The 72,089-nt window shown below is 42.1% G+C and overlaps 1 protein-coding gene and 1 non-coding gene across 2 annotated transcripts; one reads left to right on the top strand and one right to left on the bottom strand.

Annotated features, from left to right (window-relative positions):
- Positions 1 to 22,846: 22,846 nt before the first annotated feature.
- TRNAG-CCC (transfer RNA glycine (anticodon CCC)) lies at positions 22,847 to 22,919 on the bottom strand. The gene has a single exon. It is a non-coding gene; the product is annotated as a tRNA-Gly (tRNA).
- Positions 22,920 to 27,991: 5,072 nt separating this feature from the next.
- Positions 27,992 to 66,607, top strand: MTAP (methylthioadenosine phosphorylase). The gene is made up of 8 exons (XM_060101971.1): positions 27,992 to 28,154; positions 36,000 to 36,086; positions 37,293 to 37,351; positions 41,638 to 41,805; positions 54,312 to 54,414; positions 58,715 to 58,954; positions 63,068 to 63,190; positions 65,360 to 66,607. Exons 1-8 carry the CDS (start codon positions 28,122 to 28,124, stop codon positions 65,396 to 65,398), a joined length of 852 nt encoding a protein of 283 aa, XP_059957954.1. The 5' UTR covers positions 27,992 to 28,121; the 3' UTR covers positions 65,399 to 66,607.
- Positions 66,608 to 72,089: the final 5,482 nt, after the last annotated feature.

Raw genomic sequence — 72,089 nt, 5'->3', positions numbered from 1 at the left:
CCCCGCACTGGCAGGAGGACTCCCAACCACTGCACCACCAGGGAAGCCCCAAAATGTTATTGTTTAACATTCATACCTTTATATTTAATACTTCTAGTTCCTCAGTAAAAAAAAAAAAAAAAAATCAATATAGTGAATACACCATTTTCCAAGATGTTTATTGTATATTATTTACAATTGTAAAATCATAATAGGAACAATCTGTACAAATTATAACAAAGGGATAGTTACAGTACTATGAAAGGTGTATGGAATCCTTGGACTACTCTGCAGAAGTACCCCCCTTATCTGTGGTTTCACTTTCAATTACCTATGGTCAACCACAGTCCAGAAGTATTAAATGGAAAATTTCAGAAATAAACAACTCATAAGTTTTAAACTGCACACCATTCTGAGTAGTAAGGTAAAATCTCACGCCATCTCGCTCTATCCCACCCAGGATGTGAATTATCCTTTTGTCCAGCTATCCTACCTCTTAGTCACCTAGCAGCCATCTTAGTTATCAGATCAACTATCGCAGTCGCAGTGTTTGTGTTCAAATAACCCTTATTTCACTTAATGATGGCCCCAAAGCACAAGAGTAGTGATGCTGGCAATTCGAATCTGCCAAAGAGGAGCTGTAAAGAGATTCCTTTAAGTGAAAAGGTGAAAGTTCTTGACTTAATAAGGAAAGGAAAAACATGTATGCAGAGGTTGCTAAAATCTAGGTAAGAACTAATCTTCTCTCTGTGAAATTTTGAAGAAAGAAAAAGTAATTCATGCTAGTTTTGCTGTTGCACCTCAAACTACAAAAGTTATGGTCACAGTGTGTGATAAATGCTTAGTTAAGATGGAAAAGATATTAAATTTATACCATAAGATTTTTTGAGAGAGAGAGACCACATTCACATAACTTTAATTATAGTGTATTGTTATAATTGTTCTATTTTATTATTATTATTGTTAATCTCTTACTGTACCAAATTTATAAACTAAACTTTATCATAGGATAAAGTTTCTATGTACCGAAAAAAACATAGTATATATAGGGTTCGGTACTATCCATGGTTTCAGGCATCCAGTGAGAGTGTTGGAATGTATTCCCCATAAGGGACTACTGCAGTACATGACAGTGGAACAACGTCATGGAGCTATTAAAAGTAAACTTATGAAGTCTATGTAACCACATGAAAAAATACTTATGCAGATCAATGAAAAAATGAGTAAGTTTAAACTTGTATGTGCACTGAGATTATACTCAATAAAAATATGTGGAATTTGGATTAAGATTAAAAGGGACTGACATTTTTAATATAATTATTTCAAAATTAATAATAGTAGTAGCTAATATTTACTAAGCATTTACTAGTGCCAAGCACTGTTCTCAGTACTCTGTGTATTTTACCTAACATAATCCTCAAACAAGACAATTAAGTAGGTATTATTAATATCTCCATTTTATAGATGAGGAAATTGGAGTCCAAAGAGGTTTAATAACTTTTTTCAAGGTCACTCAGCTATAGTCAGAAGGCACAGAGTCAGAATTCAACCCCTGGCAATCTGGCCTCACGATGATATAACAATGAATTATTCTTCTTTTTCAAGCTGCTCTATACTATGGCTGAGATATTGCTTAAATGATTAACAAAGAAGGAATTTTCTGCAAACTTTTCTACTCAGACAAAGCTAAAGGTGTGGAAAATAGATCTCTTTAATTCTTTGCCAAATTCCATGGGGATTTCTCTAACTCTTAAGAATTATTTATTTAAAAGGAGCTTGGAAAACAAGGACAATTCCTTGTTTCTCCATTCGTACTATTGTTCCTAATAAACCAGTCTCCACTATAACTGCTTCAGGGAGAGTTAACACAGCCAGCTCTCGGGGACAATCAGCTCTATCGTGCACACTGAGGTAAAGAAAGATAAGGTTCACATGTTCTCATCTATCTGGTGAATACTGCTACAATTCAACTGTAGAAAAACTACAATCAAATCATAGGAAATCATGTTTCCTGGGTGAATAAATGCAAAGACACAGGCTAAAAAAAGATATGTTACAATACCATACGATATCACTTATATGTGGAATCTAAAATATGATACAAGTCAACATATCTACGAAACAGAAACAGACTCACGGATATAGAGAACAGATTTGTGGTTGCCAAAGGGGAGGGAGGGTAGGAGAGGGAAGGACTGGGAGTTTTGGATTAGCAGAGGCAAACTATTATATACAGGGTGGATAAACAACAAGGTCCTACTGTATAGCACAGGGAACTATATTCAATATCCTGTGAGAAAACATAATGGAAAAGAATATGAAAAAGAACATATATATATATATATATATATATATATATATATAAAACTGAGTCACTTCGCTGTACAGAAGAAATTAACACAACCTTGTAAATCAACTATGCTTCAATAAAATTGTTTTAAAAAGATACAATGATTGGGGTTTTTTCCCCTTTCATAAATAAAAGCCTGTAGGAAATCCCTCCTTGAGCATTTTTGCCCATTGTCATAGCATTCTTTTTTTGCTTTCACTCAAAAACAAAGGTAAATCTGAGTATCATCCAGCAGACATAAGCAGTTCAGATTCCTTTTAGAGGAACATCCACTGATTTCTCTTGCATAGCCTGAGACCAGAGGGTTGTGGTAACATTTTCAGCAGACCCAGAATACTGGGTCATCACTCCAAACTAGTCCTCTTTTCTAGCTCATTCCTAAGAATCAACATTCTATTTTATTTTATTTTATTTACAAATAAGAAAAAGAGTTTATTTAGAGTCCTAAGAATTGCATTTCCAGAGGCACTGATTGAATGGCAACTCAAATGTGCTCTGGGATAAATAGAAAATAGTGGGGGCTTACAAAGTCTTATCTTTACAGAACTACAATTGCTGCTGGCAGGCATTTTCACCTGCTGGCAGCAGATTGGTTGCTAAGCCGTGGTCTCTAAGGAGTAAAAAAGACAAGTTCCAGGTGGTCTGAGGGTGGCTGCATCCAAACTCTATGCTGTGTTCAGGGGTGGACATGTGTTAAGTTCTACTTCCTCCCAGCTCCATCTTAGATCACTTTGACATAAGTGACCCCATTGTTAATTGATTTAAGGCACTGATACTTAAGAGGTTTGTGTTACACCGCCTAGTACACTCAATTAACCCATCATTTATGGCCCCTCCCACATCCACTGTTCTCAGCCTTGGAGGCCTCTCCCTCCTCCTTCAGCTCCTGCCTCCAGAATACACAGAATCACAAATTCAGTCTTCCACAGACTCTGCCTTTTTAAGCAGCAATCAATGTGACTGCTGATTAGGGCCCGAAAAGGGGAAAGGTCACCTTGGACCCAGCTATGTCCACCAATCTTCAGCCCAATTTGATTTCAAAGGCTATCCCGGGGCATCTCTCAATGAAGGAAAGGAAAGGAAAGGGGGCCTGAAAACAGAACAAGTCTGAGACTGCCTCTCACAGGGGACTCGGATTCAGATCATAGAGTCTTGGAGATTGTGGTAGTTGAGAGGGATCCTGAATTAGCTTCATCCACCAGATTAGGGCAAAAGCTGGGCCCTGTCTTTAGAACTTGTTGCAGAGAGGTGAGTCACGGCAGCATCTAAAATTCACAGTAACATTGAGATTAAAGAGCTTCATAGGAACACGTAGGCTGCTACAACCCTGGCATCCATAGGAAATGGTGTCACCTTCGTAGACCTTCCTGAGAAAGCGCTGCTGTCTGCCTGGAGTCTGGCAGAAGCTTTCCCCAGTCTCGCAAACCCCACTGGTGTTGACTCGACATTGGAAAGACTCACCGCCTGATGAACGTGCTGATGGCTGGTGTGATTTTTGGTGTTTGGCTTATCCCTGGGAGGAGGCGTATAGGCCTCTAGGCGCAGGGTCTGCACCTGAGCACCGAGGGCTCTCCCTGCCCTCCCAGGGGTGGACTGTGCTGCTGGAGGAAGAAAGTCAAGTCCATCACTGCAGCTCCACTGACCCCACTTGCCAACCGATTATCACCCCAACACCAGGCGGACACCACTGAAAATGTCCTATGTGAATGGCATCTGCAGGAGCACAACAGGTAAACAGAGTTGTATAAGGAGTCAGCATTGCCCACTCCTGCTCTGTCCTGGCTGCAGCTTCACAAAGCCTCCCCTCGCCCTCCTTCTCACCCTTCACTCTCCCTTTTCATCTAAGGAGTCAGGCTCCGAGGAGAAGCCCAGGACTCAGCCTAAAGGGAGAGATGAAGGGGGCAGGGAGGGGACAGAAAGGATGGGTGGAAGGAAAGGGGACGGGAAGACAAAGAGAAGATCAGAAGAAAGAGCGTGAGGGGCCTCCCTGGTGGTGCAGTGGTTGAGAGTCCGCCTGCCGATGCAGGGGATACGGGTTCGTGCCCCGGTCTGGGAGGATCCCATATGCCGCGGAGCGGCTGGGCCCGTGAGCCATGGCCGCTGGGCCTGCGCATCCGGAGACTGTGCTCCGCAACGGGAGAGGCCACAACAGTGAGAGGCCCACATACCACAAAAAGAAAAAAAAAAAGAAGAAAGAGAGTGAGGCAAGCCAGGGGGAGACTGAGGAAAGGAGAAGAGGGGGAGCTCTTTTTTAATTTTTAATATATTATGGTTTAAATGTTTCAGGGACTTTTCCTACAAGTCTCCAGCAGTGATGAAAGAAATCTGAGACAGAAGAAGAAGGAAACAACAAACACATAAAGATTAACTTTCAGCTAAAATAAGCTTCATTGAATGGACTTTGGGTTATAAATTGCTTTTATTCTCTGGGAGTGCTTGTGACTGTTCGGATTTCGCTGATTTTTTTCCCTTCGATTCTCATCGGGGTGACCTGGATAGCATATGAGATGTTCAGCAAGTTGTTCAGTAGGTAGGAGGAAGTCACTAATTTATCCTCCCTACTTTACTGACTACCAAGCAAATCCACTTAGAGGTGAAGCTGCAGAAATGCCTTCTACATGACTGACCAGCAGTTAGACGATGGGGATTCTGGGACAGGATGATGTCAGCAGCCTGTCAGGCCTAAACTTTGCTAATGTTTCTCAACTTTGCATATGTCATTTCAACCGTCTGTCTTGCTTTCTCTTAGTGGCCACGGGAGGAAAAAGACAATGATTAAAATCTACTCCATGGGGCTTCCCTGGTGTCACAGTGGTGGTTAAGAATCTGCCTGCCAATGCAGGGGACATGGGTTTAAGCCCTAGTCCAGGAAGATCCCACATGCTGTGGAGCAACTAAGCCCATGCGCCACAACTACTGAGCCTGCGCTCTAGAGCCTGTGAGCCACAACTACTGAGCCCATGAGTCACAACTACTAAGCCCGCGTGCCACAACTACTGAGCCCGCCCACGCTCCACAACAGGAGAAGCCACTGCAATGAGAAGCCCGCGCACCACAATGAAGAGTAACCCCCGCTCAATGCAACTAAAGAAAGCCGACGTGCAGCAACGAAAACCCAGGGCAGTCAAAAATAAATAAATAAATCTATTTTTTTTTAAATCTACTCCACGCATATTTATAAAACATTTTGACAGTCTCCTAATGGAATTTTTTCTACAAAGTGCAAAATACTAAATTACATTAACCATCTTTAATGCTATGGTGAGGGGGAAAGTTATATATATATATGTATATATATATATGTATATATATATATATATACACACACACACACACATAATTTATAATATAACAAATTTAATATAGTTAAAGAGGCTATATTGAGGGAGAAAATTTATATATAATATGCATGACACATTATTTGATGCCAATTGAGACTTCCCTTAAAAAAAACCATAGTGTCTTAAACTTATCTTTAAGAAAGTGAATCTACTTAGAAAGGTCATACAGATTTATTGAGGTGGAGGATATTCTGTAAATAAAATATGGTTCAGTGTGAAATTCCTAACAATTTGAACAAAAGTATAGGAAGGATCTCACAGACCTCAATTTCAACATCTTAAATGCATTTTTTTTTTTCAGTCAGTGCTTTTGGTTTTTCTTAAAGTGACTGTGAAGTGAAATGGAGGATAGTGTCTGCTGTCTGGAATAGGAATGGGAATTTACTTCTTTAAAGCTATGGTAGTTTTGCTAGGATTTAACTTCTATGCAGAGTGGAAAGTTAGAATATATTTACATCTAGTTGGTCCCATCCAACTGTAAGATTCTATTAATGGCTCTTTTCCTGGGTTTATTTGTATCTAACACCTCAATTTAAATCATGTGACTTTTCCCCAGGAAGTCACAGATTATCTGAAGATAAGGAGTTGTCTTTACAGTAAGAGTGGCTTTTAGATAGTGAAACCCACTCTTTAGAACTACTTTGCTGCTTCTCAGTAACTGTTGTTTTGTACCATCCCCTTCCCCTGCTGAAATGTACACATGCCCTTTAGCCCTTTCCAGATGAGCTAAGATATGATTTTATTTCATTATCAATTCTAAAGGGACCATCTACTGATCCTTAAAGGAGCTGTCAAACTAGATTGAGTTCTCCTGTTAAAATCCTAGACCGCTTGCATACCTTTAAAAATAAAAATAACACAGAGGTGACTGGAAGATTGATCACTCCTCCATAACAAGATTAAAGGTCACAGTTTTCAGAGAATGGATTCTATTTACTAATAAAATTTTATAGTAAAAGCCAGTGATATTCAATTGCCCTGTTGTGTGTCCAGTCACTTCTCATGATGAAACTTTTGTTTTATCCTCCACATGAAAATGCAATTAGATCACAGTATAATCTCCTACGTAAAACATTTTAATGCTCTGAATGCCCTATAGAATAGATTCAGAACTCCTTAGCATATAATATTAAGATCAAAAACATAAATGTTGATGGGCTGGAGGTTGATGACTGTACTGAGGGAGGAGAGGCCTGAGGCAAACTGGGCAGTACACACATCATGTATGGTGCTGTGCTGGAACTTAAATAGTATTGCCAGACCTTCTAGATTTTCTAGAAAGCCTGGAATCCATATTTTTCCATGTAAAATATTCTAAATTTTAAATGTTGACACCTTATTTAAGAAAAATACTGAATGAGCCAAACAAAACCAATCTAATTTCCAAATTCAGGCCGCAGGGCCCTCTTTGCAAGGCTGGACTCTGATGTCTGCCACCTGTAGGGCTTCATCTCTCACCCCACCCCTTAAGCACATACGTTGTCCTCTGGTCATAATCTGAGAAGGGCAACTCTGTAAATGCACTGCCTTCAGTCCCATGTTTGCAAGCCTCTTCTTGCGCCCTTTTCTTGCCTGAGAACATGGAAGTCATATTTCATGATTCAGCTCATTGGCCTTTCCTCAAGACATCCCTCACCCCTACTTAGGCCATACTCACCACACTGTGCCTTATACCCCTCTCTTGAAACTCTATATAACTTCTCAATTACATCTGTAATTTACTGCTCTTTTTTATTTACCTGACTCGTCTTAAGAGACTCTAAGCTCCCCAAAGACAGGGACAGTATTTTATCAATCTCTGTATTCTCGGTACCTAATGCAGTGCCTGGTACATCACCATCATCACTAACACATATAGGACTCAACTGCATTCCTAATGCCTGACAAGTATTAACTTGAACTCTCACACCGGACTGGTATTATCCTCCTCATTTTACAGATGAGAAAACTGAAGCACAGAGTGTGACAAGATTCAACACCAAATACCCTGGAGTTAGAGGCCACACTTCTAGACCATATTTCCTCCCATATGGAGCAGTGTTATTTGCTGGAAATAAAATTAAATCTAAGTGTCATTTCCTAATAGTTGACCACTCTTTAGTATTTCTAATCCCTTTCTTATGTATCTTTCAGTTGCCAGTCAAATAGAAAAGCTGAGAGGCTATTTTGCCAAGAAGGCAAAACTTCATTAAAATAATGGTGTTTAAGGAATCTAAACTCACCTAGCCTTCTGAATTCATCTGCCCTTGATTCAGCCGTGGTGAAAAACAGAGTGCAGCCTGACCCGGTGATAACCCCATTAAGGAGTTTCTTTTGGTGCAAACAACAACTTAAGCAAATATGCCCTTCTGTTTTTTCTAGTGGTCTTTGTTATTGTAGTAAAATCCAAGTTGAGTTTCATGTGGGAAATCAACAAACCAACGACAGGGACTTTTCATTATACGGAGAAATGCAATGAAATGCTTTTTATTCCCATTCAAGCACTTATTATTTACCTGCACAGCTAAGGAATGGAAGGTCTAAAAAGAAACTAAGTACTAGACTGGCCTCTGCTCTTTTACCCAGATGGAAATTTCACAAGCCGGTCTGAAGTTTCAGGGTAAGTGCTGTCACTCTCAAAAACGAAATTGAGCTATTTGTAATGAGGTGGATGGACCTAGAGTCTGTCATACAGAGTGAAGTAAGTCAGAAAGAGAAAGACAAATACCGTATGCTAACACATATATATGGAATTTAAGAAAAAAAAATGTCATGAAGAACCTAGGGGTAAGACAGGAATAAAGACACAGACCTACTAGAGAATGGACTTGAGGATATGGGGAGGAGGAAGGGTAAGCTGTGACAAAGCAAGAGAGTGGCATGGACATATATACACTACCAAACGTAAAATAGATAGCTAGTGGGAAGCAGCTGCATAGCACAGAGAGATCAACTCGGTGCTTTGTGACCACCTAGCAGGGTGGGATAGGGAGGGTGGGAGGGAAGGAGACGCAAGAGGGAAGAGATATGGGAACATATGTATATGTATAACTGATTCACTTTGTTATAAAGCAGAAACTAACACACCACTGTAAAGCAATTATACTCCAATAAAGATGTAAAAAAAAAAACAAAAAAAAACCCAGTAGGTCTGCATTTTCCTTTGCAGTTCAAGTACTCAAACTACAGACAATGTTACTGTTTTTAATCTGATTATAAATATTCCAACTAAAGTAGTTAAATGTATAGAAAAGGTGAAGACCTGGTAATACTAAGAGACTGAGGTACTTTTTTTTTTTTTTTTTTTTTTTGTGGTATGCGGGCCTCTCACCGCTGTGGCCTCTCCCGCTGCGGAGCACAGGCTCCGGATGCGCCCACTCAGCGGCCATGGCTCAGGGGCCCAGCCGCTCCGCGGCATGTGGGATCCTCCCAGACCGGGGCACGAACCCGCGTCCCCTGCATCGGCAGGCGGACCCTCAACCACTGCGCCACCAGGGAAGCCCGAGACTGAGGTACTTTGTTGACACTTAAATAATGTAGCCAAGGACAACGTACGAAGTCATTTAGTGCTATTAATCAGTAATCTAAAAGCATTGTGTCAACGTGCATGTGTCTTTCTCTTGGCTAACATCTGTGAAATGATCATTGAAAAATCTGATAAAGGAACATTGTAAAAGTACCCAGTAAAATCCAAATGATTGCCATCAATTACAGCTCACCTTTTGAAAGGCTCAAACTTGACATTTTTAAAACATTTTAGTTATCACCTTGCTTCAAAATGAACAATGTACTCATGGTTAAAATTCTACCTTCCTTTCATCAAGATAGTTGTGACCTAGAAAGTTCAATCCTCTAGTAAGTATTGATTTTACTTCTGTAATTTTTAAAATAAAGATTTCATGCCCTGTATATCTTCTTTTCCCCCCAAAAATGTTGTTCTATATTCCTGACCCATGAGAAGTGCTGCCATCTGCTGGCCATTGATATATAACTCTATATAAGCAGTTTGGGGTCCTTGAGGAAAGAACTCTGAAAAACTCCGTGCGTTGTTCTACCAGCAACTGACGCTGAGTACACTTGTCACTTTAGAATTGCCCTTTAAATTATAACACCTCTCTCACTCTCTCACTCTCTTTCTCATATGTTGACTTGTAGGGTTAAAAACTAACAAAAAGGGGCTTCCCTGGTGGCGCAGTGGTTGAGAATCTGCTTGCCAATGCAGGGGACACAGGTTCGAGCCCTGGTCTGGGAAGATCCCACATGCCGCGGGGTGACTGGCCCCATGAGCCACAATTACTGAGCCTGCGCGTCTGGAGCCTGTGCTCCACAACAAGAGAGGCCGCGATAGTGAGAGGCCCGCGCACCGTGATGAGGAGTGGTCCCCACTTGCCACAACTAGAGAAAGCCCTCGCAAAGAAACGAAGAGCCAACACAGCCATAAATAAATAAATAAATAAATTTAAAGAAAAAAAAGGCAAAATTCCCAAAAAAAAAAAAAACAAACAAAAAGAGGTAATGTTTGCTGCCCCCTGCTGTTCAAATTCCTTAGCATTTCCGAGCTTTTCTCTCTTGCTGACACTAAAAACATATTAATGCATTTGTTCCTCCATTCATTCACTCATATAGCCGTTCACTCAGTTATTCATTCGATGAATGAATATAAGCCATCCTATGCACCTACAAACCATGACGTATGCAGATGACTGGGACACAAAACTGACCAATGTGACAAGGAAAGAACAAAGAAGAATTTCAAGGCAAAATTACATGAAATCTGTTTGTAAATGTCCCTAGAATCCATCAATTCAGTTGTACAAAATCTGTGATGCCTGGGCTTAATAACAGTCTGAGGCATAGAGAATGGACTTCAGGACACGGGGAGTGGGGAAGGGTAAACTGGGACGAAGTGAGAGAGTGGCATGGACATACATACACTCCCAAATGTAAAATAGATAGCTAGTGGGAAGCAGCCACATAGCACAGGGAGATCAGTTGGGTGCTCTGTGACCACCTAGAGGGGTGGGATAGGAAGGGTGGGAGGGAGAAGCAAGAGGGAGGGGATATGGGGATATATGTATACGTATAGCTGATTCACTTTGTTATACAGCAGAAACTAAATCAACACTGTAAAGCAATTATACTCCAATAAAGATGTTAAAAAAAAAAAGTCTGAGGAAGAGAGGGAGAGAGAATGGAAGGGGAGGACAGGTAAGAAGTGGGAGAGGGAAAAGGAAGGTGTAGGTAGGCACAGTGAACATGATGTAATCCAGTCATGACAACTTGCTTCCTCTTTAAGTCCATTATAAGCATAACACTTTTTAATAAGGAGCTAGATGAGTTTAACGGGAGTACATTCCTTCTGGAGCAAGATCTGTGTCTAATGTTTTAACTTTCTCCAGGAAGACCAGGAAATGTGCTCTGCTCTGTCCTTTCATAGAACCTAGTGGCAGTCTCTACCCTCACCCTAACCACACTGTTTTATAATATCTGACTTTTCTTTCTGACTCCTCTTACCAGACAGGGAGTTCCTTAAGGGCTGAAAAGTTGTACATCTTTCTCTCTTCAGCTCTTAGCTTAAGGCCCAGCACATGGTGGGAAGAATAATATAGTAGTTAAGAATTCAGACTTTGCAGGTAAGACAGATTGAGGACTGAATCCCAAATACCCTAGTTATATAAATTTGAGAAGACTTCTTAAATGTACTGAACCTCATGTGATAACTGTGATAATAACACCTATGCTTGTGCTTTCTCAAACATCACATTCCACCTAGATTTTTATTATCTTAGTTTGTTTTAATCTCTGTAAAAGTCCCAGACCCCAAGAAAAGGTAGTATTTTAAACTGCGATTGGGCATTTAAAACTTAACAGGGGGCTTCCCCGGTGGCACAGTGGTTAAGAATCCGCCTGCCAGTGCAGGGGACACGGGTTTGAGCCCTGGTCCGGGACTATCCCTCATGCCGCGGAGCAACTAAGCCCACGAGCCACAACTACTGAGCCCACGCGCCATAACTACTGAAGCCCATGCGCCTAGAGCCCATACTCCGCAGCAAGAGAAGCCATCGCAGTGAGAAGCACATGCACTGCAACAAAGAGTAGCCCCCACTTGCCGCAACTAGAGAAAGGTCACACACAGCAACGAAGACCGAACGCAGCCAAAAATAAATAAATAAATTTATTTTTTAAAAAACTTAACAGGAGTGATAGATTTGATGGACTTTTTGATGGGGTGTGGGGATGGGGGAGGGAAGACTGAAGGCTCCAAAGAGACAAGGAAGCATTTGAAAAACGCAAATCAGCAAAAAAAAGAGGGGAGAGGGTGAGTCAACTTCTCTCAGTCTCACCTGTAAAATGGGGATTATAACAGCACCCAGGTCAAAGGGTGGCTGTAAGGATTAAATGAAGAATATATGGTTTTCAAGAAATATTAGCTATTTTTATTGTTGCTCTTGAAGATTCTCAGAAGACAAACATGACCCCATTCCCAATTTATTTTTAAGAATTTATTTCCAGACAACACATGGATTTAGAAGGGAAAGAAATGAATGCTATTAGAGTTATTTCCTATATTTTAATTTTTTTCCACTGCCCACAGGTGTGCCTCAAGTTTTAAAAGCAGAATGAAGAGCAGAAGCCACACAAGGACCCCCCATATGAGTTTCTCGTTGTCTTAGTTCAGGCTGCTATACCAAAAATACCATAGACTGGGTGGCTTAAACAGCAAACATTTTGCACAGTTCTGGAGGCTGGCAAGTCTAAGATCAAAGTGCCTACAGACTTGGTGTCTAGTAAGGGCCTGCTTCCTAGTTCATAGGTGGCCATCCTCTCACTTTGTCCTCACAGGGCAGAAAGGGTAAGGGAGCTCTTTGGGGTCTCTTTTATACCAGCATTAATCCCATTCATGAGGGCTCCATGCTCATGACCTAATCACCTCCCAAAGGCCTCACCTCCTAATACTATCACACTGGGGGTTAGGATTTCAAAATACGAATTTTGGAGGGACACAAACATTCAGCACATAACATTTGTCAGAGCTCAGATACTGACATACTGAACAGAGCAGATTATGTCACAACTGTATATTAAAATATAGCTGAGCACCTATAACATCCTGGTCCTCTTATACCCAGAGCACAGAAATGCCCATGTCTCTTTTTCTTTTTTTCTTTTTCGAGAATTCATGATGTCTTTATGTTTTACAATAAGGAGGAGATACAGAGAACAATTTAATTACATGGATACTCTGTGGCACATATTTTTTTAATTAACTTTTATTGGAGTATAGTTGCTTCACAACGTTGAGTTAGTTTCTACTCTACAGAAAAATGAATCAGGGCTTCCCTGGTGGCGCAGGGGTTGAGAGTCCGCCTGCCAATGCAGGGGACGCAGGTTCATGCCCTGGTCCGGGAGGATCCCACGTGCTGCGGAGCGGCTGGGACTGTGAGCCATGGCCGCTGAGCCTGCACATCCGGAGCCTGTGCTCCGCAATGGGAGAGGCCATGGCAGTGAGAGGCCCACATACCGCAAAAAAAAAAAAAAAAAAAAAAAAATGAATCAGCCATACATATACATATATCCCCTCCCTTTTGGGTTTCCTTCCCATTCATGTCACCACAGTGCATTAAGTAGAGTTCCCTGTGCTATACAGCAGGTTCTTATTAGTTACCTATTTTATACATAGTATCAATAGTGTATATGTGTCAATCCCAATCTCCTAATTCTTCTCACCCGACCCTTTCCCCCTTGTTATCCATACATTTGTTCTCTACTTCTGTGTCTCTATTTCTGCTTTGCAAATAGGATCATCTATACCATTTTTCTAGATTCCACATATGTGTTAATATATGATATTTGTTTTTCTCTTCCTTACTTCACTCTATATGACACTCTCTAGCTCCATCCACATCTCTACAAATGATCCAATTTCATTCCTTTTTAAGGCTGAGTAATATTCCATTGTACATATGTACCACATGTTCTTTATCCATTCCTCTGTTGATGGTTTTCTCTGGGTATATGCACAGGAGTGGGATTGTTGGGTCAAATGGTAGTTTTATTTTTAGTTTTTTAAGGAACCTCCATACTGTTCTCTATAGTGGCTGTATCAATTTACACTCCACCCAACAGGGCAGGAGGGTTCCCTTTTCTCCACACCCTTTCCAGCATTTATTGTTTGTAGATTTTTTTGATGATGACCATTCTGACCGGTGTGAGGTGATACCTCATTGTAGTTTTGATTTGCATTTCCCTAATAATTAGTGAGGTTGAGCATCTTTTCATGTGTTTGTGGCCATCTGTATGCCTTCTTTGGAAAAATGTCTTTTTAGTCCTTCCACCCATATTTGATTGGGTTGTTTGTTTTTTTGATATTGAGCTGCAAGAGCTGCTTATATATTCTGGAGATTAATCTGTTGTCAGCTGCTTCGTTTGCAAATATTTTCTCCCATTCTGAGGGTTGTCTTTTCATCTTGTTTATGGTTTCCTTTGTTCTGCAAAAGCTTTTAAGTTTCATTAGGTCCCATTTGTTTATTTTTGTTTTTATTTTCATTACTCTAGGAGGTGAGTCAAAAAAGATCTTGCTGCAATTTATGTCAAAGAGTGTTCTGCCTATGTTTTCCTCTAAGAGTTTTATAGTGTCTGGTCTTACATTTAGGTCTTTAATCCATTTTGAGTTTATTTTTGTGTATGGTGTTATGGAGTGTTCTAAATTCATTCTTTTACATGTAGCTGTCCAGTTTCTTCAGCACCACTTATTGAAGAGACTATCTTTTCTCCATCATATATTCTTGCCTCTTTTGTCATAGATTAGGTGACCATAGGTGCATGGGTTTATCCCTGGGCTTTCTATCCTGTTCCATTGATCTATATTTCTGTTTTTGTGCCAGTGCCATACTGTCTTAGTTACTGTAGCATTGTAGAGTATAGTCTGAAGTCAGGGAGCCTAACTCCTCCAGCTCTGTTTTTCTTTCTCAAGACCGCTTTGGCTATTCGGGGTCTTTTGTGTTTTCATAGAAATTGTAAAATATTTTGTTCTAGTTCTGTGAAAAATGCCATTGGTAATTTGATAGGGATTGCATTGAATCTGTAGATTACTTTGGGTAGTATAATCATTTTGACAATATTGATTCTTCCAATCCAAGAACATGGAATATCTCTCCATCTGTTAGTGTGTCTTTGATTTCTTTCAACAGTGTTTTATAGTTTTCTGTGTACAGGTCTTTTGCCTCCTTAGGTAGGTTTATTCCTAGGTATTTTATTATTTTTTGTTGCAATGGTAACTGGGATTGTTTCCTTAATTTCTCTTTCTGATCTTTTGTTGTTAGTGTATAGGAATGCAAGAGATTTCTGTGCATTAATTTTGTATCCTGCAACTTTACTAAATTCATTGATTAGCTCTAGTAGTTTTCTGAGGGCATCTTTAGGATTTTCTATGTTTAGAATCATGTCATCTACAAACAGTAACAGTTTTACTTCCTCTTTTCCAATTTGGATTCCTTTTATTTCTTTTTCTTCTCTGACTGCCGTGGCTAGGACTTCCAAGACTATATTGAATAATAGTGGTGATAGTGGGCCTCCTTGTCTTGTTCCTGAAAGGAAAGGCTTTCCGTTTTTCACCATTGAGAATGATGTTTGCTGTGGGTTTGTTGTATATGGCCTTTATTATGTTGAGGTAGGTTCCCTCTATGCCCACTTTCTGGAGAGTTTTTATCATAAGTGGGTGTTGAATTTTGTCAAAAGCTTTTTCTGCATCTATTGAGATGATCATATGGTTTTTATTCTTCGATTTGTTAATATGGTGTATCACATTGATTGATTGGCATTTACTGAAGAATCCTTGCATCCCTGGGATAAATCCCTCTTGATCATGGTGTATGATCCTTTTTTTTTTTTTTTTTTTTTTTTTGCGGTACGCGGGCCTCTCACTGTTGTGGCCTCTCCCGTTGCAGAGCACAGGCTCCGGACGCACAGGCTCAGCGGCCATGACTCACGGGCCTAGCCGCTCCGCGGCATGTGGGATCTTCCCGGACCTGGGCATGAACCTGTGTCCCCTGCATTGGCAGGCGGACTCTCAACCACTGCACCACCAGGGAAGCCCGTATGATCCTTTTAATGTGTTGTTGGATTCTGTTTGCTAGTGTTTTGTTGAGGATTTTTGCATCTATGTTCATCAGTGATATTGGTCTATAATTTTTTTTTGTAATATCTTTGTCTGGTTTTGGTATCAGGGTGATGGCCTTGTAGAATGAGTTTGTGAGTGTTCCTTCCTCTGAAATTTTTTGGAAGAGTATGAGAAGGATGGGTGTTAGCTCTTCTCTAAATGCTTGATAGAATTCACCTGTGAAGCCATCTGGTCCTGAACTTTTCTTTGTTGGAGATTTTTTTTTTTTTTTTTTTTTTTTTTTCGATACGCGGGCCTCTCACTGTTGTGGCCACTCCCGTTGCGGAGCACAGGCTCCGGACGCGCAGGCTTAACGACCATGGCTCACGGGCCCAGCCTCACAGGTCCAGCCGCTCCGCGGCATGTGGGATCCTCCCGGACCAGGGCACGAACCCACGTCCCCTGCATCGGCAGGTGGACTCTCAACCACTGCGCCACCAGGGAAGCCCTGTTGGAGATTTTTAATCACAGTTTCAATTCCATTACTTGTGATTGGTCTGTTCATGTTTTCTATTTCTTCCTGGTTCAGTCTTGGAAGGTTCTATCTTACTAAGAATTTGTCCATTTCTTCCAGGTTGTCCATTTTATTGGCATAGAGTTGCCTGTAGTAGTCTCTCATGATGTTTTGTATTTCTGCAGTGTCTATTGTAACTTCACCTCTTTCATTTCTAATTTTATTGATTTGAGTCCTCTCCCTCTTTTTCTTGATGAGTCTGGCTAAAGGTTTATCAATTTTGTTTATCTCCTCAAGGAACCAGCTTTTAGTTTTATTGATCTTTGCTATTGTTTTCTTCACCTCTATTTCATTTATTTCTGATCTGATCTTTATGATTTCTTTCCTTCTACTAACGTTGCGTTTTCTTTGTTCTTCTTTCTCTAGCTGCTTTAGGTGTAAGGCAAGGTTGTTTATTTGAGATTTTTCTTGTTTCTTGAGGTAGAATTGTATTGCTATAAACTTCCTTCTTAGAACTGCTTTTGCTGCATCCCATAGGTTTTGGGTCATAGTGTTTTCATTGTCATTTGTTTCTATGTATTTTTAAATTTCCTCTTTGATTTCTTCAGTGATCTCTTGGTTACTTAGTAGCAATACTGTGTAGCCTCCATGTGTTTGTGTTTTTTAGTTTTTTTTCTTGTAATTGATTTCTAATCTCATAGCATTGTGGTCAGAAAAGATGCTTGATATGATTTCAATTTTCTTAAACTTATCAAGGTGTGATTTGTGACCCAAGATGTGATCTATCCTGGAGAATGTTCCATGAGTACTTGAGAAGAAAGTGTGTTCTGTTGCTTTCGGGTGGAATGTCTTACAAATATCAATTAAATCTATTTGGTCTATTGTGTCATTTAAAGCTCGTGTTTCCTTATTTATTTTCTGTCTGCATGTTCTGTCCATTGGTGTAAGTGGGGTGTTAAAGTTCCCAACTATGATTGTGTTACCATTGATTTCCCACTTTATAGCTGTTAGCATTTGCCTTATGTATTGAAGTGCTCCTATTTTGGGTGCATAAATATTTCCATTGTTGTATCTTCTTCTTGGATTGACCCCTTGATCACTACATAGTGTCCTTCTTTGTCTCTTGTAATAGACCTTATTTTAAGGTGTATCTTGTCTGATATGAGTATTGCTACTCCAGTTTTCTTTTGATTTCCATTTGCATGGAATATCTTTTTCCATTCTCTCACTTTCAGTCTGTATGTGTCCCTAGGGCTGAAGTGGGTCTCTTGTAGACAGCATATATATGGGTCTCGACTTCATATGTGTCTTTTGGTTGGAGCATTTAATCTATTTACATTTAAGGTAGTTATCAAAATGTTTGTTCCTATTACCATTTTCTTAATTGTTTTGGATTTGTTATTGTAGGTCTTTCTCTTCTCTTGTGTTTCCTGCCTAGAGAAGTTCCCTTAGCATTTGTTGAAAAGCTGGTTTGGTGGTGCTGAATTCTCTTAGCTTTTGCTTGCCTGTAAAGCTTTTGATTTCTCCATCAAATCCAAATGAGATCCTTGCTGGGTAAGGTAATCTGGTTGTAGGTTTTTCCCTTTCATCACTTTAAATATGTCCTGCCACTCCCTTCTGGTTTGCAGAGTTTCTGCTGAAAAATCAGCTGTTAACCTTATGGGGGTTCCCTTGTAGATTATTTGTTGATTTTCCCTTGCTGCTTTTAATATTTTTTCTTTGTATTTAATTTTTGTTAATTTGATTAATATGTGTCTCAGCATGTTTCTCCTTGGGTTTATCCTCTGTGGGACTCTCTGTGCTTCCTGGACTTGGTTAACTATTTCCTATCCCATGTTAGGGAAGTTTTCGACTATAATCTCTTCAAATGTTTTCTCAGGCCCTTTCCCTTTCTCTTCTTCTTCTGGGACCCCTATAATTCGAATGTTGGTGTGTTTAATATTGTCCCGGAGGTCTCTGAGACTGTCTTCATTTCTTTTCATTCTTTTGTCTTTATTCTGCTCCTCGGCAGTTATTTCCACCATTCTATCTTCCAGCTCACGTATCCATTCTCCTGCCTCAGTTATTCTGCTATTGATTCCTTCTAGTGTATTCTTCATTTCAGTTATTGTATTGTTCATCACTGATTGTTTGTCCTTTAGTTCTTCTAGGTCTTTGTTAAATATTTCTTTTATCTTCTCGATCCATGTCTCCATTCTATTTCCAAGATCTTGGATCATCTTTATTATCATTACTCTGAATTCTTTTTCAGGTTGCCTATATATAGATTGCCTATGTCCTCTTCCTTTATTTAGTCTTGTGGGATTTTACCTTACCCCTTCATCTGCAACATATTTTTCTGTCATCTCATTTTGTCTAACCTGCTTTGTTTATGGTCTTTCTGCAGGCTGTAGGGTAGTCGTTCCTCTTACTTCTATTGTCTGCCTCCTGGTGAGTGAGGTTGGTCCTGGGGCTTGTGACGGTTTCCTGGTGGGAGGGACTGGTGCCTGCGCTCTGGTGGGTGGAGCTGAGTCTTTCCTCTCTGCAGGGTGGGGCCGCATCAGGTGGTGTGTTTTGGGGTGTGTGTGAGCTTAATATGACTTTAGGCAGCCTCTGTGCTGCTGGGTGGGGCTGTGTTCCTGTCTTGCTGGTTGTTTGGCATGAGGTGTCCAGCACTGTAGCCTGCAGTCAGTTGTGTGGGGCCAGGTCTTGGTGTTGATGTGGATACCTCTGAGAGCGCACGTTGATTAATATTCCCTAGGCCCAGGAATTCTCTGGTGGTCCAGTGTCCTGGACTCTGTGCTCCCACCCCGGAGGCCCAGGCCTCACCCCTTACTGGGGAACCAAGAGCCCTCAAACCACACTGTGTAGCCAGAGAAAGAGAAAAGAAAAAGAGACAGATAAACAACACTCGGGATAAATAGCAAAAACAGCAGCAAACAAACAGCAGCAACAACAACACACACACAAAGAGAAAAAAAACAAAAACAAAACAGCAACAAGAACAAGCAAAGAATTCAAAAATGAGAACAGTCAATAAGGACTAAACTAACAAAAACAGAAAATGAAAACTAAAACAAAAACAGAAAGTAAATAAACAACAAAAGAAGCAAACATAAAATATACACATACAAACCAATCAAAAATATACCAAAAAAATAAAAAACAAAGAACAAAAACAAGAAAAAAGGGCTTCCCTGGTGGCGCAGTGGTTGAGAGTTCACCTGCCGATGCAGGGGACACAGGTTCGTGCCCCGGTCCAAGAAGATCCCACATGCCGCGGAGTGGCTAGGCCCATGGGCCATGGCCGCTGAGCCTGCACATCTGGAGCCTGTGCTCCACAACGGGAGAGGCCACAACAGTGAGAGGCCCACGTACTGCAAAAACAAAACAAAACAAAACAAAAAACCAAGAAAAAACCTCAAAAACAACAAAAAATAAAGTAAAAATAGAAAAATAAAATAAAAATAAAAATATATATTAAGAAAACTAAGAAAATAAAAGATAAAAAATAATAAAAGCAACAACACCAACAATTGAACAAAACGAGACCAAAAAAAAAGAATAATAGTAGTACGAATATTTTCCTGGGGCCTCCGCTGTCAGTGTCCTTGCTCCCACAGTGAGCCAAAGCTGATCCTGCCTCCCCAGGAGGCCTTCCAATGCCTCTAGGTAGGTCTCTGGACCTGCTGTGAGGAGCACTGTGGGGCCAGCTCAGACCCTGACCTGGCCCAATTCTCACTTGTATTTGTCCCCTAAATTCACTGCTGGGAAGGCTACACTGAACTCAGTTGTGGGAACACTTGCTGTCTATGCAGGTATTCCACAGATGCAGGATTTACCAAGCCAATCTCAGGGATTTAATCCAAGGCTTGTGCAGCTGCACAGAAAGAGTTCCGTTCCTCTTCCTTAGTCGCACCACCCCTGGGGCTCAGCTTTGGTTTTGACCCCACCTCTGCATGTGCGCCACCCTCAGGCATTTGTTCCCTGCCCAGGTGAGAGGAAGCGAAAGCAGCAGCTGCTTGGGGCACACTTGCTCACTCAGACCTGGGTGTGCACGAGTTGCCTGCAGTGGTGGGGGCCAGCAGGCAGTTGTAACCAACTGTGGCGGTTCGCTCTGGTGGGAGTCCCTCCCAGTGGCCATGGAGGAAGGAGCTGGAGTGTAGGGGTGGTGTGTGTTGGGGGGTGGCAGCCCCGCCTCCCCACGTGCCTCTCAACAGTGGTGCCTCTGTTTTCAGGCAGACCACGCTTCCTCTAGGGGCACTCCCAGCCTCCTATCCCCTCTCTCGCATCACTTCTGCTGTATCCACACAGCCAACAGCATTCCTCTCCCTGGATCAGTTCTCCCAACCCCACACTTTAGCATTCAGTCCCCTCCAGCATCGGTGGACTCTCATCCCAGGCAGGGGCGCCTAGGGCTGATTCCCAAGGAGGCTTTGGGGTGGGCAGCGCTCAGACCCCCGGAGCTATCATAGGCAGGCGGGAAGGCTCAGAAGGGAGCCCCTCCCAGTGCCAGTGGATTCCAAAGAAGCCGGCCGGTGGGGGAAGGGGTTGTAATGGCGGCTGCGCCCCTTGCACGCCACTCAACAACGATGCCTTGATTCTGTGGTGTCCCTGGCTTTTTCTGCAGACTTTCCCCTTTGTGGAGCTCCTTACTCCTGTCCCTTCAGGCTGTCTTTTCACAGCCAATAGCTGTCCCCTCCTTGGGTCTGCACTCCAAACCCTACTTTCCAGCACCCAGACCCCCTTCACAACAGGTGACTCACAACTCAGGCTGGAATGCACAGAGCTGAGATGTAGACCCTGCCTGCCATTCTTACTTTGTCCTGCCTTCTGCAGACCATCCCCTGCATTCTCCTTTGATCCCCTGAAGGTCCTTTTCTGTCCCAGTTGATTTCCCCACAGTTAGGGAGTTTTTCTGAGTGTGGGCACCTCCCTTCACCTTCAGCTTCCTGCCAGGGTTGCTGGTCCCTTTTTTGATACTCATTTTTTCTTCTTTCTTTCGCCCTACTCGGTTGTGAGGGGATTTTTTTGTCCTATTAGGTGTCCAAAAGTCTTCCGCTAATGTTCAGCATGTGCTCTATGAGAACTGTTCCATTTGTAGATGCCTTTTTGATGTACTTGTGAGGAGTGATGAATTCCACATCCTCCTATTCCGCCATCTTTTTTTTTTTGCAGTACGCGGGCCTCTCACTGTTGTGGCCTCTCCCGTTGCGGAGCACAGGCTCCGGACACGCAGGCTCAGCGGCCATGGCTCAGAGGCCCAGCCACTCCGCAGCATGTGGGATCTTCCCGGACCGGGGCACGAACCCGTGTCCCCTGCATCGGCAGGTGGACTCTCAACCACTGTGCCACCAGGGGAGCCCCTATTCCACCATCTTGACTGCTCCTCATGTATTTTTTTAAAAGCATTTTCAAGTAATGTCATTTTTTTTATCTTTTATTTTAGTGTTTAAAGTTATTGATTTTTACAGTAGGTCCTTGTTGGTTATCTTTTTAAATATAGCAGTGTGTACACGTCAATCCCAAACTCCCAATCTATCCCTCCCTCCCACCCTTCCCCTGTCGCATAACCATAAGTTCATTCTCTAAGTCTGTTCTACCTCTATTTATAACAAGATTGAGTATTCTTTTCTTCACCAAGGGAAGTATATAGGGTTTAGGGTTTCATCTTGCTATTTATTTTATTACAATAGGAATAATAATATCTACCTCAGAGGATGTGAGAATTCTGGGATTCTGGAATTCCAGGATAGATGGTCATTCTGTCAACCAGCATATGTTTTTAGTGTGCAGCATTATTCTAGGGAGAGTGGAAGACTGGTCAAGATTTTCCTTTAATAGATCCATATGTAAGTGACTTATTTCATCTTCAGTGGGGTCTCCAGAAATGAAAGGATAGATACAATTTGAAGTGAAAACTGAAGAAGAGACAAGATGACTTGGAATGGAGGCTACTTCTAGGTATTTTAGGTTCAAACGGACTTAGGATAGAAGAAAGAAATGGAGAAGACTGAAGAAGTAGAACTTGATTGGATGAAATAAGACAATTAAAACAGGTGAATCTCCAACTATCTGGAGCACACCAAGTTCAAAACAGATGGTCACAATTGACTCTGCTTATCTCATCACAAAGCACGTGGTTCCTCCCTCAACCAAAGATACAAGTTATATGTTATTGTTGGACACTCCATTTTTATTAAAGGCCAGTATAAAGGACTGCCACCTAAAATTTGCTGTAAATACTTTTTGAGGAAGTTAACTTCTAACTCCCTTTACAAAGTGCCCTGAATAAATGTACTATAAAAATTAGACTTAAATAATATTTTCTTTTAATGTGACACTTCTTCACTCTGATAACAGGAGAATGGAGCACTTTTTTTCTTCTTGTTTACTTTTCTTTTCTTTTTTTTCCAAGGGAAGTCCCATTAGAGACTTATTTTATTTGTTTATTTGTTTGTTTGTTTATTTATTTATTTGGCTGCGCCGGGTCTTAGTTGTGGCACATGGGATCTCCATTGCCTTGTGCAGGATCTTTGTTGCGGCACGCAGGTTCATAGTTGTGGCATGCAAACTCTTAGTTGTGGCATGCATGTGGGATCTATTTCCCTGACCAGGGATCGAACCTGGGGCCCCTGCATTGGGAGCACAGAGTCTTAACCACTGGACCACCAGGGAAGTCCCATTTTTCTTCTTGTTTTCTTAAAGTTTTAGTTTAAGTAATGATTACTTACTGGCCTATAAGACAAGTATAAGAAATTTAGAAAGGTCAGATTAATCAGGCTTTCTGTGACAAAATAAATTCAAGTCTCTAGTTACTAAAACGTTAATGTTATATGATATTATGGACTGTACTGAAACGTTAATGTTATATGATATTATGGACTATACTGTATGGTGTCAGAGAGAAGATACATAGCTTTAGTTTTTAAAAACTAATAGAATAGTTTAATTCATTCAGTTATTTACCACAACCAGGAGTGTTAAAGAACTTGGGGTGCAGATAAATCTTTTACTTACCAAGCTATACTAATTTTTAAAAAATAGAATGTTACCTTAAGGCTGGCCTAGTACATATTTGCATATCTTTTACTTCTTATCCTAATAAATACCAGGCACTGTTTCCTTTTAAGAACTGTTTTTTTCTTCTTGTGGCAGGGAAAAAAGAATTTAAGTATTTGGAGAACTGCCTATGGAAAAATTTCTCTGAACACAATTTTGTTAAGGTTTGTTGTGTCTATTTGACTTTTTTTTTTTCCAATGACTATACTGTATCAATGATGACATTGAGGTCTTTGAATCTGAATTTATACCAGTTGAGACATCTCTGGGGTCTTCATGTCTGCATGGGCTTGCCTGACTGGGATTTGAAGGGGCAACAATTTTAAAAATTTATTATTATTACTATTGATTTTCTTACTGTCCTCTTAAGATATTTTGTTATCAATGTTCTGCTACATCCAAAGTGGCTGCTTGCTAATACAATTTCACCTTTTTACCTAAGCTTCCAATGCCAAACTCTAATCCACTGACAAAAGTGGTGGCCAAAATGTCCCTACCCATATCTGTGACACAGGAACATTGTAAAAAGATCTGAGTCACACAGAATTGGGGATCTGCAAGGACACACTCAGGTTGTTCAGAATTTTTATTTCAGCAAATTTCTATAAGGTGGTGGGGAGTTATGTGAGTTGCTTCAGCCATGACAACTTGACAGCTTTAACATGCCCAGTTGAGGAAGGGTTACCACCAGCCTGGGTCTATTTTGTAGTACCCATCCAGCACTGACACACTGGTCAGTAGCAGAGATGTGACCTTCAGTCGGAAAGCTGATATGGTCAGCTGAGATGATATATTTCATGCATTTGTGTGAACATTTCTTCTTCAATATTTGATGCTCCTGGAATGATTTAGAGAAGTCTTTTAAATTAGCATGTAATTTAGTCATATTTAAAGACATAAATCATTGTAGGGGGCTTCCCTGGTGGCGCAGTGGTTGAGAGTCCGCCTGCCGATGCAGGGGACATGGGTTCGTGCCCTGGTCCGGGAAGATCCCACATGCTGTGGAGCGGCTGGGCCCGTGAGCCATGGCCGCTGAGCCTGTGATTCCGGAGCCTGTGCTCCCGGAGCCTGTGCTCCGCAATGGGCGAGGCCACAACAGTGAGAGGCCTGCGTACAGCAAAAAAAAAAAAAAAAATCATTGTAGGTTTTTCCCCAACAAGGGAACGTGGGACATGGAAGGACCATTGCTCAAGACCTGGTGTGGACAGCTATTGGCAACACCATCTCAGTACCTTGTTGGCTAGGTGATAGAAGCTGGCAAGGTATGTACAAGGGATTACATGAAAAAAGAGAAAGCTATTGAAATATCCATGTAGTGCCATAATCAGAATTGTTGTAAGGTGGCATGGGTACTTTTTTAGAATTGTCTTCAGAAAGACAAGGGTACAGGTAAACAGTAGGAATTTATAGGCAAGAACAGTAGGGCAAGATGCTACTTTCATAGACAGACCCTTGAGACTCCTATTGTCTTGCTGAAGATTCTTTATACAATCAAAAAGGAAGACCACTGATTATTAGAAATTTTGTCCTACTTTGATTCTGGAGATTGTTAAGAAAAAATTATCTAAAACTTGGAAATAAGCCAAAAAGATTACTGTCTGCCTTTTCAAAGACATATTAAAGCATTGTTCAACAAGTCTGCCCAAAGGTCATCTGCTTCTGGGAGGGGAATGGCAAACAATAGCCCAAGCCCTCCTCAGCCAAACCAGCTCTCCACCTGTTTTTGCATAGCTTCAAACGAAGAATGGTTTTTACAATCTTAAGTGATTGGGAAAATATCTAAAGAAGATTAATATTTTGTCACATGTGAAAAGTATATGAAATTCAAATTTAAGCGTCCATAAGGTTGTACTGGAATATAGCCAGGCTCATTCAATCAGATATTGTCTATGTTTATGAGCTTCACACACTCCTCAATTTTTGCCTCTTTGTAGGCAAGGTTTGCAGACCCTTTACCTAAGGGCTGTTAACTTTGTTTTATTGTTTCTTATTGATAAGCCTTCAGACTCTGGTGGTAGATATCTTGCTTGTTAAGATAGGTAAGTTACAATCTTTTTTCGAGATAACCCCGAAGGCTAGAGTTTTATTGCCTTGTAAAATACATACCAGTTTTGTTTCTAATTTTTCCATCTTATTCTAACATTCTCTTTTCTGCTGTTGCAGCATCTTACATCCTCCTTTGAATCAGCTTTGTCATCCTGCTGGTTCCTTTATTAATGAGTTAAATACATCTCTGACATGTGCCAACTATTTATTTGTTTGAATGTTTTTAACTTTCTGAAAACTTAATTTGACATGTTCTTCTAAAATCGATTCTTTTATTAAGAAAACTCTACAGTGGTTGTTGTCAGTTCAAATTGCCTATAAGCAGGCCAGTCCCATGCTTCTAATATTTGTATGCTCTTTTCTCATAATGCATAATGATGAAAACTGCTAGAGTCCCCTTGGAAGGGGGATCAATTTGTCTTGAACTCCATGCCCCATACACAAAGAACAAAATAGTGCCTTACAGTCAGCTGGTGGGTGGGTGCCTGTTTTCTGAGAAGTTAAAAAATTGTTTAAATTTTGTCTAGAAATGCTAATTTCTTCCCAGAAATGGCTTATAAATTACATCACTCAAAAAACCAGACCAGACTTGGGACACTGTTCCCTTCACAGACATCACAAGTTCAAGAGCAAATGCTTGAGCCCTGTCCTGAAATTTAAAGGAGAAAAGTCCAGAAGTCCAGTTTAGCCCTGTTAAAAAGAAAACCACAAGCCCAAAATGGCATCACTTGCTTGTGCTAAAAGCCCATGAAACCAAACTTAGACTCAATACCTAACCTAACCGCAGTTTCAACCTTCCTCAGAAATACTTTGAAATTTTCTGATCAGCACCAATGAGGTAATCTGTCACAAGGGTCCTCTCCCTCCACCTCTCCCTCCTCCCCTCCCCCACTACAGAGGAAGAAGAGGCAATATGCATGATAAAACCCTTGCTGGTCCTTTCCATCCAAAAAGATGTCCTGGCCTAAAAATAATCATTTCTTTTCTTTTGCTAATAGCTCCCATCCTTCTTCCTATAAAAACCTTCCATTGTGTACACTTCTGAGAGCTCTCTAGTTCTAGCTAGGTGGGATGCTGCCCTCATGAATTGCCTAATAAAGCCAGTCAGACCTTCCAACTTACTCAGTTGAATTTTGTTTTTAACCCTTCCAGGCTTCCAACTCCTTCTTTGTCTAGGGGTCTTCTAATGCTTACAGGATTTAACTTGTTTACAGGGTATAACTTTCCACAGGGAGGCAGTGCTGAGTAGAAACTGGACTTGCTGGTCACATTAAAGCACATAAGTTGGTCAAGATCCCCTAATTGTGAAGCAGCCATAAAACCCAAGTATCTGTGTCCCTGCAATGGTTCCCCTCTGAGTAGTGGGCTATCAACAATAGGACAAGCAGCAGACAGGCTCCTAGGAAACTACATTCGGGAGGAACTCCCAGCCTCCTGCTCTTTCAAAGGAGCACCCCAATCTTCTACTTGTATTCTTTGCTATTTCATTTTATGACTTAAAAGAAATAGAAGAAAAATTATATTGCAAGAAAATTTAAACCTAGAGCAAATAATGAGAGAGTGAAAGTCTTTACTGTTTAAGTGAACAGTATACAGGAAGCACCCAGATAGTGATGTTTTGAATGAAATTATGCTTGCGTCGTGCTTCAGTGTTTTACTGCTATAGGGAAAGAGGAAAGTCTACCCTTCCACAGCCATTCTCCCACCCCCAGAGTAATATGCAAAGTTTCTGTATATCAGAACATCACTGTCACCCAGCATTTTGTTGAAGAGAGTTTAATCCATCCAGGGAGTTTAAATTGGAGTATCCCAGTAGAGAAGGGATGGGGATTTTGAGAGTAAGGGATTATCCCAGTGAAGGGCTGGTATAACGGGGGGGGTGGGTGATCAGCCAGTGTTGAGTGATGAAGACATGAGTCTGGATTCTGAATCTAGTTGGCTTGGACTTTGCCTGGTGTGGGTAAGGTTAAAGATGGCCCCGGCCCTGTGGACCCAGGCTGGGAGTTAGGTTATGTTTTATCCCCTTGAAAGCCTGCCCTCTAACAGCCAGAGTTTGTAGGTCAGAAAGGTTATCCAGCAGCACGTTACTCTGTTTATTTTCTTTTTGTCATCCCTGAGTCTTGGGTCAACCCCACCCTTGCTCTCTCCCCCACGAATTAACAGAAAGGAGCAAACCCCCGGTGGGGTCACGGTGATAGGAAGAGCCAACCGTGCCCCGCCCCGCCCCGCGTTAGCAGCTGGAGGTAACCTCAGCGAAGAGCCTGTTCCCTCCTCTCCACGATTTTCCCTCCCGCGAGAACTTCTGCACCGAGAATGGGCCTGGTTTTACAGATAAGGCCGAGCTTGCAGCTGAGACGAGGCGGAGCCCGGAGTGCTGCTTTTCCTTCTTTGTAGCGTTCTTGTGATGGTTAACGGAGCTGATTAAAGTGCAAAGCACAGAGTCTGGAACAACATAAGTACTCAATCAACGGTCTCCATTATTCTCACTATCATGAGCCCGTTAGTTATAACTGGGGGTCGAAAAAAAATCAACGGAGAACCGGAAAGGTCTGCAAACGGGGCGGGACACTGGAACCTCGAATTGAGGTGGGGGGGTGGCGGGGGAGAGCCCACACCAGCAGCCAATCCAGCTGTCCCGGGGAGGAAGAGGAGGAGCCACAGCCGCCCCCGGGACCTCGCTGCTCAGCCCCGGGCCGAGCGCCTGAAACCGCTCCGCTCCGCCGCCCCACGTCTCCACCCCGCCCGAGGCCGTCGCTCCTTCCTCGCGCCATCATGGCCTCAGGTGCCACTCCCGCGGCCGTGAAGGTGAGATTAGTCGTTCCGGCTGCTGCGGTCCTCCGTGCCCTGTCCGATCCCGCTCCCGCCCGGGGAGACCGCGCCTCTGGGCCGTGCGCCCAGCCAGTGTGCCCCCGCCGCGGCGGGGAGGGTCTGAGGCCGGTTAGCCCAGGGGCGGCGAGCGGGGGAGAGGGAACAATTGCAGAGTCGTCCCCCAACCTTTGGTCTCAGCTGCATCCGCAGCGCGCAGCGGGTAGGCAAGCACTTCAGAGAGGGACAGCGGACCGGTACTGCGCCCGCACCCAACCCTTCCCGAGCACCTTTCTGGGCAGATGCGTCTGGCCGAGGCTAGCGGGTGTGCCAGGTGGGTGGGCACTTGCAACCGCTGAGACAGGCTCCTTGAGCCCTGAGCGACTTCAACGCTTCCGCTCTGACTTGGCTCTCTGCCCGCGGCCCACGTGGGAAAACTGCATGCTTGCTCTTTTGCAAGCTTCCGGCTTTTTTGTGTGTTCTAAACTTAGGCCTTCTCTGCTTTGGGAACTCTTGAGAATTTTTTACAACACCGAAATGGAGTATAGGAATACTGGGCCACTCTCTGTTTGGAGGCCTCTGGCTTTAAACTGCTTTGTTGGCAACCTTGAAAGTTAGGGATCAGTTTCCTTGTGCCCTTGGTCCTCACAGGTCTCGGTACAAGGCATCATTGTGCAGTGGGAGCTTTGGCCGGAGGAGGGCACGAGTTCCGAGGATTGCAACAAGTTTCCCTGGGGCTTTGACGCACTTCTTCCTGGTTGATGTCTCGCAGGGAGAGACTGTAGAATTACAGTCCACAGAAATAAACAGGATCCAAGTTAAGATCTCTTCCAGGCTGTTTATGATCAGCTAAAAACTCAGTTGACTTGTTTGGCTTTAGAAATTCTTGGCCGTGAGATAGGAAGTTCCGTCGCCTCCAAGTATCTCTCTTGACTCCGCGTTTTGTGTTCAGTTCCCCCTGGAGAAGGCAAATCTCTGAGATCAGTGTGTAATCAACCAGAGTGATTAGCTTAGTAGGCCCTTGCAGCTTTCAGACACTTGATGTCAGGGGGTGGGTTGGGGAGAGTTGCAGTCACATTTAGATACTATATTCCCTTTGCCATTTTGAAAAGAATCTTGCATTAAACAAATATTGTAGAATGCCTCTTCCTTATCAGTCATGGAGAACAAAGCAGAATTTTTATGAAGCTCTTTTTCATTTCAGTAAAATGGGAACATTACTGCAGGGTTTGCTGTGACGTTAGAATTGTATTGTCTTTCTAGCACATGGCTGAAACTTATTAAATGGTAGTGCTTCTAAGTGAGGGAGCTGAGATTAATTTAGAACATCTTTTCTCCAAAAATTAAATTATGATAGGCCACAGCTTTCAGTGGGCAAGCAGGAAACTATCGCCTTTCCTTTACAGGAATACACTTAAAGTGACATTAAAAATAGAGAGCGGTGGTATTTAAAACAGCCTCACTTTAACCTGGTTTTGCATTCTCCCTACCACACAGTTTCCCTGTAAAATCAGTGCAGTGCATTTAAGTGCAGAATGGGCACTGTGATTAGAGCCCTGATGTAAATATTGAATGATGTATATTTTTGTTCTTGGCTAGCTACTGAATATAAAATTAATAGGTACAAATAGTGCTAAGCCTGCCTGCTGATTTCTCTCTTTGGGGTTAGAACAGGTGATAATTTTGCTGTTGCAAATCCATGATTCCTACACGATTTCTGCCACACTGCTGAGGCAACATCCTGTATAGAAAACATGAAATGCTAGTGTCCAGAGCAAAATAAGCTAATGAAAACCATATCCTATCCCCAGATCATAAAATATAGAGCTGGAGTGTTCCTTAAGACCATATAACCACACAAACCTATTTGGGCCATGGCTCCCCTAGGCAGCTGCCCAGCTTTTCTCTGAGGGATTAAAATTAAGTCTTGTTTACATGGTTGCTATAACAAGGAGGGGATATGGTCCCATCATAGTTGGGTAGTGGGCTATAAACAAAATGGTATCAATATTAAGGGGGACGGGCAAGTCTAGACTGTGGAGAACAGGCCTTTGAAGCTCTCCTTTTCGATGGCTGAGTGTGGCCAGCAAAGGCCTTCACACTGAAAGTCCTTGAGTGACCTTCAGAAACTGGTGGACAACCCACAGGCCCCAGTTAGAAACCAAATGACCAATGAGCCTTCATTTTTTGCCTAGAGACACAATGCCATTTGGGGCATGACAATTCCTCCCTTAGTATAACTGTCCTGAGCATTGTAGGACATAGAACACATCCTGGGTCCCCTCTCCCCACAGAATGCTGGTAGCATTCCCTCCAGTCATTGTGGCAGCCAGAAATTTCCCCATGGATTTCCAGGCACCTCCCAGGAGAGCCTCAGCACTTGGTTGAGGACCCCTGGGCTATAAATCCCTGAGACAGAGACCACCTGGTGAGGAGATGAAGCAGCAGGCAGGTTGGTGTCCTGGGGCTTTTTTGCTGTTGTTGCTTTGAGAAAGGTAGGGGTGTGTGTGTGTGTGTGTGTGTGTGTGTGTGTGTGTGTGTGTGTGTGTGTGTGTGTGTGTGTGTGTGTGTGTGTGTGTGTGTGTGTGTGTGTGTGTGTGTGTGTGTGTGTGTGTGTGTGTGTGCGCGTGTGCGCTTTGGGTCTTCATTGCGGTGTGCGGGCTTCATCTTGAGGTGGCTCCTCTTGTGAGGCACGGGCTCTAGGCACACAGGTTTCAGTAGTTGTGGCTCATGGGCTCTAGAGCTCAGGCTCAGTAGTTGTGGCGCATAGGCTTAGTTGCCCCGCGGCATGTGGGATCTTCCCAGACCAGGGATTGAACCCCTGTCCCCTGCATTGGCAGGCGGATTCCTATCCCCTGCACCACCAGGGAAATCCCTGAGGAAGGTTTTTTGATTGTGATTATTATCATAGTATTCTAGTCTGTGCCTCACAAGCATCTAAAGCAGTAGTTCTCAAAGCCTATGCTGCATCTGCACCCTCCTAGGAATTTGTTAGAAATGCAAATTCTTGGGCCCTTCCCCAATCCTGCTGAATCTGAAATGGGGAGGTGGGCAGCAAATTGGATTTTCAAGAGCCTCAGTATATTCAGGTACCCGCTAAAATGTGATAACCATTGGCCGTGGAGCTTTGAAAAGGCTGGGCATCTGCGTTTTTAACAAGTTCCTCAGGTCTTAGTGAACTAGTTTCCTTGGCTGCTCTCACAACCACCACAAACTGGAGGGCATAGAACAACACAGGTGTAGTCGCTTAACAATTCTAGCAGTCAGAAGTCCAGAATGAGTCCTATGGAGCTAAAATCAAGATGTCAGTAGGGCAGGTCCTCTTGGAGGGTCTAAGGGAGAATGTTTCCTTGCTTTTTCCGGCTTCTAGAGATCACCAGCGTTCCTTGGCTCTGGGCCCTACATTACATCACCTTTTCTCCCCCTGCTTCCATCGTCACATCGCCTTCTTCCTCATTCGACCTTCTTAAAAGGACACTTGTGATTACATTTAGGGTCCACCCAGATGATCCAGAATCATCTCCCCATCTCAAAATCATTAATCGCACAGGTAACATGCACAGGTTCTCGTAATTAGAATGCTGACAGGCTCTCTTGCAGGAGCCATTATTCAGCCTATGATGCTCAGCTAGCCCAGATTTCAGAAATTGATGACCTGGGCCCTAGAGCAAGGGTGCTCAATTATGGCTACACATTAGAACCACCTGAGGAGCTTTAAGAAAAATAACAACTCTGTCTTGTTCAATTAGAATATCTGGAATCTGGGACCTGGGCTTTGGTACTGAAAGCTCCCCTGGGGATTCTAGTATCCAGCAGCTGACCCAGGAGGAGCACCAGGAAGAATCCTATGTCCTTCCACAAGTGAAGGAGAGTGCTACAGAGTACAATAAGCTTTGAGGAAAATCCTCCTCAAAAAGTCACTGACCACTTCCGGAGGTGAATTGTATCTTCAAAGAGGGTGTCTACCCATTAGAATAATATCTTGACTTTGCAAGGAGAGGTTGGTTAAATAAAAACCACAGATGTTCTGAACCTGAAGTTCTTTTGGATTAGCACTCCCCCCACCAAGACCTCATTTAACTTTAATTACCTCTTCAGAGACCCTATTTCCAAAAATAGTCAGATCCTGCCCTTTGATGATCGCTAATCATCAAAGAAAGGCAAATCAGAACCAAAATGAGATCATCTCACACCTGTCAAAATGGCTATCATCAAAAAGTCTACAAATAACAAATGTTGATGGAAGCAACCTAAGTGCCCATGAGCACATGAAAGGATAAAAAAGTGGTATATATATACACAATGGAATATTAGCCGTAAGAAAAGAATGAAATTCTCCACTTCATGGAGTGCTAGTTTCCTCCATGTAGTATAAAGTGATGGTGAGCGGCTGTTGAAACCAAGTGGGGTATGTGAAATCTCCTGTGGCTAGTACCAGGGGAAGTGGACACAGGGTAGGGGTTGGTGTGAACCCTTTTGGCATCGTTGGAAGTAACCCTTCTGGCCTGGTAAGCCAACATTTAGAAAAAATGCTTACACAGTCTCAGAGAGGAAGTCAAACCATCTCTTCTTTTTGAGGAGTTTGACTTGGTGGTCTGCAAGTGGAAAAGTGTGGGATGAATCAACTTGCTGTTAAAATCTAGCAATGGCCTTGATGGACCAGGGGGTCCTTATTTCAGAACTTTATCTTGTGTAGTGAAGAAGTCCTGGCTGGGCAGAATTGGCCCAGAAATTCCATCTCAGACCTTCAACACTTTTCCTAAGCATTCCTAGCACTGCTTGGACTGAGGGCGATGCCTCTGGCCTAAGAAGCCTGGTAAGTATGCATGAGGTCATGCATGGACAGCCCCCTCCCTTCCAAGGTGGTTCACTCAGGTGCCTAGAGTTGCTGTTTCCGTGCTTGCTCTGTGACCTTGGTCCAGAACTTGAACTCTGAGGATCAGTTTCTTCATAACATGGAGACAAATTTCTAATAGGTTGTGGTGTTTATCAAGGATTCCAGGAGATACTGGGAGGTGGTACATCAGAGTGGTTGAGTATGAAAGATCTGGGTTCCAATCCCAGCTTTGCTCTTTATAATTTGCTCTTTGGACAAATTTCTTTTAAGTTTTGTGTTTCTCTTTCCTCTTTTATAAAATGGGTGTTACACTATAGGGCCCATCTTACAGGGTGGTTGTGAAAATTAAATGAGGTAAGGCCCCTGGAGAACTTGGCCACAGTGCCTGTGACATGTAAATGCGAAGACACAGTTACTTTATCAAGGCAGGTACTGAGTTGACCATTTGAATTTAGAGGCTGGAGGGGAATGACAGGCCACTGGTGCTTGGGAGTTTCGTCCCATAGTTATACTTTACCATGGAGCCAGCAGGTGGCGACATTGCCATATCTTGGCACTGCTGGCCTCCGTCTGCAGCAAGAAAAAGGTTAGGGATTGAGTTCCCTGGTGTGGCTGTACTCAGTTGCTACACTTGTCCTGTGTCCCTTCCAAGATATGGGTTTTGAGAAACAACTTGAGCCAGTTTGACTGGATGGGCTCTCCTGCAGATAATTCCAGTGCCAGAGAACACATGCTGGCCTTTCTGATGAGCTGTAATGGCTCTTGTTTTCACACCCAGTACTAAATATTCCTCACTGAGGGCTGAGTTAGCAGCTACCCAGTGCATGGTCATCATGCAGCCAGAGTGGTTTGGGCTGAAGCTTGGGGCTGCTGAGGGTGGGCTCCAGGGCAATGAACTTCAGCAACACCCCAACTGGCATTTCTTATTCACTGCTGTGAGGCTGGGCTGGCTTGCCTAAACAGAGGGTGGTTTCAAAACCAAGTCTGGTTTGTGTTGTATATACGAGTCTGAGTCCAGTGTTAGATCCAGAATGCGAGATGCCGTGGCGCAGGGGAACGGCCAGAAACAGCCAAGTCAGAGTGGTAGTATTTTTTTAAAAAAAAGGAAGCAAAAAAACACCAGATGTTTCCATGAGTAGTAGAGTCCCTAGAGGGTAGGCTGAGAGTAATTTCAAAGTCAGCAACTCAGTTTGGCAGTCTGAGGTGATGACATGGGCTGGACAGTTCATTACACCCCCTACCCCATCCCAACTATGATCTGTGGTGCTTCGGCCCTACATGAAATGATAAAATAAAGACATCAGCTAGAGGAAGGGTTAGGATTTAATAAAATAGTGCGATTTTTAAAACTTCTACTGAACTGAAATGAATTTAAACCCACTGACTTAAGTGAACACTTCTGTTGATTTGAAAACTGCAGTCCTGTATTGATTAGTCTTTACCTACAATGTTAAGTTTTAACAAAGAAAAATGTTGACTTGCTGCAGAATATGTAACCTGCTGTGGTTTCAATAATGTACCACAAGGTGGCAGCAACTTCAAAAACTGGTTTAGCCACTTGAGGAAGTTGTGGGATGCTTTCCAAGTACTAAATCATGTAACCTGCAGTTCTTTGTAAAAATCTTACTCGATCGCCCTTTTTCTTATTTTGTTGATTTATTTTTCTAGGAAATAGGGCCAGAAAGGTAACTATTTTCCCACATACTAGTATAAATCAACTCTGTAACCTGATCTCAAAATTATTTAATTCAGATGTTCAGTTAATTTTTAACTTTGGAGTTTTGTTCTCAAGGAGCTACTTCCGTTGAGTAGAAATTTTACTCAAGTGACAATAGATTTAAAGCTGCTCATTGAAAAAAAATGCTCAGGTGACTTTTTATTAGGTTTCTAGTTCATCTCTGTAGCCTGTTGCTGACAATTTAAATAGTATTTTTCCTTTAGGAAGTATCAACCCAGGGAAACCTTCCTAATGATTTCAGTTATTTCATTTTTAGTTAACAGTTTAGTTAATATATTTAGTTATCTTTGTAATTGTTTGTGTTCGGGTGTCTTAATCATCAAATTAGATTAACTCTATAGGGTAATATCAGGGTTTTTAGACTCAAATTACTTCCTGAAGACGAGGACAATTAAGTTAATGTGTGGAAAATGCAATACAACACTTAAAAATAACTTGGAACTACAGACCTTTGAATTACTTACTTACATTTACATGTATATGAATGACAGTTGGATTTCATAAATATAAATGAGGCTAACTTTTCATGCTATTCCAGATTCCTCTGTCTGTGATCCCTTACAGCTCTGATTTTAGTGGCTTGGGAAAGAAAGTCTTTCATTTCTTTATCAAGTGTGGTAATGAGGAGAAATCCTTACCAAATGGAAATGTTGAATATTTTCTATCCTAGTTGTTTTTTTTGTTTTTTGTTTTTTGTTTTTTTGTTTTTGCGTTACACGGGCCTCTCACTGCTGTGGCATCTCCCGTTGCACAGCACAGGCTCTGGACGCGGCATGTGGGATCCTCCCGGACCGGGGCACAAACCTGTGTCCCCTGCATCGGTAGGCGGACTCTCAACCACTGCGCCACCAGGGAAGCCCTATCCTAGTTGTTTTTTGAACATTTATTCCATCACTCATTTAGTAGAGATAATAAAATTGGTTAGAAAGTACTTTCTCCAACAATACTTACCTATTTTTAGGTTTGGCTTTATGATTTAAACTAGTTGAAGTACGTTTCCATGCTAATTTGTTATTCAAATAGTCAGCAAAAATGTGATTTAGTCCAAAAAGGTGACTTATGCTTTGGTTATTTCTGGAATATAGAAGGCTTTCGAATGTTTGCTGAATAAATGATTGCTTTTCAGGAATGTTCAGATTTTTAAAATAACTAGGGCTTAGCAGGAATGGAGAAGAGCATATGAGTATGGATAAACCAATTTGCTTAAAATAATGATTTTGTTTCTACTGAAAACTGATCAAATGTGATATCTTTTTATTGTCTCCTTCAGATTGGAATAATTGGTGGGACAGGCCTGGATGATCCAGAAATCTTAGAAGGAAGAACCGAAAAATATGTGGACACTCCATTTGGCAAGGTTAATATCCAGTTAGTGGAGACATACTAGCTTTTTTCTTTCTCCTTGCTGGCTTGAGTTTTAAGTTAAAAAATTTTTTTAAATTGCTTTTGTCTTGGCAGCACAGGGCTGCCTGCCCCAGGCTGAGAGAGGCCAGGAGTTCTGTTATTGGGTTCTGCTAACTGAGACAGTATCCCTGAGATTGCCTTGGACTTGACTACTGAGAACATGGCTTTTAAATATGTACAAATAATTTCTTAATTATATCCCTAGAAGCCAGATGCTCATTTCAAACACAGGAACTGTACTCTTCAGATCACTGCATTCAAATCAGCTTCTAATTTGGGGCCTATCGGTCATACCACAGTCTTTAACAAATGGGAGGAAATATCTAATGGCCTTTTCTTAGTAAGCCCTGGCCCAGAGGGGGATTTTGGGGGGACTGAGAACACAACTGCATAACTGAATTGGAAATAAAACACTCCTCCTTTTCTATTAAAAGGAGGCTGTTTAGTTCTCCCAGCCCTTGTGTCATCCAGCCAGGGTGAGGGTGTCTGCCTTCTCCTAACTCCATAGGGCTACTTCCAAATGCTGTGGTTCCTCTGAACCTCCTACGAAGAGCCCTGTATTTGGCAATCCCAACCAAACCCTCCTTTTCAGCCAAGTCTTTAGATTTGATCCGGTATCCTCCGAGTCCTCCTGTCAGCTTGCTCACTTCTTAGCCTCATGTTTTCTTAACCTCCTAGGTTCTCAGACCTTTTCCTCCATTACCTGAGGTCATCTTGTGGCCATCTTAGACCTGGTTAACACAGCAAATGGTTCCAGTACTGAGTTCTTAAATTCCCTGATAAGGGGCCTCCTATTCCTTTTGCATTTCACTCTCACACCTGTTCTTGAACCTGCCAAATAGACTTGACACATCTGTGTATGATCAGTGTGGCGTCAGAGTCCCCAGGGGTGCTTGCTACAAATAGATCTTACTAAATGGTACCTACCCACGCACGCTTCTAAGTCTTACGAATCTCTACTGATAGAGAGGGCTCAGTAAATATTGAGTGACTAAGCTGATCCATCAAATCTAGACTCTTTCACTTCTTTGAAATATACCCTCAGACCCCAAGTTTCTATGAATCCTACTACAAATGAACAATTGAAATGGCAGCTTTTTGATTGTTTCTATATGTGTTTTTAAATCACTGACTTGTAACCATTTTACACTATGTGCAGCCTTCTGATGCCTTAATTTTGGGGAAGATAAAGAATGTTGATTGTGTCCTCCTTGCAAGGTAACGTATTTCAAGCTTTTGAATGTTACTACTAAAGAACATTTTAAATTTAACTTAAATTCTGAAAAGAGTAATGATGCAGGTATGAGTTTTTAATGTGTTGGTGGAGCCATAGCATCTGAGTCATCTTTATTGCTTACAGTTTCGGGGTAGGTTTTCCTGACATTGGAGATTAAAGATCTTGCCTATCCCCCCTTAGGTTGGGAAAATGTTTAGAACAATCCAATGAGTGATGCAATGATTTGACTAAACTTGAAGCTCTGCTTTCAGTTCTAGCTGCAACAGGAAGTGTTTTCTTTTGTTCTTTTCTGTCTTTTATCTTCTAGTTAACAAGATCAAGAAAAACTGCTTCATTCGTGACCCCTTGTGTAGTAACAGTTCTAGATTTGTGGGGAGTGGGTTTCGGGTCGCTGAAGTGGGTTCTCTGTGGCGTCTACACCCTTATTGCCTTGACAGGGCTCGTGCTGTTCCCTAAAGAGAAGAGCAAGTCATTTTATCACACAGTTAGAAATTAGTCAGACTGCATGTATTAGCTTTCTATTGCTGCATAACAAATGACCACAAATTTAGCAGCCTGGAACAGCATACATTATCCCACAGTTTCCAGGTAACCGGAGTGTGGGCACAGCTCATCTGGGTCCTCTTCAGGGTCACACAAGTACATATTGTGTCACATGGGTATATTTAAGTGCTTGTTCTTATCTGGAGCTCCAGGTCCTTGTTCAAGCTCACATAGGAGTTGGCAGAACTCAGTTCCTCAGGGTTGAAGGACTGAGGCCGTCAGCTCCTAGAGGCTGTCCATGTTCCCTGCTTTGTGGCCCTCCCCGTGGGCAGTTCACAAGACAGCAGCTTGCTGCTGCAAGGCCAGCAGGAGGGCCAGGTAGTGCATGCTGGCAGGCTGGGGCCTGATCATGGGAGTGACTCCCAGCACCTTCCGCTGTGTTCTGTTGGTTGGAAGCATCTCAGGTCCACCCACAGTCGAGAAGGAAGGAATTATTCAGAGCATGAAAATGAAGACCACCCTAGGGTCTGTCTGCCACACTGCATTTTTGAAACGGAAGTGGCTTTGCTGAGTCCAGTAAAACTAAATTTTAGTTCTAGATGGTCGCATAGGGTTGATTTCAGGCAACCTTCTTTGTTGGTCTGTGGTCATTGCTGGAGAAACACTTAATTTTTTCCAGACTGTAAGAGAAAATGGTTCGTGTTGTAGCCCCATGGTGAAGGTTTTATACTCTTGCCAGCTGAACTGAAGTGTGTCGGACTGTGAACCACTTTATGCAGTGGTTCTTAACTCCTTTTGATATGTGAATTTCTTTTGAAAATCTAATCAGAGATTTGGAGACCAGCCTTAGAAAAATGCATGCACAGTAGTCCCCTCTTATCCACGATTTCAGTTACCCATAGTCAACTGTGGTCCAAAAGTATTAAATGGAAAAGTCTAGAAATAAACAATTCATAAGTTTTAAATCTTGTGCCGTCCCACCCCCTCTGCTCGGGTCAGGAATCATCCCTTTGTCCAGCGTATCCACACTGTGTACACTACCCACCTGTTAGTATAGGAGAAAAACATAGCATATGTAGAGGTCAGTACTATACGCAGTTTCAAGCAGCCACAGGGGGGGTCTTGTAACGCATTTCCTGTGGATAAGCGGGGACTACCATACTTTCTGGGCATTCATGGACTTCCACCTTCTGAGAGGTCGTTTATGACCTTGGGGTAAAAACCCTGATATGCTAATGCTTGTCTGCAATTATGTACAAATTATTTCCATATTCTTAATTCTGTTGTTGGTGATCAGAAGAGACATTAAAGTTTATTTCAAAATATCAATATGGAATGATACAAGGGATATTGGATAGCAACCCTGTGGTGCAGGGTTTTTTATTATCCATTTTACAGATCAAAAAAAAAAATTGGGGGCTGAGAAAGCTGAGTGATTTTGATGAGGTCACACAGCTAGTAAGTGGCAGAGCTAGGATTTGAACCCAGGCAGTTTTACTTCAAAGCCCAAACTTTTAATCATTATCGTACAAAGTGAGATTTTTGTGTGTTGTTACTTCCTTGAAAGGCTGTTTCTATATTATCACATGTGAAGACCACTAGTCACTTGACACTTAGCCTTCCTGTGGCAGAACATTACCTGTGATGTTCGTACTTTTTCAAGCAGCTCAGGGTAATTTTAACTCTGGGAAATACTGCTTATAAATATACCCTCTAACGTGTGAAGTTTTAAAAATAATTTTAGAAATCAAGTTCCCATTACTGGCTGTTTACTGGCACACTGTGTGTGTGTGTGAGTGTGTGTGTGTGTGAGAGAGAGAGAGAGAGAGAGAGAGAGATGGGGGAAAGAGTGTGTGTGTAAGTACTCAGTTTTTCGTCCAACAGATTGAACTACTCATACAGCAAGTCCAGTTCTAGGTACCAGCAGGGAAGACAGATAAGGGCCTCACCATCTCAGGGCTGATGCTAGTGGGAAGGATGGACACTGAGAAGGAAATATATAGTTTGAGTGGTCAATAGGTGCCAGAAAGAAAAATAAGGTCAGGGCGCAGTGATGTGATGGAGATGCAGTGGTCGTGGAAAGCACTCCTCTGGGGAGGTGATGTGGGAGCCAAGGCTGAGCAGGAATGAGTGTAGCTAAGCAGCAAGGCCAGTGAGGCTGAGCCCCGGTGGGAAGGGATAAAGGTAAGGACTGACGTTGCCGTTTGTAGGCCGGGCCCAGATGATATGAGCGCCATGGCAGAGTGTTTGGATTTTGTTTGAAGCGTGACACGAAATCGTTAGTGGTTGTGTTAAGTGTGCTGGGGCTGCCATAACAAGGTGCCACAGACTGAGTGGAAACAGAAATTTGTTTCCTCACAGTTCTGGAGGGTAGAGGTCGGAGATCAAGGGGTCAGCAGGGTTGGTTCCTTCTGAGGTTGGGAGGGAAGGATCTGTTCCGGGCCCCTCTCTTTGGCTTGTACCTGTCTTCTCCCTGTATCTTCACATGTTCTTCTCTGTGTATGTCTGTGTCTTTTTATAAGGACGCCATTTGTGTTGGATTAGGACCCACCCTAATGACTTCATTTTAACTTAATTATCTCATTAAAGACCCTGTCTCTAAATATGGTCACATTCTGATGTACTGGGGGTTAGGATTTCAGCCTAAGAATTTGGAGGGGACATAATTCAGCCCATAACAGTAATGATGCGTGAGGTGATCCATTCTTGGACCATACCTGCTGATGTCAACATAAACAACTGGGAAGTCTAATATTTTAAATGTTTCATTAATTTATTTGGGTGATCAGGCAGAAGAGAATAGAGAGATTAGACTGGAAACTTGAGTTTCTATTTTGGGTGTTTCTTCCTTGGCACCTCTTGTTTTCCGTGTCATGGCTTATGAGAGACCAGATGCCTCAGATTCTGGGGTGTTGGTGCCCCACAGGATAGACATGGCATATTTTCCTGGAGAGTGAATTCTAAGTAAGCTATTACCTACTCTTGATAGGAAAGTAAACTATGAAATGTAGATTGAGTCTGCACTTTATTTTTATTTTCGGCTATGTTGGGTCTTGTTGCTGCGTGCAGGCTTTCTCTAGTTGCGGTGAGCAGGGGCTACTCTTCGTTGTGGTGCACGGGCTTCTCATTGCGGTGGCTTCTCTTGTTGCGGAGCATGGGGTCTAGGCGCGTGGGCTTCAGTAGTTGTGGCACGTGGGCTCGGTAGTTTTGGCTCTCGGGCTCTAGAGCGCAGGCTCAGTAGTTGTGGCGCATGGGCTTAGTTGCTCTGCGGCATGTGGGATCTTCCCGGACCAGGGCTCGAACCCGTGTCCCCGCACTGGCAGGTGGATTCTTAATCACTGCACCACCAGGGAAGTCCCGAGTCTGCACTTTAAAACCACATAGTTTATACTTAAAGTAGGCTGGTTGTTGCCTGGCCTGTTCTCACTCTTCCCCTGCCAAGGAAAGCATTTTGGTGGGAAGGGCTGGAAGGCACTGCTGTAAATGAGTTTTCTTTTCCAAGAGTATTAAAAATGCCCTGCTCAGGCTTCCCTGGTGGCACAGTGGTTGAGAGTCCGCCTGCCGATGCAGGGGACACGGGTTCGTGCCCCGGTCCGGGAAGATCCCACATGACGCAGAGGCTGGGCCTGTGAGCCATGGCCGCTGAGCCTGCGCGTCAGGAGCCTGTGCTCTGCAACGGGAGAGGCCACAGCAGTGAGAGGCCCGCGTACCACAAAAAAAAAAAAAAAAAAAAAGCCCTGCTCACTTCTCTACCATATTTAATATATTTACTCTCTTTCCTTAGGCATGGGAGGCAGCATACCATCATGCCTTCGAAAGTCAACTATCAGGCGAACATCTGGGCTCTGAAGGAGGAGGGCTGTACACATGTCATAGTGACCACAGCTTGCGGTTCCTTGAAGGAAGAGATTCAGCCTGGCGATATCGTCATTATTGATCAGTTCATTGACAGGTGAGCAGTCGTCTAAAATGCTCAGGCTCCTCCTGTACTATCGTTCTCAGCTCAAGTGGATAATGTGTGGGGACTTGTGGGAAAGGGGCCACAGGGCCACAGATACAAAATAGAAGAATCATCATGAACTCTCAAGTTCCTAATTCCCAGCTTCAACATTTATCAGTTTGTAACTTTAAAAGAACTTTTTAAAAAACAAATTACTTAATATTTCCTTAGTATTTGATGTCTAGGCAGTGTTCTCTTTTTCCCTATTGTCTCACAGACTTTTTTTTTGTAGTTGGTTTGTTGAAATGAGGGTCCAGAGAAGCCTTTTTTTCTTTTTTGTCCTATAGTCTCCCCACATGCTGGATTTTACTGATTGCATCCTTAAGTCTCATTTAGTGTCTTCCCCTGTCCCCTGTGTTTACCGTAAACCAGTGCTTAACTCCGGAGGCCTGATCGGAACCAGGTTTGAATTCTTGGTGAGAATCTTTCTGCATCATATCAGGAGGCACGTAATGTCTGGTTGTCTTTTCGTGATGTTAAGATCAATAGTTGGTTCTGGAGCTAGGGATTTTCTGTTACTTAATTGCACAAGGAACCTGTAATGTTCCTTTACCAAAATATTGAACAATAATGGACTGCCAAGATCCTGGGCTTTCTCTGCATTTAGAAGTAGTTGAAGAAGTCACAAGAAAAGGGGTGGTCTCCTAGGGATCCCATCCTCCTGCTGCCCCCACCTCCCATTCCTGGGGGAAGTAACCACTTCCCAGAATGCTCTGGATGGAGACATATAACTGCAGTCTGCTACTTGCGCCAGAGCGGTGGGAGAAGTACCACAGAGAGTAAACCACCTAGTAGCTCCTATCAGCGTCCCCCATCCATTCACCCCGACCGTCACCTCAGTCCTTCCTGCTCTTCCAGTCTGTTAACTCTGGGCTCACTGTACCCAACGCCTCTCCTACCCTGACTGTTATGGAAGGAAGGTTTATTCAGTCCTGTTCTGTGTGTCTTCTGCTTTTCAGGTATTTAAATATTCCCTAGTCCATCAGAAGCATTGAATGTTACTGGATGAAATGAAGCTATTAGCTTGAACCAAATGAAATTGCCTGTTCTGTAAGTTAGAAATGGTTGAATATCAGTAATTTCATGTGGTTCAACCTAATAAATAATGAGCATAGACTAAAATCATTACACGCCCCTCCCCTTTCATTTTTCCTATCATTTTTCTGCACCTGACACTGTATGTTTTTCATCTTCCCCTCTAGAATGTAAACCGTGTGAGGGCACAGACCCCATATGTCCTGTTTGCCACTTTATCCCCAACACCCACAATACTACCTGGCCCGTGGTTGCTCAGTCAGTATTTTTTTTTTTTTTGCGGTACGTGGGCCTCTCACTGTTGTGGCCTCTCCCGTTGTGGAGCACAGGCTCCGGATGCACAGGCTCAGCGGCCATGGCTCACGGGCCCAGCCGCTCCGTGGCATATGGGATCTTCCCGGACCGGGGCACGAACCCGTGTCCCCTGCATCGGCAGGCGGACTCTCAACCACTGCGCCACCAGGGAAGCCCAGTCAGTATTTTTTGAGTGACTGAATGAACATGATTGTTTGAAGGGAGAGGGAGGCTGGAGTTTGTGTTTAGGGGACATCTTGATCAAAATCTTTATGGCCATCAAAGACATGTGTTTGGGGGTAATGACCTAAGAAAATGGGTGCAATTCGGTTTTTTTAATAATGCAGTGCACAAAACTCTAGAATGATGTGGATTTTTAAAGTATGATAGATGGTACTGGAAAGAAAAGTTTGGCTTGGATACTAAGCCTGGGATTAATTTGTTACTTACGTGGTGTAACTGTACACTGTTGCATTTCCCAGATCTTTTTCTCACATGTAGTAAATGTAGATGTTTCACATACTGGCTCTCAAGAAAGTAGGTGGGGCACAAAGAGAATAGAAAGAGAACAGGCGTTGCCATCGGATCTGGTTTCTTTCTGCCTTGGCACTTATTAGCTGTGTGACCTTAAAATCTTCTGGTATCTGTTTTCTTCTATGTGCCATGTCTATAACCTGCCTCCTTAGTCTCGCCTTGGGAGTTCTGAGTCCCTAGCGAGTGCCTTTTATGGATCTAGCATGTGGTACCTGCCCAATAAATGCCTTTACTGTGAGTCTGGCCTGGAGTATGTCTGCTAGTTAGCATCACTTGGTAAAAACAGAATAAAAGGTCTGTTGAAAGAAGGATCCCCTAAGTAAATAACATTTAGAATGAAATCTCAAATTTTGTATCAATTATGTATTGCAACAGTAACATTTTTGATATATTAAGTTACATAAGGTACTAAAGCTCATTTTACCTGTTTCTCTTATACTGTTTTGATGTGGGTGCTAGAACATTTTAAATTACATATGTGCCTTGCATTATTTTGCTATTGGAGAGCATCTTCTAAGTGTTACTGCTGCTGTTTGAGCTATGTGGTTTCTGTTAACCAGGCTTGAGAATGTCTTACAGGAGAGGAGAATCAGAACTTTTTGCCTTGTGAGAAATGCCCTACATGTGTTGTACTGACAGCACTTTTTTATTTTAAAAGAGTAAATCCTGGTGTGTTGAGGCAGGCATCTGAACCTCCACTTAGTCCTGTCATCAGGCATGAATGGTGAGCTGCAGGCTGTGCTGTTTGCAGCCTCAGTGCCCATAGCTGCAACCACAGCCCCAGAATGTTTGATAGGACTGCAGCATCCTGCAGAGGTGCACAGAGGATTAGAGCTGTGGGGACAGGAGCACTGAACTCTAGAAGGGTCATCTTGGCTCTGTTTGGCCTCAGGCAGGTCACTTTACCTATGTGGGCCTTGGTCCTCTCTTCAGAATTACAGGTTGAACTCCATCACTTAAGCTCCTTTTCCTTGCACTGTCCATGGGTTCTTCTCCAGGGATTGATCTAGAAACACATATTTGCTTACTACTGCTATAACTTTGCCAGCACATCGTCTTAGAAAAAATATCCTCATCCTAAAGTGTCTTCAAAGACTAGAGGGACTGTTTTAATCTCCCTGACATATATTTGTGATAAAGAATCAAAATGGAATAGTATGGCTATTCTTTTTTAATAGATAGCAGAACTAGAGCATCTTGCTTTCTTTGCCCTCAGTGCTCAGCATATGGGAAAAAAACACCAACCTGGCTTGTCAACCATGCCACGCATATCTTAGAAGTCACTAAGATTTAAGAGTGACAGGTAGCTTTGATTTTTATGGTTGTTTTTAAAATCATTAGATTCCTATAAGCTAAAAATGAAAAATACCCTTGAAGGTGTCTGACAGGCTGAAAGCTCTTTTAGGAAAATAAGATCATTCTCTTCTGAAAATCATTGGGTTTGCTCATGCTACGTTCCAGCCTGTGAAAACTTGAAAGCCTCGGCGTGAGAAAAGGGGAATCCTGGGTGTGGCTGACCTGGAGAAATCAGGACAGCAGACAGGTGGGGAGAGGAGCTGGTTCCAGTATTTTTGGGTGTGTGTACTCAGTCCTTGCATCTGTTTCTCAAACATGCTAGGAAATAACCTCTGCTAATATTTAAAGTGAAAGTAATCTTTCATTTGTAGTTAGGGCTGCTGTAGAAAGGAAAATGTAGGTGGATCTAGAACTTAAATGCTGAAAGAATGTGTTCTCTGGTCATTTTCCCATGTGTGTTGCACAGTGACAGGTTTCCTGACTCTTCCCTTATCCTGGACCCCATGTGCAATATTCTTCACAAACCAAAAATTTAAAATAGTAATTCATACCAAGAACTTGTAGGAGGCTCGCCCATAGTAAGTGTCCTCAGTGCCTGCCTTGGGCCTCCTGATGTACTGGGTTTGATTAATCCCTTTCTTCTACTTGGTGGAGGTCCCCACCATCAGAGCCATAAGTCATTTGGCAATTCATGATAAAACATGGTTAAGAATGGGGCTTGTTCTGCTTCTTGACCATTCTTAAACAGTCCATGTGAACTGGGGAGAGAATGTGTCTGTCTGACCTTTCATCTGTTTTAGGATTGTGAGGCTATTTCTACTTTAAAAGGATCTTATAAGGGAGACACTCCCAAGATTCATAATTTGGGGTAGTTCTCCTGTGGTACAAACCTCTGCCCGTGCAGGGTACATCTGGCTCTCACAGTGTCTCTGGGTGGGAAGCAAGACTGTCTGAGTGACGGAGAGAAAAGACCTCATAGGGAATCCAAGTTAATTCCCTCCCCATAATCTGGCTTTGCACATGAAACGGAGACAGAAGTCTGAAAGCTTAGCTACTCTCAGGGTTTCACTAAGCCTTTTCAAATTGTTTCTCTACTGTGCTTTATACCTGCCTGCATTCTTGTGTCTTCTGATCTCCTGTATCTATTTGCCACTGTCCAGGAAGCAGCTGGGACAGCCAGCGGCTTTACTTGCTCAGTGGTTCTGCTGTTACCTCCCTTCCTGCTGGTAGAAGCACCTCCCTCCTTTGAGGCCAGCAGGATCAGTGGTAGGTGTTTTATGAAGCTGGATCCTCCCTGCCTGTGGATTGGTGAGGGCTCCATATAAGACTAACCAAATTCTGAGACAAGACTTAGAAATTTAGAGGCATAACTATGCATTTACTTGGCTTTTGTTTTGTTTTTGCTTTTCAGCCTTGCAGGTAAAGACATAACCATCCCTCGCATCCCACCTCACTTTTAAAGCCTGACTTTGATGATACATTATAAAGTGGAGTATAGAAGTGATTTCTAATGAGATTTTTGCTATTATAGAGCAAGCAACACTGTTTCCCCTAGATGCTTTTTTCAAAGCATGAGGCATTTTGTTGTCTGTTCCTGTTTTCCTTCTGTTGCACATACCCTCCATTGTCGACCCAGTTACTGTTAGATACTCCTAGAAATTCATTTGCCTGTGGGGGGTGGGGACTGATTATATGGCCTCTCTTCCACCCCAGACTAGTAACTTTCTGTGCCATGGAAGGTACACATGGGCAGGAGATTCTAGCAGCTTCCACATAAGACCTTTCTCCTTTCACCATCAATCCTGATTATCATCATTGAAGGGAATTCAACTCACCTTATTTATTTATTTGTTTATTTATTTTTAAAGAATTAGTTTTATTTATATATTTATTTTTGGTTGCGTTGGGTCTTCATTGCTGTGCACAGGCTTTCTCTAGTTGCGTCGAGCAGGGGCTACTCTCTGTTGCGGCGCGCAGGCTTCTCATTGAGGTGGCTTCTCTTGTTGTGGAGCACAGGCTGTAGGCGCGCAGGCTTCAGTAGTTGTGGCGCACGGGCTTAGCTGCTCCACAGTGTGTGGGATCTTCCCAGACCAGGGATCGAACTTGTGTCCCCTGCACTGGCAGGCAGATTCTTAACCACTGTGCCAACAGTGAAGTCCCTCACCATATTTATAAAAGGAACAATTAGATATGCAGAGTGTTTGGAAAGATGCCCACATTATATTAAGTTTAAAAAAAAAAAGATGCATACTAGTAGGGTCACTTAAACTGCTTCTGTCACTACCGGAAATATCTCAAGGTGAAGCTGGGTAACATCTGTAAGGATGAGAATAAGGTTCTTTCTTTTTAATAGTGGCCTCTATCAGGAATGTTTAAGGTGTTTTGGGGTTTTTTTTGTTTTTTTAACAATGAGAAAAGTATGGCCAAAAAATTAAGCTTAAAAAAAGGCAGGATGTAATTCCTAATGCCAAGTGTTTTCTGCAAAATGCTGTTAACACACTGGCCTGAGGCCCCTGGTTAGGTTCAACTAAAAGAATGTGGTGGAAGAAGCCCCAGCTTGGAAGTGAGGACATCCAAAATTGTATCCTGGCTCTGCCCCCAAATTCCTGTGTCACTTAGTGTCCTCATCTGCTAAATGAGGGTGTTGGATTGATTCCTAAGAGTTCTGATGTCCACCCTCTTAAGAGAATTATTTTCTTGCTAGAATCGGGAGAAGTTGGGGGTTGGGATGAGCGTTGGCTGGGGATGCACACTTACTCATCAGGAAAGTCCCGCTGTAACCACAAGGGTAAGGGATGATGTCAGTTTATTTCCCTCTCCCAAAGACATAGCCCTGCCTTGGGCTTCCCCCAGGGTTTAACAATACAAAGTTCTTCTTACCCACCCTTGGAAGGTCGGCCTAGAGGTTGAGGTGTGTAATGATGTCATTTTCTCAGTCTTTCAGCCTCTTGGGCAGGGGGTTTGTTCTTACCAATAGAAATGGAGGTTTATGATAAAGAATTATACAGGAAGCCTTTGCTCAGCTCTTTCTCCCATTCCTGTCAGCAGCTATTTTGAACCCTTTCTGTTCTCTCACAGCTTCCTGCCCATATCCTCCGCTCTTGGTTGAGAACATTGCCTCTTTACAAGAAAACAGATGGTATTAGGCACAAACTCGCCATCTTCCTTCACCCTCCCTTCACCAGTTACTTGCATCCCTGTTCTTCTTTGTCATCTTGCTGCTGTCCTTGAAGTGGGGGCAGCTGTTCCCTGTGTGAGGTTAACTCTGTTCTGCAAACTACCTTCTCACCTTATATCCTTGCTGTTATTTAAAAAATGCTGTAAGCTCCCAATGTTTGAGTTCCTACCAAGTGCCACAAATCAGTTAACCCTATTTACCACATATACGGGTCGTTTCCTCAGTTTAAATTGAGGGAACTTAAGCTCAGAAATATTGGTCATTTGCTAATAAGTGGGACCTATGGGGTTTGAATTAGGTTCATCTGCAAACCCTATGACCTCAACCACTCCTGACACATGGACTTCCAGCTCTGGCCTCCCCCACCTCGAGACCCACACTGGCTCCTAGATACAGGACAAGGTCCCAAAGACACCTCACACTTTGTAATTCACACTTCATTAATTTTCCCCCTTGGTTGTCTTCTAACCCCACACCTTCCCCCGTCTCGAGCTCCCTCGTCTCCACTTGGTAAGTTGCTAAGTTGGTAATACCATTGCACTGCCATCTACCGGGTGATCGCTGCTGTGGATCTGTCACCCCTACATCCCGTCGGTCTCTAAGTCGTACCCATGTGTGCCTTGAATCCACCCTGTCATCTGTCACCACTGCCCTCATCTGGGTTAGTTCTTAACATTTTTACTTCTCCCAGCTTGACTCCCCTCAAAGCTGGTTGCCATACTACTCCCGGAAAATATAACAGGAAGGAAGACACAGTCACAGGAGTGCTGGAAACCAAGCTCAAACAACTGCTACCCTCTGGGAGGGCTTGCCCCGGAATCTGTTACTGAGCATCAGCTCGTATGCAGACTTCTGAATAAGCAGCACAGTCTAGAGAAGGGCTAGACTGTGTAGAAGACCTCAGCTATTCAGCTCTTCCTGTAATTTGATGTAATTTTTTCCTAGTTCCTTTTGTCATTGATGGTAATGATCTTTGATGTGTACTTAAAACTATCTTGTCCCCTTTGTGGTGGTTTCTTCACTGCTTTTGTACTTTGCATCCCTGCTCATTTCCCCTTCCCCAGTGAAGTATTAATGTTTATTATCTGGTCATCTCTGGTCTTTTGAACATGAAGTCAAGTTATTTCTGGATAATTATGAAGGGAAAGAAAATATTAAGTTCTTCCCACCTGTGAGATGCTGTTAGGCCCTGGATAATTCACGCATATACCTATTACTGGTAGAGATGGTTAGAATCGTAATAGAAGGCAATCTGACACATTACTAAAGTTTTCAATATGCATGCCTTTCCAACCAGCCTTCCCTTTTTGCAGCTTGCAGTGCTAAGAGTAAATGCACCAAACGATGCATTTTTCACTTAGGGGCACTCATGAGATAGACTGTTTGGGTAGACTTTAAGTGATGTGGGTAGAATCATTTCCCCGAAACCAAGCTGCATATGAGCAGCCCTTGGCCCCGCTTTGCCAGTAAATTAACTGCCTCGTGTTCCTGTGTGCTGAGGCTCGTGGATATGTGCTGTGCTCCAGAACCACCTTGGAAGTGTGCGGGTGTGTTTGCTTCTGCTGTGGGAAAAGTGTTTTCCCTCATCTTGTTTGCAACTCAGCATTTCCTCAAAGGAAAACTATTAACAGATGGCTGTCTTTGTGCCAATTCAAGGATCTTGATCCAGAAAGAACCTACTGGTCAGTCTTTCTCTGGGCTTTGTTCCCCCACTGTTTCTGAAAGTGCCCGGTATTCTCTCCCTGATGGCCTTGAACTCACTTCTCTTGCCAGTACACAACATCATTTTGTCTTCTTCACTCTTCCATACGCAGTTTGTTGTTTGTTTTGCTAACTTTTCTCATCACATATCCCCGTTTTGGGGGTACCCTTGACTTGAGACCCAAGTACGTCTGCTCTGAAGTTGGCAGACGAGAAAGTACAGAAGCAGATTTTCTACCAGCAGTAGTTACTCGGGCTGAGCACCTGCTTCATGTGTTCTTATTCAGTCTTCACACTGTATTTACCCTTCATACTTCCCCATTTAAAATATGAGAAGACTGATAAGGTGAACACGGGTCAGAGTGACTCTCTCCTGGAGGCACACAGCCAGCCAGGGAGCAGTAAAGCCAGTCCGTTGGGCAGTCCCCGAAGTCTACTTCCAGTGGATATCCCAGGCTGATGGTGGAGAGGGGGGTGAAATTAGCAGTCCCTTTGCCTCACTGGGAGGCTTCACCAATTGAAGCAAGAGTTAGGGGCAGAGTTGCGTGCGTTAACTATGTTAAACCATATGAGCACATGTATTAGCTTCCTATTGCTGCTAACAAGTTACCACAGACTTAGTGGCTTAAACAACACAAATTTATTATCTAATTCTGCAGGTTAGGAGTCTAACATGGGTCTCAGTAGGCTAAAATCAAGGGCTGTATTCCTTTCTGGAGGCTCGGGAGAATCCCTTTCCTTGTTCTTTGCCACCTTCATTCCTTGGCTCCTGGCCCCCTTCCATCTTCAAAGCCAGCAAAGGCGGGTCAAGTCCTTTTCATCTCTAGTACTGACTCTTCTGCCTTCTTCCACATGTCAGGACTCCTGTGATTATACTGGGCCTACCTGGTTAATCCAGGATAATCCTTCTAAGTCCAGCTGGTTAGCAGTCTTAATTCCACCTGCAACCTCTGTTCCCATCTGCCATGTAAGGTAACATATTCATATGTTCTGGGCATTAGGGTGTGGATATTCAGGGGTGTAGGGGGGCATTACTTTGTTTGCTACCACATGCCACTTTCACAGCTTGGTAGGATGGAGCTGCCACCCCTAAACTCTCATCCTTGGTCTAGTTTGCTTCTGGAAGGTGTGTGATCCTTCCTGTTCTTCTCACCCACAGCCTAAAACACAGCTTCCCAATGGATCCAGCCAGTCTGATGTTGTCGAAGGCTAATTTTTTCCTGTGGCCCAGGAAGAGATTCCAGTTCTATCTCTTGATGGGAGGAAGAAGAGATCTCTTTAAGGGCCCCCTTTATCAGGGAAAGGTGCTCACCTAGGCACGGCTGCACACCTAGTTTCTGCCCTCAAGAAAAATCTTCAAGTGTCTTCCATTGATGAGCTCCTCCATGTGCTTGCTTCTGCTGCACCTGTGTCCATCGGTAATGTGACTTGGGTGAATACTGTGGGCCGGATGCTGCATCTGTTCCCTCATTGATCCTCAGGGCAATAGTAGTAGCACTTTGCAACAATTACTATTTATCCCCAAACACACATTTGACATATAAATGGAGGAGTTATTGCATCAGCCTATTGGGATGTAGCTACCGGAGGTTTTTTGCCGCCCTGTTTTAAACAAGGGTGTCAGTGGATGTTGCTAATACCATATGAAGAAAGAACTCAGGGAGGTTAAGTAATTTGCTCAAGGCCACACGAAAAATCAGTAACAGGATTGAAATCCAGGTACAAAACTACATTTCCTATATTTTCTCCATATCCGTCAGAAAACTCCACTTGAGGGTGAGCTACTATTTTGTTTATAGAAGAACTCTTTTGACTGGAAATTGGGAGTGAACAGGCAGGAATCCCCTTCAACACAGGCTCAATGAGGTAACAGTCCCCACCGTGTGGGACATCCCTTGCTTCTTGCTGCGTTACCGAAGCTCTCACTTCTACTTAAAAACTCTCAGGGGGAGGACAGGAGATCTTAAAATCACATATATTTTCATTTTAGAATTTCACTTGGGTGGTGTCCTTCCGTCACTTCACTTGTGATTGCAAACCCCATTGCTCTTGGTCTGAATTTCATTCAGCATAATCATGCCTCATTATTTATGCAGCATAGGAGTATTTATAGTGATTTAAAATTAGATCATTACTTTTCCTTGAATATGTCACTGTTTGAGTTATGCAGAACACCACAAGTAGGTGGGCAGTCTGCATGAAGAGATGTTTCTTATCTGCACTTTCCCTCCTGGGATCTTGACAGCATAACCCTGAACCTATTAGAAATACTGGTATTAAAGTCCCCATTTCTTCCTTGGGGCTACCCCTCCTGCAAGGTTGGGTGCTCTGAGGCCTCATTCTCAGCTATAGCTTCTCCTTGGTGCTGACTCCCAATTCAGTCTCTAGCCCAGACCTCAGTTCTGAGCTGCCGTGGGATATCTGGGCATCAGGGCTGACTTAATCCTCATAACACTCTTATAAATGGGTGGATGAACACTACATTTTATAATTGGGAAATGAAGAATCAAGAAGATATGGTGGTTTGCTATAAGCCTTAGAGGTGGGAGTTTGGGAGCTTTGTTTAAAGAGAAAAATGTAAAATGTTCCAGTTGAGAGGGAATTGAAACTGTAGGCAGTATCACATGTATATTGCATAACATAAGGAATAACTAATACATATTATGTCTTAAGGTAAATGTTCAGAACAGAGTGAGGAGTAATCAGGCAAAGAAGGGGTGGAAATAGAGAGGGACAGAAATAGATAAGATGGGGGTGTTACTACATAGATGTCTATTTGAGTATAGCCACTGAAGGGTTTTGTGGCCCTATTTTCACACTTAATCATGGTTGTAAGTAGGATTTTTGCTAATACTTGACTCATTGAAGGCTGAAACCAAGCCAAAGCTGGAATATGTGGAACCATTTTATTAGTCAGTTTTACAAAAAGAGAAAAGCCTCTGTTTATACAGGCTGGAAGAGTCATTTGACCTGTTCTTCAACACCATCTGAAATTGCTTTGGGGTTAACTTAGCCTTTCCCTTAAGACCCGTATACGATAAGGGGTTGAGAGGAGCACAGACTGGGTTTTCATTCCTCCCAATCTCTGAGGCCTAATCTCTGAGCAAGGTGGCTTTGGTGCCAGCTAGTGTCACTGTTTAATATGTGATGGGGAGGAAGTAACTGGTTAACTTTGATAGGTGGACACACCAGCTGTGTAAACTGAACCAGAATATTTCTCCATGCTGTTCCCTACCCTCCCACCCCCGAAAGCAGAAATGAAGTGATTTGCCTTCAGCTGTTGGTTTTCCCTTGCTCTCTCCCTCCCCTGCTCTCCCCTCTCTAGGAAAATGAGGACTTTCTTTTCTATATTACTCATGAGTTCAAGTTTAGAACAATATAATGGATATAGGAAGTGCTTTATTCTGAAAACTTTGAGAGAGAAGTTGCTGGGTGACTTGCCACTGGCTTAATTTTACCCTCTCTCCAACAGATTCAAAAATGTTTTATCAGAAAGTTAACTTTAGAACTTTCATGAGACTTTAGAACTAATTCTGGTGGGTAGATGCATAAGCTTAAGTAAGGGAGCGAAGAGACAGATGATTCTGAAATGTGGAGCTGGATGAATGGCTGCTTTCTTCAGTGGGTCAAAGGCATGAAAAAATAAGGTTGAGGGCAGAGGGCAGGAATTACTCTCAATTTAATGACAGGGCAATCAAATGCAAAGTTTGGACCGTGTTTGAACATGAAACTAATGAAACTAAACATGAAACTAAACAATGGTTTAAAAAAAGATTTTTTTTTTGAGAACACCAGGGAAATTTGCACATGGTCTATATATTAGGTGATACTGAGGAATTAATGTCATTTTTATCAGTTGTGATAGTGACATTGCCGTGGAAAATACTCCACATATTTTGGTCCTTCTGAAGTAGGGGTGAAGTGACAAAGTCTGGGATTTGCAACAGATGAAGCAAGTTTGACAAAATTTAGGAAACTGTTGAATCTAAGTGATAGATATATATGGGGTTCACTATACAATCCTCTACATCTAAGATGATGGAAAATTTTCATATTGACTTCTTAAGTGTTTTACCTGGCTTCCTGAGCCCACAGTTGAGTTGCATCTACAGTTCAGTGTGGTTATCCTATCACAGCCATCAGACCACAGACACTTTAATTCCTGTTGGGAAGCACGTTGCCACCAACCCAGAGCCAAAAAAGCCAAATACCATCCAGAAGCTCTTTTTCTTGTTGTTGTTGTTGTTGTTTTAAAAAAAAAAAAAAAGAACAACAAAAAAAAGAGTTTCCTTCAGCTTATCCAGAACTATTGATTCTGGAGTGAGGACCAAGATATCGACCTAGATACAACTGATAACCAGCCCCCAAAGGGTGGAAAGGCGGCTTTTTAAAAACTGCCCTTTTTAATTTTATTTTGTAGGACTACCAGAAGGCTTCAGACCTTCTATGATGGAAATCATTCCTGTGCCAGAGGAGTGTGTCATATTCCAATGGCTGAGCCGTTCTGCCCTAAAACGAGAGAGGTTCGTAATATTTCTGGAAGGTGCACCAGAATAAGTCATGAGGGCTTGGGGTGGCATCTAGACATAGATTAACTGGCCAAGCATGTGGTCTCTCTTCCCCTCTCTAGCTTGCTGCTTACTCAAGGTTTTATGAAGAGTTGTTTCCCTTTGCTAATAATGCCTCCACTAATCTCAGTCATTTGTAAGCTGAATCACTCAAAGTTGCAACCTATTTTTTTTTCTTAAATAAATTTTGATTTTGCTGTCAGGATACCTTTTAAAATAATTTAGGGTAGCATAGTATGTCCAGAGTATATAATCTGGAACCAGATTTCTTAGGGTAGCATAGTATGTCCAGAGTATATAATCTGGAACCAGATTTCTTATGATCAGGTCTTTACTCTTCAGCTTAACTGTTGTGTGTCTTTGGACCAAAACCTCAGGTTTGGTTTCCTCGTTTGTAAAATAAGGGGATGATAACATGTACCTCGTAGGACTGTGAGGGATAAAAGAGTTATTTACTTATAAAGTGCTTTGAGTGATGCCTGTTAGTTATAAGACATCCAGTGACTGTTAGCTGCTTTTATGAATTAAGTTATTAATAATCTGTAAATTGTCAGATTGGCATCATTTGCCTTTGAGCTGAGTTTGGCTGTTACTGTCCAGCTTCCTCTCCAGGATTATAGTAAGATCTCAGGACTAAAGGGGCAGCCTTACAAAAGCCAATGGTGATATAAAGTGAGGAATCACAGCCTTAGCTTTCAGAGAATAAAAATGGCTACCACAATTCAAAAGTCCATCCATGGTACTTTTCTTATAACTCAAGATTTGAAAGTCAGGTGCAACCCAGTAAGTAGGTCAGAAGTTATTGTCAGAGACAAACTGCCTAGTAAAATCTACTTTATAAAATAACTTAGACAATACAGATACCTAAACATGTTAATCATTCAGGTGATTTTAACACGTGAATGTGGAAAGTAGTATATGTTCAGCCTTGTATAATCATGTAAAACTAGCTTCCTTACAGTTAAGAGCTAGGGCACCTTAACCTCACTCTGGTCTCAGAAATCTAGAATCCAAAGCCAGGCGTTAGAGGGAGCCATTTCAGATATATCACTGCATGTTGATTCTCTGTGACTTCTGTGAAAGTACCTTTTTTACTTCTTTAAAACAAAAAAAAAAGGGCAGGTTAAGTTTTAAGTGTGAGTTTAGAATACATTTGACCCTTGAACAACGTGAGGGGTTGGGGCACTGACCTACCATGCAGTTGAAAATCTGAGTATAACTTTACAGTTGGCCCTCCTTATCTGCAGTTCTGCATCCAAGGATTCAGCGAACCACAGATTGTATAGTATTGTAGTATGAATTTATTGGAAAAAATCCATGTATGAGTGGACTGCACAGTTCAAACCTGTGTTGTTCAAGGATCAACTGTGTATGTTCCTGGGTAGTTATCAGCAGAATATATCAGAACAATGTAAGTCTGAAACACAGATCTGTCCACAGAATAAATTTGCTCTCCAGGGGAAGTTAGATGTGTGCAGTAACATTTTTGTCCACTGCAAAATGGGGGAAGCTTGGGAAGAAATAGACTAGGGAGAAAATATGCATTTTAGTAGGAAATCAGAGGTACTGCCCCAGTGATTTGGGTACTAGTAGTAGAGGTGGGTAAGGGAAGTGCTAATGATGTATGCAGAGCACATGTAAATGTGGTGGCTGGGTGATAGTTTCCAGTAATGCAGTTTGGCCTCCCTTGAGACCGAATTAAGTCAGCTATTATTAGTCTAGTCAAGCTAAGGACCCTCACATAAAGACTTTAAAAGAGTGCTGGGGAGGGCAGTTTAAGAAAATGGGAAAATAAGGCCTTCAGAATGTTACTTTATTCTTATATACCCTAAAAGAGATTTAAAAATATTGTCCAAAAAATGTAAAGAGTGGGTGGTGTTGCCCCTTCGTAATTATCACTTTAACTTTCAACATCATTGTGATCTTTCGTGTACCGACGACAGATTGTCAAGTGGCAAGCAAGGTACACTATGGTTGTACTATATCTTACCATTTGTGTTGAAATATGTATATAAAAGAGATAAATATGAAAATATTTATATGCAAATAGAGTGTTTCTGGAAAGTTGACCAAAGAACTGGTAACAGTGGTTTCCCATGGGGAAACTGGGTCGCTAGTACACAGGTAGAAGAAATACTTGTCACAGAATAATATCCTTTTGTACTGTTTACATTTTTGTACCATGTGCAAGTATTACCTATTCCAAAAAATAGTACTTCTAGTCGAAAGGTAATCTGAAACAAATTCTTCTAAAGTCCTGACACAGTAAAGAGACCCCTCAGCCTGTAGTTTATATTTCTGGCACCTTATGGTGGCGTTACCTGTTCGTGTGGGAGTGCAGAGTACTTGCCCAGGTGGCAAGGGCCCAGGGTCTGTCACTGGCTGGCCCACCCAGGCCGATAAGCCTCTACTTCCTCCTCCCCATCATGGCACCCACCACCCAGGGTGACGGCGAAGACTTACAAGGCACATTGCCACTGGCCTGCGATAGTTGTGATCTTCCTTCACACATCTCTAGAAGCGCTCTGAAGTTTGGCCGAGACATACAGCTCAGTTATTTGGGATTTTTAAAGACATTTAATGAAGACAGGACTGGGCTGGTTATATCTTAATTTTGAAAGTTGGGGGGACAGCAGGGGAAAGAGTGATTTAATAAGCCCTTGTATTTATACCTATACTACTTAAGGAAAAGTTTTGATTTAGCAGAATCTTATTTTCAGCATGTATAGGATAAATAAACATGATGTAGCATCAGCTAGTCATCTAGGGCTTGTCATGGTTCTAAATTTGGAGTTGCCAAAGCTCTTGTTAAAATTCTTTCTCATCTTACCATAGCATAATGTGTTATTTTTAAGGAAATAGGTTAATTTGCTTATGTGGTTCAGACATGTGCAGGCAAGACTTTGGCCTAGATTGGAGCCTTCTATTGACTTTGAGTCACTCCATTTTATATATGGTATCATAGGAAACTTGACAAATTATTTGGGAAATGTGTAGAAGCTGCCAGTGTTAATAATTAGAAGACCAGTTAAGCATTTAGATTCCTTGCTATATATATTCCTTAGCTCATTTAATATTCACAGTATCGGGGCTTCCCTGGTGGTGCAGTGGTTAAGAATCCGCCTGCCAGTGCAGGGGACACAGGTTCGAGCCCTGGTCTGGGAAGATCCCATATGCTGCGGAGCAACTAAGCCCGTGCGCCACAACTACTGAGCCTGCGAGCCACAACTGCTGAAGTTCCCGCACCTAAAGCCCATGCTCTGCAACGAGAAGCCACTGCAATGAGAAGCCCACACACCGTAACAAAGATAAGCCCCCCCGCTCGCTGCAACTAGAGAAAGCCTACATGCAGCAACGAAGACCCAAAATAGCCAATAAATAAATTCTTTAAAAAAAAAAAAAAAAACTTCTTGGTATCTCTGAGTTATATAATATTATTATTCCCATTTTACAGATGAAAAAACTAGGACTACATAAGGGTAAGTGAATTCTTGGCAGTGCTTTAACAGTTAAGTTTAAAAGACGAATTTTTTTTTTAATTAAAAAGGAATGTTGAAGCACAGGCTAAGAAAATAATGAAATTAGATTAGACATACATTATTAGACACTAAAAAAAGTGATCAAACTTTTAAATAATGTTTCTAAACTCATGTGGCCTTGCCTCTAAAGGGATGCCAAGATAAGTTTATCTCTGGATAGAAGAAATCAGCACAGCCCCATTCTGTTTTTTACTGTATGTGTTTAGAGAGGCAACAGGCAAAAGAGATTATGAAATCACTTTCTACCCCCAAAAAGCTTTCACAAAAGCCCTCAGGTTTTGTATAAAAGAGCAGTGAGAATGAGTTTCTCAGGAGCTTGAAAACAGTTCACTCTGCACATCTCTGAGATGCGAATGAGGAAGGCACCTTAGTGTAGCCTTGGAGGTTAAGAGCTCAGGCTCAAGCCCCCATTCACAATCCATGATAGTCTCTTAAAGCTGTTAAGAAGTGAGATTAAAGCATGTAAACAAATGCCTGGTGTGTAGGAAAAACCTCACTGTTTGCTCTTGCAGCTGTGAGCTAGGGGCTGGGGCAGGACAGAGCATTATGTAAGTGGGTAAGGGTCTAGGAAACGCCCTTCTGTGATCTCCTAGGTTCTCTTCGACGGCCTACAGGTACTAGGTGTTTATAGTAACAATCCTTTAAAGTATCAGAGGAAAAATAAATTAAGCTGAACTTCTGTTTGTATGTTTTGAGTTTGGTTCTTTGCATTCTAGGTCCTCAGAGAGACCGCTAAGAAGCTAGGACTCCGGTGCCACTCAAAAGGGACAATGATCACAATTGAGGGACCTCGTTTTAGCTCCCGGGCAGAAAGTGTCATGTTCCAAACCTGGGGGGCGGACGTTATCAACATGACCACAGTTCCAGAGGTGATTCTTGCTAAGGAGGCTGGAATTTGCTACGCAAGTATTGCCATGGCAACAGATTATGATTGCTGGAAGGAGCATGAGGAAGTGGTAGGTGAAATTCTCTTTGGAACTTGTATGGCCTGGGTTTCCACGTGCCGTGTGAGCCAGTAAGAGAGTGTCTTAACTCTTTGTTTATATTACGTTAGTTCCAGAAAGTGCCATTCTACCAAGTTTTAAAGTCAGCTTTTTATACACTGTCATTAGGTATTAACAGATTTTTTCTGTAGTTCCCACTGGAAGAACAGACATCTTCATAGAGAATAAAAAGACACTTTTATCCAAGGATCAACAGGGGAACAGTACATTGTAAACATGTAGGTGTGTTGGGAATTATATTGAGACTTGGTCCTTACTTTAAGGATAAAGACTTGGTTATAAGTTCTGTATGCTGTGCTACTGTTTATTATGTAGGGTGAAAACCCTACTATTACGTACCTCTTCCTGGTAAGAGGACTCTGTATTCATGTCTGTCTGTATTCATGTCTCACCTACCTTGGCATGGTACTGTGCTTGGTATAATAATATGATAGCAGACAGACAAGTCCATAAGGAGCCAACATTCTGGGTTTTGTGGGGCTGGGTAGAGGCCAAGCAAACCAATGTGAGAAGGCTCGGGGTTATAAAGAAATAGTGTGATAAGGTACAGAAGCACATATCAAATTAGCCCAACCAAATACTTGAAATCCAGGAAGGCTTCCTGGTTTAAGTGTGACGGGAAAGATGGCCATGCCTGAATGGAGTGGAGAGGAGAGGAGAGGAGGGAGAAGAGGGAGGCAGGGCCACGTAGGCTGTGTAAGGATTTCAGATGGGAGGTCAATGAGGGTTTTTGGCAGGAAAGACAGCAAGATCCAGCTGGTATTTGAGGACACTGGGCCACTGAGGTCAGGCTTCCAAAACAAATATTTTCTTTGTGGAAAACTTTGAACATCTACAAAAGTGGAGTCTAGTATAATGAACCCCCAGTTACCCATCACTGAGCTTTCCACAGTTATCAGCCATGTCAAACCTTGTTTTATTTATATGCCCCTACCCACTTTTCTCTCCCCTACCCTAATTATTTTGAAGTAACTTTTTCTAAAAGGCCTCTCTTTTAAAGTAATTTTTTAAAACCACACCATTGTTGTATGAAAAAATATTGATATTAATTCCTTAATATAATCAAATGTCCAGATTTGTCACATTTTCCCTCATTTTATAATTTTTAACTGTTCAAATCAGGATCCCTTATAATCCACACATTGCATATGAACGATATGCCTCTTAAATCTTTTACTCTAATATCCTCCTCCCTTTTCATTCCTTGCATTTTACTTGAAAAAACCAGATCATTTGTCCTGTCATTTATCTCATTTTAAAAAAAGAAAGTGAGGGGGCTTCCCTGGTGGTGCAGTGGTTGAGAGTCCGCCTGCCGATGCAGGGGACACGGGTTCGTGCCCCTGTCCGGGAGGATCCCACATGCCGCGGAGCAGCTGGGCCCGTGAGCCATGGCTGCTGAGCCTGCGCGTCCGGAGCCTGTGCTCCGCAACGGGAGAGGCCACAACAGTGAGAGGCCCGTGTACCGTAAAAAAAAAAAAGAAAGTGATAAAACTACAGCCAAGAAATTTTGAAGGAAGAAGTGCTGGGGTGGCAGTTCTGAACACACTTAGGGAAGGTGACCTCTTCTCCAAAGGGACCTTACCACCATCTCAGGCTGCTTGTTTCACCATCCAATTTCATGTAAAATGGAGTGAGATATTCTAGCTGTCTGTCCATCCGTGGGTATGGACTTTGGGTCATAGATGAACACAGATTCTTTGCATGAATGTCTTATCCTGACTCCACAGTGTAATAAACTGTTGCTGACAACTAGGATGTTTGTTATGTAAGAGATTTGCAAATCCTGACCCAACAGTCTCTGACTTGGCAGCTTTGGTCACCTAAGGGACAGCTCAGCCTCATGATGTTGAGAAGCTGCTTCCAATTAATAGGAGACTCCAGCCTCTGCCACTTCCCAACAGCAGATTGCTTCCTGCCTGTGGCTTTCTGCTCGGTCTAGTAACATTTGTCTCCCATGCAGAGCGAGTGGTACTTTCGTTTAGTAGCCCACATGAGGTTTGGAAAACAGTCAGTTGGAGCTACTTCAGTTAAAAGCAAAAAAAAAAAAAAACCCCAAAAAACCTAAGCTCTGTGTAAGTGGTAAGGCACGAAAGCAAATAATATTAAATGCCACCAGGAAAACATAGACAAAGATGGCATCATCTCAGTCAGCTATGTGTGTCATTGTGCTTTAAACCAGATGTGTAGCCTGGCATGGCAAAAAGGTTTTAGAGTTGCCTAAACCCTTCTTCAAATTCCTGTTGTTCTTTTTACTTGTAATACTGGGTGAGTTATTTAACCCATTCGCATGTGTGGGGGTTGTGTAGTTACATTTCTGACCTTGCAGGATTATTAGGAGAATTAAACCATATGATAAATATAGAGCATCTAGTATAGTGCTGGCTCCTGAGAGGGTGGTCATCAGATGGTAGGTGTGATGGAATGGGGGAGGGGGATAGTTTCTAAAGAAAACTTCTGAGATTTAAGCTAGATGTTCAACAGGTTAGAATTTATTGTGAGGAAGTTAGTAGAAAGGACATTTTGGGTGAAGAACAACAGCAGAAACATAGAAAAAGGAGATCAGAATCTATATTAGTCACAAAGTGTGAGGAAAAGAGTAAAATACAAGGTAAATCTCTTGGATGTTTCATGACCCTGCATTTGAAGATTGATAGCTGGCCAGGCACCCAGCTAGCTGGTCACCACCTTGTGCTGTGATCCCCTCGCACAGTGATGGGACTCCCCTCTGCTACAGTGCTCATCATTTTGTTCTAACTATATCTCAATGTTGTGGGAGGGGTCTGGACTTGATACTTCAGGAAACAGAAAGGTGTAATCACTGTGCCCCTGAATCTTGGGTTTATTCTAAGCATAGTGAAACATGACAAGTACTCTTTCTGATCATCTGGGTTTTTTGGGGGTTTTTTTTGCAGTACGCGGGCCTCTCACTGCCGTGGCCTCTCCCGTCGCGGAGCACAGGCTCCGGAAGCGCAGGCTCAGCGGCCATGGCTCACGGGCCCAGCCGCTCCGCGGCATGTGGGATCTTCCCGGAGTGGGGCACGAACCCGTGTCCCCTGCATCTGCAGGCGGACTCTCAACCACTGCGCCACCAGGGAAGCCCTGATCATCTGTTTTATACTCAACTTTTTTCAGCTTCCTTATGAAACAACTTCAGTCATACACAGAAGCAGACAGTGGTAATGAACGTCCAAGAATCCAACATCCAGCTTCAATCATAAACATAACAACTTAAGGCCAATCATATTTCATCTATACTCTGATCCATAATTTTATCCATAAACATTTTAGGAAACATTTAACATAACCACATTGCCCTTATCGCATTCCAACAATTGCTTAATATATCCAGGCAAAGTTCAATTTTCTAGTTATCTCAAATAGCATAAGTGATTTTTTTCTTTCAGGTATTTTTAAAAGAAACCAGGTCATTTGTCCTGTAGAGTTTCCCACCGTCCAAATTGGTGAAATCATCTCCTTAGGGTGGTTTATCCAATTTCTCAGTGCTCTGTTATTTTCTGTAAATTGGCAGCAGGATCTAGAGATTTTATCATATTCGGTCGTCATAATCCACAAGGAAGCTCATTAAAGTGGACTGTTTCTTTGTTTGGTTTGGGTTTTTTGGTTCTGTGATGTTAACAGCCCATCCATTAATTCACTGGGACTGTAAAATGGTTGATGCTTTGATTCCATCATTTTTCTTTATTAGCTGGAAGACTTCTCTAAAGAGAAATGTGCTTATCTTCTGATTTATCCAGTATAGCAACAGTTTTTAAAACTGGAATCCATTCTGTGGACATAAGGAGAGAGCCACAATCTTTCTAGGCCATGCTAACACATTATACATCTGAGAAACTTTCTTGGATGCCATACTGAAAACCAGCAGTGCTATTCAGGGATGTCATTAGGTTTCTCCAAGAGCTCTCCCTGATACATGCAGAGCTTGGGTTCAGGGGATTGAAACTGGGGTAAACTGACTTTAACAGATCAGGTAGGAACTCAAGAAAGTGTTCTGTGAAAAGCAGTGGAATTTTAAATTGTTAACATCCCGTGCTGTTGTTTCTCTAGGTTTCTGTGGACCGGGTCTTAAAGACCCTGAAAGAAAATGCCAATAAAGCCAAAAGTTTACTTCTCACTACTATACCTCAGATAGGATCCATGGAATGGTCAGAAACCCTCCATAACATTAGGGTAAGTATCCTCAGCCATCTCTAAGCAGACACTTCCATAGACCCTCAGCTGCCTTTTTCTCTAATTTGCATTTCACCCTTGGTCCATCTTCTTATGTATTTTATACTAGACTAGATGTTTTCTACAAGTTTTCATGCCATTTACTACTACTAACCATAAATGGAATAGATACACATTTTGGCTGGTAATGCAAGAGCACTGGAAGTTAAGGTGGGGAGAGTTTTATTATCTAGTCTACCAGGTTCTTAACATTGTCCTGCTTTGCAGTATATCCCTAAGTTTTACTTCAGAAGATTGGTAATGTTTGCTCTGTACATGGATTACACTGCAGACAAGGCTGTTTTCTCTTTGGCAGATCCATGCAAAATGTTGGCAGCCTTTAAAGCCAAAACACTGACAGCAGCAATACTGAAATGGTGCCAGGGAATGTCTACTTACAGTTAATGCTGCGTCAAACTAAGATAGTAATTAATGATAAACAAGTGATGGGTTGCAGATCAGTAGCTCTTCAACTCTAGTATTAATTCCCAGAATATAATTTGAACTGACTGCTGAGCTCAGAGATGTGTGGTTTTTATCTGGACATCTTGAGACTCTATTGATTAACCACCTTTGATAAGGAGTTGCCTGAAATTGATCAGATGTTACATTCACCTAGTAGCCAGTATATCCTAAGGTCTCCTAGAATCCATCTGTACTCTTAGGTCTTAAGAAAAGTAGTTGAGAGGATTTGAAAAGTTGATAAAAGCCCTCTCTACCTGAATTACCACCGAGGAGCCCTGGAATGAGAGCCACTGTTTAGTGTGACAAGGACACTATGTGGTAGTAAATGATAGCCAATTGCTGGGCATGGAGGTGCCATGATTTGTAGTGTTTGCTGATTGCTGTGGTATAAATGCTCTTGCACGGCTGACTTCAAGCTACTAACATGAAGCCACTGGTAAGCTGGGAAGTGATGTACATAATCAGGTTTTTACAAGCTGGTACAAGCAGGCTCCAGCACACCACTGTAATAATATGCCTCTCAGCCTTGAGGACTGGCAAAGTCAGGAATATTGGCATTTGTAATCTATCTTCCCTACTAGACTTTAAATCCATAAGGAGCAGGAAACACATCCATTGGTTTCAGCCTATATACCCAGGAGATAAATGTTCTTTAATGAGTAAATGGTAGGCCCTTCCCCCATGAAGTATTTCATCATAATTGAAATACAAGCAGCCCTTATTATAAGGATAAAGAAAAGGGGAACAGAAAACAAATTCTAAGAATTGGAGAATGCCACTTTAAACTAGAAACAGTTACATTTAGCTAAACATAATGAGTGTAATGTGATAGAGCAGCATGACTTTGGCTCGTCTAAATAAACACACTGTTGATTGGCAGGAAATGTGACTCATACTTTTGCTGCTGCTGAGGGTATAACCTGCAAGATGGGATGGTGTGTTTTGGGTTTGTTTTTTTTTGTTTTTGTTTTTTTTAGGTTTCTGACCCCATTTTGACCATAGTCCCTTGAACTTAAAGATAATTTGTCAAGCAATAAATTTATTATTTCAGCTGCATTTTTAAGTAAAGATGTTTGAATAGTAGAAGTCGGTGTTCTCCTTTCTTTCTGTGAAACTTCTGAAAGTGTGTGTAAAATTGTGTGTTTCTGTATTTATGTATTTTTTAAGAGGGTTAATATGTGTAGAAAAGAGAAAATGAAGAATTGCTGCTCTAGACAAAATTGAGAATCATGGCCTCCATTCTATAGCATTAAGGAACACCATACTAATAATCCCTTATTCCAGGGCAGTATTTTCAGCTCTCTCAGCACTGAAGTGTGTATCATTAACTCACTACACTTAGTGAGCACCCACTATATGTCAAGATATGTAAGACGCTGTAATGAAGAAGCTCCTATTCTATTTGGCAATACTAACATGGAAATTTCAATGACGTTTTTCAGTGGAATAAGGCGAATGATGGAGGTTGCATAAACAACAATCCAGGCTAGAGGTTGGTGTATAAAATATGTCCTAGTGGATGTAAAGGCAGGTGGAGATAAGTGAGAATCAGAACAGTCCTCTGAGATAAACATTCTGAACCTCACCTTACATGAAAGGAGAATGAAGAACTAAAAGTTAGGAGTTACACTCAAAGTCCCATAATTTGTGCCTGCTTTCTTTCAGAAAATGGCCCAGTTTTCTGTTTTGTTACCAAGACATTAAAATAGCATGGCTGCCCAGAAGACAATGTAACCTTCTAATTCCAATCATTTGGGGAATTCCTGCTTGAGAAAACACAGAAGAGACATGCAGCTTCTGTGCCCTTGCCCCCTAAGGAAGAACAAGTGATAAGACAAGACATTGCTCACATCAGAGATGCCTTCTAAAAGACTTGGACTGCTTCAAATAACAGAAGGAAAGCAAATAACCAGAAAACATGTGGGGAAATATTTACACATTAGAAAAAAAGAAGACACCTTTCACCATTCCCCCAAATTTGTAACAGTAAAGGTAAGCAGTAACATTCCTGTGTTGCCAAGGAATGTGAAGAAATAGCTCTTAGACTATTTATTGATGAGACTGTGAATTGGTACAATCTTTTTGGAGGGCATTTTGGTAAAATGTATCAAAAGGCTTAAAAAATACCCTTTGTGCTGGTTACTTTACTCCTAGGAATTTATCTTTAAGAAATTATCAGATACATACAAATAATTACGTATAAAGAAGGATGTAGAACATAGTTTTAATAGCAAATATTCAAAACAATCTGAATATCCAACAACTGGAGGTAATCATGGTTAAGCTCTAATTAGATTGTGAAGCAGCCAACTGAACATCATGGTTTCACATAATATTTAATGTACTAAGGAAATTGTTGCTGTATAATATGAAATGGGGATATATAAGCATTTTACAGTATTAATTTTGTTTTAAATATGTACAAAGAATAGAAAAATATATACTCTTTTGTTATTATATTTGGGGGGAGGGATGCTAGATAAATTTTTAATTTTCTTTATATTTTTCCATATCTTCACATTTTTCTACAATGAATATAATCAAATAGTGAAGTTTTAAAAATAAAAATGGGCTTAGAAAGATCCAGTTCTTGAAAACACACAGTTTCTGGTAATGCAGCAAAAGTTAAAACGGCAATACTAAGGAGTTCTGTTTGAGTTCAATCTTTATTTTTGTTAAAAAAGATAATTAATGACTGTATAATCAGAACAATACTTGGGTTTGCAGCAATGTGAGAAAAGCTGGGTGTTTAATATGGAGCTAATCTTAAATTATTTAAGAGACTGTATACACACATTATAGTGTGTCAGATATTCTTTAAATTGACATTTGACTTTTTGTTTCTACTCCTTTTTATGATTTGATGAATTATTTTCCATGAGTTGGTGATTTTTGTTTTTTAATAAAGAAAATGGAAGCTTGCTTCTTATTGTTTTTTTTATTGTCAATTTTTTAGGAATGTGGTTTGTTTTCTTATCACAGGGCGATCATTCTTCCCTCAAAATTACTCCTTCTCACTGTGGTCTGTTACTGGGTCCTTTAGTGATGTATCTCGTCTGTTTAAAGAGATTGTAGAATGAATGTGTTTGTTTGTGCCTAAGAAACTGTCTTCAAGATAATAAGCTGCTAATTGTAAACAATAAACTAGTTACCCTTCAGCATTAATACTAAGCTGTTTGGGTTACATGTGAATATGGCTCTTGGATTCTCTGATGCAGTGGTTTCAACTCTGCATATGAGGGAGCCACAGAGGACCTGATGGGTCTGAACCTAAGGTTCTCTGGCTCTATACCCCATGATTGTTTTCACTACCCTGTAATATATGCTATACCTTACTTTCTTTCATTTTTGGTAGGTGTCTGAGGATGTCAAGGCCAAAATGCGGGCATTTTTCTTGTTGCCTTCCCAAAGTACAGTGCTTCCCAAGTTAAAGAAGTTCTTTTCTTGATCCAGTAGCCTTTTCTTGCAGCCTCATTTTTAGACTTCTAAAATGGAGTACATGGTACTCTTGTTTTGTTACCCATCATTCACTCCTTAAACAAAGCCAATAATATAATTTTCCTTCTACCTCATTCTTGAGGACTTTGCTGACCACTTCTTCCCAGAACACTTCCCACCTCTATGATACTTCACTCCTTTTCTTAGCTACAAAAATAAGTGAACACTGTGATCAGTTTTGAGCATTTCAGAGTTTCCCCAGTGGATTATGGGCATAATGGAAAAGTTCTAGCTTAGTGACTTAGCCCCTTGGAAGAGTGCTGAGTTACTAATTAGTAATTCTGCATCTACTTAGAAATGTGTATTGGCATTGTGAGCTACTTATTTTTGTTCTGCATTGTTGTTCATAATTTTGACAACTAGATAACCAGAATAGTTCATATTCAGTGTTAACCAAAAAGCGTGGAGAAGGCTGGAAGAGCAGGCTTACATTTGAGACCTGAAAATACTTCGCATTAGCCTCAGTGCATCCTGGAGTTGTTCTAATAGGCCAAAGCTTAAGAACAGCTAAAATTCTCAGTGGTGCAGGGCTGGGGGCGTGTCTAAATAAGGTGCATTAATTCAAATAAATAATGTCTTTATGTGCCAGTATAAAACAATGTCGGTGATAAAAGTGGAAACCAGACAAATATGTAAAGTAAAATAATGCAGTTTATGTGCGTGTGTGGATAGCATATTTATGCTTTATGTCCACAGAGTTTCTGGAAAGAAGCTGAGTGATAACCTCTGAGGTACAAGCCAAGAGACATACTGTCTACCTCGTACCTTTCTGTACTCTTTGGACTTTTTACCATAAGCATCTACTCTTGGTTTATTCATTTTGAGGAATGGAGAATAGGGGAGGCCTTGCTCTATAGCAGTTTATATAAAATAACCTCTTTAACCTGACATTGAATTCTGCGAGGTCATGTCTGGGACAGTGTGTCTACTTCTGGGCACAACACTTTCAGAGGAACTCTGACCACCTGAAAAGCACCGAAAGAAGTGTATGAGAACTGGGAAGACCATGCCACGTACATAATGGTTAAAGGGACTGAATATGTCTAACTATTTAAAAGAAAATCTTATGTGAGCATTTCGAATATTTAAAGGGCTGTTCAGTTGTGGACTAACCTCTCTCACTACTGATAAGCCTCCATAAAAGCAGGAAACATCTTTTTTTACTTATTATGGGATCCTTTGTTCCTTGTACTTAGCACAAGATGAGTGAATATCTGCATAAGTGAAAATCTGATCCTATTTTTCCTACATAAAACCTCCATCAGCTCTTCATACACCTCCTCCTCCGTCTTCACTTTCAGCAAGTGACTTAAGTTCCCTCTTCACTGACAAAACTGAAGCATCAGCAGACAACTTCCAGGCATACCCCCATTACCCTCCCCCAAGCTCTTTTCCCCTCTGTTGTCTTTTCTGACAATACACATTAGCAGCACCTGGAGGGCTTCTTAAACCAGACTGCATGATCCCACCCTAGAGTTTCTTTTTTAGAAGTCATTAGTCTGGGACGTTGTAATCTGGGGTTTGCAGCCATCTTGAAATTGTGCACACATTTCAGTACTGGTGTCTCAGTCCCCCTTTCTGTGTCTTTGCATCTTCCAGCCTCTGCTGAGCTTGTTGATTGCTGCTCCCAACATAACCCATTCCACTGGTGGACAGGGGATGGTTAGAAAGAATTCTTTTTCTTAAATTTTGAATTGAAGTTAATCTACCTGTAACTTTCATTTGTCCCTCTCTGGAACTACTAGGGAGCCATCAAATCTCTTCCACACAACACAGTTCTAATATTGGATGGCAGCCTGTCCTTCCAAGAGACCTTCTGCCTGAACATCTTTAGTTCTTTTTCTTTTCCAGTGTTATTGAGATATAATTGACATTCAATATTGTAAGTTTAAGATAGCATAATGACATGTATATATTGCAAACATCCATCACCTCATACAATTACAGAAAAAAAAGTTTTTCCTTGTGACGGGAACTTTTAGGATCTGCTCCCTTAGCATCTTTCAAATATATCATAAAGCATTATTAACTATAGTCATCATGTTGTACATTACATCCCCGGTACTAACTTATAACTGGAAGTTTGTACATTTAACCACCTCCACCTAATTCTCCTGCCCTCCACCTCCTGCCTCTGGCAACCACAAATCCGATATCTGTTTCTATGAGTTTAGTGTTCTGTTTTATTTTAGATTCCACATATAAATGAGATGAATAGTATTTGTCTTTCTCTATCTGACTTATTTCACTTACCATAATGCCCTCAAGGTCCATCAGTGTTGTTACAAATGGCAGGATTTCCTTCTCTATGGCTGTACCATATTCCACTGTTTATATACATACCACATTTTCTTTATTCATCCATCAATGGGTACAGTTTGTTTTCATGTCTTGGCTGTTATGAATAATACTGCAATGAACATGGGGGTGCAGATATCTCTTCAACATAGTGATTTTGTGTAATTTTTTTGAGACCCTCCATACTGTTTTCCATAGTGGCTATACCAATTTACATTCCCACCAACCTTGCACAAAGGTTCTCTTCTCTCCACATCCTTGCCAGCATTTCTTATCTCTTTTTTTTTTTTTTCTGATAGCCATCCTGACAAGCCTGATGTGTTATCTCATTGTGGTTTTGCACTGCCCTAATGTTGAGGACCTTTTCATGTACCTTTTGGTCATCTGAATATCTTGGGAAAATGTCTATTCAGGTCCGTTGCCAATTTTTCAGTTAAATGATGATGATTATTATTATTTGCTATTCAGTTGTACGGGTTTTTATATATTTTGAATGTTAACCCCTTATCAGATACATGATTTGCAAATATTTTCTGCCATTCTGTAAGCTACCGTTTCATTTTGTTGATCGTCTCTTTTGACTTTCAGAAGCTTTTAACTTGGATGTGGTCCCACTTGTTGATTGTTCATTTTGCTGCTTGTGCTTTAACTGTCATATTCAAAAAATCATTGCCAAGACCCATGTCAACAAATGTCTTTCCTATGTTTTCTTCTAGGAGTTTTATGGTATCAGGTCTTACATTTAGGTCTTTAATTCATTTCAATTTAATTTTTGTGAGTGGTGTAGGTATAAAATAGGGCTTCAGAGTTTCTGATTCAAGGGGTCTGGGATAGGGCCTAATAATTTACATTTCTAATAAGTTCCAGGTGACCACACTTTGAAAACTGCTATCATAGATGTTTTTCCCTGCTCATCCACTTACTGGATCTTGTAACTCTCACCTAGTCAAAGACATCACTCTGGCACTTGCCCCTTTCTCCATAATCAAACTGTCCCTCATTACTGGATCACTGCATCTCAGTGCACAAATATGCTGTTATTTCTCCTATTAAAAAAATACTTCTTGACCACAATTCTCTCTACTGTTTGTCTTAATGCTTTGACTTTCATTGAAATATAACCTCTTGAAGAGCTATCTATTTTCACTGCCTCCAATTCGTCTTCATTCTTTTTTTTAATAAATTTATTTATTTATTTATTATTTTTGAGGCCGCATTATGTCTTCGTTGCTGCGCACAGGCTTTCTCTAGTTGCGGCAAGTGGGGGCTAGTCTTCGTTGTGGCACATGGGCTTCTCATTGCGGCGGCTTCTGTTGTTGCGGAGCATGGGCTCTAGGTGCATGGGCTTAGTTGATCTGCAGCATCTGGGATCTTCCCAGACCAGGGATCAAACCCATGTCCCCTGCATTGGCAGGTGGATTCTTTTTTGTTTGTTTGTTTTTGTTTTTGTTTTTTGCGGTATGCGGGCCTCTCACTGTTGTGGCCTCCCCCGTTGCGGAGCACAGGCTCCGGACGCACAGGCTCCGGACGCACAGGCTCAGCGGCCATGGCTCACGGGCCCAGCCGCTCCGCGGCATATGGGATCCTCCCAGACCGGGGCACGAACCCGCATCCCCTGCATCGGCAGGCGGACTCTCAACCACCTGCGCCACCAGGGAGGCCCGGCAGGTGGATTCTTAACCACTGTGCCACCAGGGAAGTCCCATCTTCATTGTTCAGCCCACTCCAAATCAAATTTTGCCAGCATCTCACTTCCAGTACCACAAAAATTATACTCAAGGTCACTTGTATTAAAGCTATTGGTTAATTCTCAGACTTCACCCTTCTCCTATCGGCAGCATTTGATACATTTTATCCCTTCCTGCTCTTTAATAAACTTTCTTCATGTGGCTTCCAAAGACACCACACTCGATTTTTCTTCTACCTCAACAGCTGCTATTCAGTCTCCTTTGCTGGTTCCTCCTCTTCTCCCTGATCACATTCTTTGGATTTTCTATCTTCACTCATTCTTTGCTGACCATTTCTCATCTTCCCCCCAAATCTGCTCTCCCAGCACAGTTGTTGGCAGTTTCATTCATCCAGTTCCTCAGACCAAAAACATGGAGTCATCCTGGCCTCTTCAAAACCCACATTCACACCAGGAAAACTTTATTCACTCTACCATCAAAACATATCCAGAAACTGACTATTCCTCACGATATCTACTGCTTCTACCCTGCTCTGAGCTGCTCTCATTTCTCACCTGAATACTGAAATAATCTCCTAACTGGTCTTCCAGCTTCTGCTCTTTTCCATGGGAGCAGCACCTGTCCTTTCTCTCTCTGACTTCCTCTTACTAACACCCTCTAACTCACTCTGCTCCATACCACCAACCTTGCTTTTCCTACAACACACCAGGCCTTCTCCTTGAGTACTTGCTTGGTGTCCCTTCTTCCTGGAAAACTCTTGCCCCAGATAACCACGTGGCTCACACTAGCACCTTCTTCAAATCTCTGTTCAAAATATGCCTCAGGGCTTCCCTGGTGGCGCAGTGGTTGAGAGTCCGCCTGCCGATGCTGGGGACACGGGTTCGTGCCCTGGTCTGGGAAGATCCCACATG

This window comes from Mesoplodon densirostris, chromosome 6, assembly GCF_025265405.1.
Source record: "Mesoplodon densirostris isolate mMesDen1 chromosome 6, mMesDen1 primary haplotype, whole genome shotgun sequence".
Classification (NCBI taxonomy): domain Eukaryota; kingdom Metazoa; phylum Chordata; class Mammalia; order Artiodactyla; family Ziphiidae; genus Mesoplodon; species Mesoplodon densirostris.
This window is presented reverse-complemented; position numbering and strand designations above follow the sequence as displayed.

Coding starts and splice junctions, on each gene's coding strand:
- MTAP (XM_060101971.1), top strand. CDS start 28,122: ATGGCCTCAGGTGCCACTCCCGCGGCCGTGAAG. Junction 28,155..35,999: donor CCACTCCCGCGGCCGTGAAG/GTGAGATTAGTC, acceptor TGTCTCCTTCAG/ATTGGAATAATTGGTGGGAC. Junction 37,352..41,637: donor GATTGTGTCCTCCTTGCAAG/GTAACGTATTTC, acceptor CTCTTTCCTTAG/GCATGGGAGGCAGCATACCA.